General features: G+C 41.3%; 4 protein-coding genes across 4 annotated transcripts; 1 reads left to right on the top strand and 3 right to left on the bottom strand.

Annotated features, from left to right (window-relative positions):
* The first annotated feature begins 3,535 nt into the window (after positions 1-3,535).
* On the top strand, positions 3,536-4,477 carry foxb1a (forkhead box B1a). The gene has a single exon (XM_071519066.1). The coding sequence runs from the start codon at positions 3,536-3,538 to the stop codon at positions 4,475-4,477; it is 942 nt and encodes a 313-aa protein (XP_071375167.1).
* A 32,734-nt stretch (positions 4,478-37,211) lies between these two features.
* On the bottom strand, positions 37,212-42,599 carry LOC139643793 (annexin A2-A-like). Its single transcript, XM_071519063.1, has 13 exons — positions 42,501-42,599; positions 41,655-41,712; positions 41,422-41,515; positions 39,920-40,014; positions 39,675-39,788; positions 39,404-39,494; positions 39,135-39,214; positions 38,987-39,046; positions 38,506-38,593; positions 38,278-38,373; positions 37,998-38,056; positions 37,649-37,771; positions 37,212-37,525 (listed from the first exon to the last, which is right to left on the bottom strand). Exons 2-13 carry the CDS (start codon positions 41,700-41,702, stop codon positions 37,466-37,468), a joined length of 1,008 nt encoding a protein of 335 aa, XP_071375164.1. The 5' UTR covers positions 41,703-41,712; positions 42,501-42,599; the 3' UTR covers positions 37,212-37,465.
* A 425-nt stretch (positions 42,600-43,024) lies between these two features.
* ice2 (interactor of little elongator complex ELL subunit 2) lies at positions 43,025-52,362 on the bottom strand. The gene is made up of 15 exons (XM_071519065.1): positions 52,349-52,362; positions 50,967-51,068; positions 50,486-50,843; positions 50,274-50,393; positions 50,039-50,173; positions 49,723-49,839; positions 49,234-49,393; positions 48,452-48,633; positions 47,495-48,362; positions 47,221-47,393; positions 46,936-47,065; positions 45,401-45,485; positions 45,083-45,133; positions 44,115-44,358; positions 43,025-43,423 (listed from the first exon to the last, which is right to left on the bottom strand). Exons 1-15 carry the CDS (start codon positions 52,360-52,362, stop codon positions 43,262-43,264), a joined length of 2,901 nt encoding a protein of 966 aa, XP_071375166.1. The 3' UTR covers positions 43,025-43,261.
* A 6,629-nt stretch (positions 52,363-58,991) lies between these two features.
* On the bottom strand, positions 58,992-68,128 carry roraa (RAR-related orphan receptor A, paralog a). Its single transcript, XM_071519064.1, has 9 exons — positions 68,123-68,128; positions 67,856-67,997; positions 65,451-65,846; positions 64,697-64,818; positions 64,460-64,592; positions 63,251-63,358; positions 62,080-62,190; positions 61,752-61,864; positions 58,992-61,342 (listed from the first exon to the last, which is right to left on the bottom strand). Exons 1-9 carry the CDS (start codon positions 68,126-68,128, stop codon positions 61,178-61,180), a joined length of 1,296 nt encoding a protein of 431 aa, XP_071375165.1. The 3' UTR covers positions 58,992-61,177.
* Positions 68,129-71,941: the final 3,813 nt, after the last annotated feature.

Raw genomic sequence — 71,941 nt, 5'->3', positions numbered from 1 at the left:
TTTGCTTTAAGAATGCAATTCACACCTCTAGCAAAGTGCAATCTGTTTATTCATTGGTTCTTTAGTAAATCTACATTGCCTGAAGTCAGGGCTTCATATGCGAGAAGCAACCTGCTCTGTGGGATTTAAAAAGTTAAAGTTGATAAAGCGCCCCTCAAAGTGCTGCACCTTGGCTGTTGTTGAGTTGGCATCATATGGGAAATCGCCATTACAATTAAGCCTAAAACAACTTTAGGGTCCAAAAAATTGGACTAGCTGCATTTCCAAATTATTTAGGCTTAAATAAATATTGTGATCATCATAATTGTTCGGCGTAGGCTACGTGCCGTATGGGCCACATCAAAATTAATTTATGTTTATTTTCCACACTATTACAAATTAATCCCTTGACTAAAATTTACGGTGTTTGCTTCTGTAATAAGCATCACACTCAACTTTTAAATTTCTCTTAATCGTTCCTGAATAGCAGAAGTTTTTTCTCTCCATGGGTCTGGGTGGCAGCATATCTCAACTTGATTCAGTGTGACAATATTGTTTGGCTATCATTCGCTGCTTTAGGATGAATGGCATCGATCCTCTTTTAACAACATTTGTTTCCTATTGTGTTTGGGGGTGCAGCAGTGGAGGGCAGACGTGTGAAAGTGGCTGTTTGATTCTCTTTTTCATCCCCATGACCTCAGCTTTTGTGTCTCGTCACCCTGGGAATGTCACGCCTCACTACTCTACTTTAAGATGTTTCAGAAAGTGCCCTTTGTTTTCACTTCTTTTTTTTTTTTTAGCCTCACACAAAATTGTTCTTGGTCCCCCCCGCTATAAAGGATACTTCAGACTGAGGCACGGTTCACAAGTGCAATGCAATTTGGCTTATCCCAACCTTTGTTCGGGTCCCTACAAATGACCAAACATAGTACAGACTTGATCTACTGCTGCTTGAACTCAGGAGTTTGGGAGCAGCTAAAAACCCCATTCAGATTCAGAGTCATGGTGGTATTTTCAGTGTGTGCATTCGACAGGGACAAAAGGCCTACCAATATCCCATAACCCTGAAGCTCAAAAAGCCACACCGTCTGTGAGCAAAAAAAAAAAAAAAGAAAAAAGAAATACTCACTGCTCCTCGGTGGCTCGGTTGGTTAATGCGAGTCCTGCAGGTTAACTTGCAAGACACATATTTGCATGACAGCAACTGGCCACTTCTTCGGTGCAAATATGAACGAGTGAAATTGATCACGGGTCTTCGTTTCAGGTGAAAGCCTATAATTAAAGGATCACTTGTGGAATATATGAGCTTTGATTATTTTCCCTCACGCACATCTAATATTATTATATCTACTATTTGCTTGACATAGGCCTATACGGTATGAACAGTCCATATTAATCTCAAGCCCCATAAGAATTTTTATTCTATAGCAGAGCAAAGCATATGCGCTGCTATAATTTACAACCCCAGACGGATTTGACTGGTCTTTGCAAACGGCTATATTAATCTCAGTGAAACGAATTTTAGACTCAATAATATAGTTTTATAATGAATGGGCTGAATGTCAGAAGATGTTTGATACTTGGCGGTGTGTTGTCATTATCCACGGTGCTTCAGATGGGTCGACAGGGCCACTTCCTTTTGGACAAAACGTTTTCAGCTGAGCGTAAATAGGAAATGACAGGTGTTAAAAAGGCACTTTTTTTAACACCGGAGAAAAAAAAAAATAGGAAAGCAACTGCATGCTGGAGCGTTTAGGCTTTTTTTTTTTGAGTTGTGGGGGAATTATAAGAAAACCTCGACTTTTTCCCTTATATAAAATTCTTTAGAAGAACCTATAGGTTGCCATATATAAACTAATACTGTAGTAAACTGTGGCATATTACACATTACTATACTCATAGGACAATTGGTAAGACTGCTAAGCATTTGCAATGCCTTAATAATCACAGTAAGCTATTTTTTTCTCCTGTTTCATGGGTTTGTAGACAGCATCTTGGAGAGATTCTTACAAACATCTTACAACCGGCGGGACGCTGTCCTCTAACTGATTCCTGGGTCAAAATAGCTTGGTGTTCCCGCATTGCGATTCTATTCGTAATCCGTCAGACTGGTGATGGGGTGCATTGTGGGTTTATGGAGGGAAATTAGCATAAATTATGAGCAAATCTGCGTGTGCGTGTGTGTGGTCCCTGGCATTGTAAACCCTCCAAGCGGAAAGGTGGCCCTGGCCAAAAGCTTGAATAGCCATAGCTCAAAATAGGCTTCCCATTTGGTTTTCACATTCATATAATTGACTTATGGATATTTTATACAGTTTTCACCACACCATCCTCAAGGGTTTATTTGCATTTCTGAAGTACTTTTCAATCTTCTTTACATAAACACAATAGGCTTGATTGCCTCATGAAGTTTCAGTTTGAACAGCATTGTTTGCATTGTGTTGATGTTTTTATATTGTCTACTTCCTTTGCTCAGCTCGGAGCAAAATTAGCCGAGAAAAACTAATAGTCGGCTCGTCAACAAACTTGCTCATGGCAAATAATTTTGCATGGGTGCATTTCGTAAACAATATTATTATATATTCGAAATAAATGAAAATACTATTTCGTTCAGTAAAATCACTAGATATAGCTGGTGCCAATTCATTAAAATCCACATCATATTAAAAAGATTTACCGATGAGTAAATGAGCAGGTGCTGCCTCACAATTTACGCACGGCGCATTAACCTTTACGAAAACTACACATTACACACAACACTGCACAAATATAAATAATTTTAATAAATCCATGTTTTAGATTAGCCTATACAATACAGACTGACATCAACAACAGCACAGATCACTAAAAGCCAGTTGTATATCCATAAATTGCAATATGCCCGATAATTTCCATGTCAAACATTCCATTTTATATTCCTTTTACATTTGTGAATTGTAACTGTAAAGTCCGCTGAAGAAGTATGTTAGCGCATACCTTCACACACTGAGTGCCATCGCAGTTCAATTCCGGTTGCCGAGCCTTTTCACCCCTTTTTCTGTCTTCAAATGGAAATGATTTCTATTGGCCCAAGGTGTCCATGTAAATAGGTGTAAATGAAACCAGATTATGCCTTCCTCCCAGCCCCCTCCTCCCATGGCAATTGTCATGTGATAGCAAAGAGGTGGCACATTAATGGAGCGCCTCTACAGGGGTCTTTTCTGCTCATGTCACTACATAAAACTATCAGATGGTTAGAGGAAGGACATGGAGGCATCCACTTAGCTCGTCTTATCAAGGACGCCAGATGAAGCCTATTCAACTCTGCTAGCGGGACAAGCTGACTTACTTTGCAAGAAAGACTTACAGCACCCGTCACTCCATAAATGTGCACCGTCCGACCGCCTGCAAACTCCAGAGGCGCTCAACCTGTACCGGCTTCACGCAGGTGACTTCAACGCAGCTCCAGCTTTGCGTGCATTTAGACTATCTTCAGCGGTTGTTTTCATGAAGAGTGGCAAGCCTTCGCCAAGGAATTAACGGAGACTAAATTTTACTTTTGTGAAAAATATCGAGGATGCCTCGTCCAGGGAGAAACACATACAGCGACCAGAAGCCGCCTTACTCCTACATCTCCCTCACTGCCATGGCGATCCAGAGTTGCCCAGAGAAGATGCTTCCTCTCAGTGAAATTTACAAGTTCATCATGGATAGATTCCCTTATTACAGAGAAAACACCCAGCGATGGCAGAACTCTCTGCGACACAATCTGTCCTTCAACGACTGCTTTATCAAAATCCCACGGCGCCCAGATCAACCAGGTAAGGGCAGTTTTTGGGCACTGCACCCCAGCTGCGGAGACATGTTTGAGAATGGAAGTTTCTTGAGACGCCGCAAACGGTTCAAAGTGTTGATGGCATCTGATCATTTGGCCCCGAGTAAGCAATCAGATGCTGCCCATTACCTTCAACAGCAAGCCAAACTAAGACTCAGCGCACTGGCAGCCACTGGCACACACCTCCCGCAGATGTCCAGTTACAACCTCGGAGTGTCCCAGTCATCAACTTTTAAACACCCGTTTGCCATTGAGAACATCATTGCCAGAGAGTACAAGGTCCCGGGAAGCCTTGCGTTTTCTACCATGCAGTCCATGTCTGCCGGGTATCCCCTCCACAACCAGTTGACTACAGCCTGGCCCCATATGTACAACACCAGCGTGATTGACACGGCGGCCCCAATTTCCATGGCAAGCAGCGACTACAGTGCCTATGGCATGCCCATCAAGTCCCTCTGTCACGGGGGACAGTCGTTACCGGCTATTCCTGTGCCAATAAAGCCCACCCCGACCTCCATGCCCGGTTTCTCGGCGCTACCTCCACACATCCCCGCGTTTCTATCCAACTCCCCACAGTCTCTGAGCCCGACGTCCCCACAGACAGCAACGAGCCAAAGCAGCCCCGCAACGCCGAGCGAGACTCTGACGAACCCCTCCACACTGCAGTCGGTGGCTGTCCATTGACCAACAATACAGTGAACTTTTCCAGTATTGAACTGTCGGCTCCCAGGCCCCTTTTACCAAACCCAAAGTTTATATTCTTGTCGGGAAAAATACTATCAAGGCGAGAAGTTGCGTTGCATATTGATTTATTTGTGTGTGTATTGAATGTGTCGCTTTAAATTGTGTCATAGAAGTTCAGCACAGAATCGCACAGCGAAGTATTGCTCTTCAAAATATAAATTATTTGATAGTTCTATTTTTCAGTTTATTGTAAAATGTGGGTGTTGAAAGTGGGGCCACTGAGAGGAGTGAAGAAAGTTTGTTTTGGCACCATCAACTATGATTTTAAGTGCTTGCAAATCCCATGACAGATTTTCAGTTTTATCAAATAGCGAAACTCACTTTTGCACCGTTTCTGTGTGACCACTGTAATGTCAATGAAATTGCGAGGCAATGATTCTGTGTTTTTGTTTGCTTTTAATACTGGAATGATGGTTAAGGGTATACCAAATAGGCATAGGGGTTAGATTTGTTCTTACCATCCCTGTAAAAAGAAAGCAAACGGAATTATGAAATCTTTTCAAAATTGAAAAGTAGTATTGTCAAATGTCCTCAAATGCAAGATGTGAATATTGCAAATAACTGATACTGAAATGTTGTAAAATGCACTTTTTAGTTTTATGTTTTAGATATCTATTTTCCAGAAAATGTTCTGTGAAGCATTTAATTTAAAAAGCTGTGGTGACCATGTGTATCAGATGCTGTAAATTTGTACTTTTTCTTTTTAGGTAAAGCATGCATTCTAAATTTGTGTTGTTATTGTTGTTGTTGTTTTGTTTTTGTTTGTTTATTTTTTGCAAGCATGCGTGCTTTTGAAAAGTGTGCAAATAGTCTGCAATGAATTGGAAAAAAAAGCTGGTCATCAAAATATTTTCTCATTAAAAGTGAAGTAAACAATCACAATGTTTCTGGAGATTTACTAAGGACACACTATTATTATTATTATTATAATAATTATTATTAGGCCTATTATTATTATAATTATTATTATTATTATTACTACTACTACTACTACTACTACTACTACACTACTACTATTACTGAATGTGTTAAAATAAAAAAGAAATATTTGATGGCAATATTTGATAGCATTCTTACGTTTTTAATTGGAAACAATTATTTTAATGTAATGTTTCCCATACCGTAAATTCAGACCTGTGTGAATTCGGAGTGTGAGAGTCAAAACGCTTTGCAGACATTAAGCTGCTAGAGAAGCAGTGGGAGAGAAATGAATCGTGCAGTCGATTAGGATGCATGGAGTTGCCATGCCATGGTCACAGCGCAGACAACTGGGCTCATTCATCAAGCTGTAGGCTATACACAATTAAGCCCAACAATAAACATTTAGACAAGCAACGCATAGAGCACGTTATTGTAGGCCTATGTCTAAATTTATCATAATGATAGGGTTACATATTTTTCAATTCTACAAATGTCATAGGGTAATTACATATAATTGCCATGTTGAAAATTTTACCATCCCGCACTGGTTGAAGCTGACATTATAGACCTGCACTAAGTCTGATTTTTCTATTAATTTCATTTTATTTTATTGTTTTCTTAGGGTAGTTTTATTCGCCATTATTCTGAGGATAGATGGGGTAATATTGTAATAAAATAGACTACTGCTCAGTACGAAATACATTTTTAACACTCACTTATTTGATTTGTTTTCAGAAAGGCTTAAATGAAAATAAAGCGCTTTATCTGCTTCCCCCCATAGAAAGCAACAGCCTATCTCGGGGTATTAAACAAATACATTAGAATTCCGTCACTTTATGCAATCGAGTAGATCAAATAAAGGGTCTCTGGCCACTTCATTCTCCCTCATTCACTTGAATTGAAAGTGCAAAGAATTGCAAACTTAGGCTGGGCCACCAATGTAGATTTAGCCTTTTTTTCAGCAAGACAAAAAGACTGATTTTTCACAAACACATTGCTGACTGGGGAACTAGGAAACGAGCTCCGAGACCCTTTTGGAATTTAAATCCACCCCTCCCCCATGGACTGTTTGTACAACAGTGTTAGTTTTTTTTCCCACTTTGTGCATTTGTATGTATAACATTAATGCTGACTCTGGATGATTAAATGTATTGAAGTTGCAACGCTTGTTTCCAAGCTTTCATTTTAAACCTGATATTATGCTGTATAGTCAGGACAACTACAATTAAACCACATTAATAGACAATTAAGCTTTTTTATTGAGCGCATTTATATGGTAATTAGCCCACTTAAATAGAATAACATACCTGTTTCTCTGGTAGAAAAAAAAAAGGCGTCAGTACTCCTCATATAGAACATGCCAAGTAAAGACCCTAAGAACATGTTGAATTCACAATATACCAGGAACTATACCAGGAACTTTTATAAATATACTTTTATACCAATTTATTTATTTATTTTTGGCTAATTTTTTGAGTGAATTTTGAGTGAATTTCACTGCATACTTAGTTTGTTTAATGTGTTGTCTAGGTATTATATTATTAACAGTAAAGAATCCCTTAAGTACACATGGATTTAGGTTATATAGAGCAGATTTTTTTGACAGACTTTTTAAAGAATTGTTCTGTACACAGATGCAGTCTTGAAAAGCAACATCCAGTCATGCACACAGTCGTTCTGATTTTAGAATAAAATTACACTCAATTGCACTTTGTGGTTTCTATCTAGTGCCAGTATTCGGTCTAGAAAAATACAAGATGGAGCATGTGGTTGGAATTCAATTCTCATCCAAACAATTTTACACCTTCAGCTTTACCTGAATAAAAGCAAAGGAATTCACAAACTAATTGTACCACCTCAGTGAGTAGATGGGGTGGAGTAAAGCCATTGGTATTAAAAATAATGTTACAGGATATAACAGCTCAAAAAGGGGGAGGCGGGAAAAGAAGCCCGTGGTTGAGGTGTAGGAGACAGTGAAATCCTGTAAAACAGATCTCAAACCACTGCCACTGAAAACTCATCGCTCTGCCTTCACTTGACATCCATCAAATTGAACTCAACTGTCTATAAAACTTTATTTTCTGTGAATAACACTCTCCAATATGAACAGTTTCTGTAAGTTTTTGACTGCCAATTCCTGCAATATTACAGCGGCCCCAGGATATCCTGAAAACACAACTTTTAGACACTTTCACCTTTAATAATACATTTTGGCCTATCAATAAAAACTGTTCTTGTTATTTAAGCTCATTTTGTTGTGAGAATGCAGATGATCGTTTACCAGAGTTAGTTTGAATATGGCTTCTTGAATGTTACTCTGTCAACTCATTAGCACTAACATGAACTCAGTTGTATAATCCAAGTCTGCGTTGTCCTTGTTCTCTCAACTATGTTCTACTTAGACAAAGAAGAAGGTCATCTTAGGCAGGGGATGAAATATAGACCACATGCAAAACCCCAATGTTGTAGTTTAATTAAAATAATTCATTAAAGTGGAGGCCCAAGGTAATTAGCATGTATAATTTATGATTTGCTTAATGCATGCAGGCAGTGGCCTCCGCAATAAACTCAACTTAACCTCAAGTAGGGAGCTGAAACGGACAGGGTGCTGTTATTTACTATGTGTTTATTGTTTGGATATTTGTCAAGGGGAAGCGAGTGTTTCATAAAACCCTGGACGTTATCCGGCTTTCACTGCACACGAATGACTTATTTGTTTATGAGTTTATCTTGTGGATTTATGCCCACTCATAAGAAATGTTGTCAGATTTGTTGTGAGGGAAAGATATTGGGAATTGCCCTCACTACACTACAGTTTTTTACTCATGTTCACTATTAGCTTGCTGGTCAGTAGTGTTGAGAATTGTTTGCTTGGATACCAGTTCCTCTGCTGACAGAATGAGGCCATGGACCAACATGTACCACAAGGTAGCTTATCTTCTCTCAGACAACATGCTGTCAACACTGACTTTTAGAAGCAGCAAAATAATCGATGATAGACAAAACTTGCATTAATTATACTCTGCAAATGTGTCAATGCTTGACAAGCCTTTGACATTTTGAAACATGACCAGTGGCTATATATTTCCTATTTCCTGCAAAGTTTTGATAAAACAACAAAGTAAAACAAATATTTTCAGATGGTGTTGTGGACCATGGTAAACAGATTTATTTTAGCAGTAAATAGAGCAACGTGGCTGACTACTGACAGTTGAGAAAGGAGCTACTGAATGTACAAGTCCTTTTTTTGAGCCAGGGACTCAGAATTACCTAATGAAACCAGAGTTTAAAGCTTGCTAGTTTCTAACCAACTGGCATCCAATTTAGGTTTCCAAATATTTATCCTGTCTACACTTAAAATCAGACTAGACACAAATACAAATATCTGCTGTTGGTGAATCTTATCTTATTTTATCACGCTCATGAGATTTTGTCAAAGATAATCTTTGACATTTCAGTTTTATTGGACAGCATGAAAGACGATAATGCAAGAGACAGCATACAGTGTGGGGATTACATGCTACATAACCGCAGACCGAATTTGGATTTGCATCGTTTTGAGCACCTAGTGTGCAGCTTGGTCCACTGAGAGCCTAGAACACCCAGGGGTGAACAACTTACCATCATTTTATACTTGAATAGACCAGCTTTCCTCAGTGAAACCTTGTGATAAAGCAGCTCCTGTCCTCTCAGTGCACGGTGTCAGCATCAGACTGTGGTAAAGTCATCAGTCATTATATGTGGATCCCAGGCTAAATACATCACTTGGCTGTGGCAAAGGGCAAAGGGCAGGTATAGTGGGCAACTGGAGAGGCAGGGGAATGCAGCGGCATACAAGGCTGGCTCGGCCAAACACCCATGTGTGCATGAAATTAGAGTGTCAACATCTGATTCATGCTGCTGGGTGGTGACTGTGAAACAAATTATGTCAGCGGGTGGCAGCAGCAAAATTCCACTGAGAAGCAGCAGATAGCTACGTGGATGTTACGGCGGGCCGTGGATTCTCTTTAATAGATTTTGATGAAACTGTTGACACCCAGCACATATACTACCTACTCAAAAAATAAGTAAAAAATTAGCTTTTAAGTATTGTGCTATCAGTGAATGCTTGATCTCCTCATACAGGATTTTCGTCAAGCCTCTAATGGAGGGTGCTGAAGATCAAATGGCCCTGATAAATGGGGTGATAATTGTTATTCAAGATAAGGATGCTTATTGTCACCAAAGGGTGTTAGTTAGGTAAGGTGCTAAAGAGAGAGTCCCCACTGACTGAAAACCACTTAACAGCTGAACATTTCATGACCAACGAGATTACGTGTTTGCAACTTTATATATTGATCTCCTAGAGTTTTGGTCTAATGTAATGTGAAGCAGACAAACAGTAAAAACACAAGCAGCAAATTTGATGGCAGACATTCTTTCAGTAGGTTCTTTTCAGTTTCAATATGCAGTGAAAATGACTGATATATTTTTCCAGGTACAATTAAAGAAAATAAAAAAATGATGCAAGACAGCGCTGCCATTTTACATAGAAGGGTCCCTTCTTATTGGCTCCTGAGCTTGTGCAATGTTGGGCGGGTTGAGACAGAGTCGAGACAGACAACTAACAGTCAACCATCCATCCATCAACCTTCAGGCACCACACCTGTCCGCCTCCACCTTCAACCACACTCTGCTATTCATGTTACACTTGTATTACATTTGACATTACATATAATATATTACATACTTCTTTTTAATTTCATTTTGAAGGTGGGTTTAGCAAATAACTGCCAAAAACTTAAGTTGCATTGATTTTGGACATTTAATGTGTTGTACAAGTGGGCTATACTGAGGATGTAGGCTACAATGGTATTCCCATGTGTTAATTGTTGAAAAATCTTTTATTTTGTTACATCCAATCTGGCATGCCTATGAAGGGTGTGTTCTGAGAGCCAACAGCCTCTGCTCTGTCCCAGCTTGTCTTGTCACAACCAGTAGACTTACTCATTCAAAATACAATGATCTATTGCACTCGCAGTGTATTGAATTATTCGTTTTCTATACTGTGTTTAAAGCAGTGCTACAGTCAGAGCTTGACCAAATGCTTGTTCATACAGAACCTTGGGTGTGTGTGGGAAGCCAAATCAAACGCTCATACAAACAAGCCGCTTTAATGAAGGTACTTAACAGATTTGACACCACAATGTTTTTTGTTCTCAAGTGCTTTAGCTGTTAGGTGTTAGAACTGTAACAGATTCTGTGGGTTTTAGCAGCCTGCTATTTCCCCTTTTAAATGTGGGACGAAAAGCTAATTTATCACCTTTCCTTGGGATTGTATCGCGCCCTCTACAACCATAAACTAACACTTGCGCGGGACTTCAAAGGTGCACTAGGTAGCAGAGGTGAGAAGAGGGCCCACGTCCACTGGGGGCCAGTTCCTTCCAGAGATGAGATGGAGCTGATTAGCAGGAGTGTGCAGCGAGCCCCGTGGGGCAGCAGCTGGAGGAGCACTCCCCAAGGGAGCAGGCAGAGGTGTGAGTTTTGACAGCTTCTGTCTCTCCCCTCTGGATACTGCAGGGTCGGGGCGCCCTCCGCGAGCCCGGGCTCCATGCTGGATAGGAAGTCAGCAGTAATTGCCATTCAGCCGGTGGGATAGAAACAGAGGCCACAATAACCAGCTAAGAACACACAGCCCGTTTCCTCTTTGTCTTGATGTGTTTGAGGAAGGATGCTACCTCCTTTCCAGCAGAACAAAGCTGCAATAAAGTTCTCACAATCAAATGCAATCTTGCAGAAGTTGTTGAGGAAGGCGTATCATTCAAGTCTGGCCAATTTACGCTGCGCACTTGGAACCTTTTTCCTATGCTGGGACTCTGTGAGGCCCAGATGGCTGCTTGTTATTGCATAACAAGGCTGCATTGTTTTGTTAATGTAACTTCATCTGTCTTTGATCTAATCTCATGTTGTCATGGCCAGTGTGAAAATCCCCATTAAGTGCATGATCCAGCACTGTGCTCATTGTGATTGTGATAATCTCCTGCATTGAAATTCCACTTTGTTTCTTTGTTTCTTTGTTAGTGAACACAATGTGAGGTTAATTAGCAGCCACTGGTAACCTCTGCGTTCCTGGATACTTCATCACAGCTGAAGTGTACTCTTCACTGGGAAACGGGGCTGCTGGCACTCACAAGACCTATTCCAAACACAAGGCCTCCGCCAGTCGAAAGCAAACAGAATACAAACACAGCACCGATTTAATCCCTTTCAGACTACTCAGGCCCAAAACTATCAACTGTAATTGTTTCTACATATTATTAATTGCTCTCATTGTTTCCCCGCTTGGATTGAGAACATACAGAGGAAGTTCCTATTAAACCAGCGTATCCATCATCATGATAATGGAGGATAAGGTTGCAGTGATCAACTTTATCAAGCGTCAAAAGGTTTCACTGTGGTCATTATCCAAGCCAAGGTGTCACAGTATGATTTTGTTCTCTATTCCTTCTTTGGTGTAGAAGCTCTCCGCACAGTGCATTTATCTGCAATATTGCCCTTCCGCCACTTCAGATCTCCCAATTCCCTGGTGGTCTAATTTATGTTAAGTCACAAACCTCCCCTATGGCTGTTTTGAAATGTTCAGAATGGAGACTGTGTGCTCCAGGTTTATGCCAGCACCACAATCCCCTGTGTAATTGTTCTCTATGGGAAAGCACATCTCAGTGAAACCATCTGCAAGTCCATGGGGCAGTTTCCTAAGAATGAGTGGACTTCTTAGGGGGTTCCACTGCAATCCAGTTTCTCTTGTGAAGCAAGTAATTAATTCAAATCTCAGGAAGTCAATAGCTGCCTGGATCAGAGGCACGCAGCACACAGCTGCTGATACCTTAGGTCTTCTCAGGAAGTCACCAAACAAAAAGGTTACAATAGGCGCGCGCAACCATACAGGGTTCAGATAACACACATTTAAAATAGTGATTTTGTGTACTTTTATCATAAGTTGTGCAATTGATTAATCCAAGTTTGGTGTACTTGCAATAGATGATGAGAATTAGTGATACGCTTGGGAAATGGCATTCTTTGTGAATGATGTAATATGCATTTATTAAACAAGCACTCAAGGTCCTGTGGTTCCTCTAGCTATAATTATTTTATCTCCCACTGATTATTTTTCCTTGAAATGAAAGAACAAAAAAGTAACACAAAACAGTAATACACTTAATATCTTGCCAATATGGAAAATACTGATTTTACTTCTTCATATATAAGGGCAAAAATCATCCACAACAAAGGCCCAGCATGTGTGGCAAAGAGTTTTAGTGATGATGCATTGAAAAAGTGATGTTCTTCTCATTTTGTTCTCATGAATTTTTTTAGGTCATTAAATTCATTAGCAAATGCACAAAATGATGAAATATGATGAAAGAGACGGCACAGCACTTTAAGAACCACAAATGAACACTTGCTTGCCGCATCCATCTTTTCTGTGAACTGTTAAGTAGAGCAGAGAAGAATCATCCACTCCAAATTATTTATTCTTTAAGTTGACTGGCGCTGCTTTATTTCCACTATATTTCTGATTATGGGATAATTTCAAGAGAGACACTTGAAGGCGCTGGGCTGTGAGAGCAGTTTGTCCATTTCAGGCATGAGATCAAACTGGAGATCTCGCCGTCTCTCCCACTTGACAGACAGGTGCATGGTCTGTGTGGTACAGGGAGAGGAGCAGGCGGACAGCGCTCGGCAGGAGAGGAGAGCTGGGTGTGTGGGGGGAGAAAAGCTCTGATTCACTGGCAGTAAAGTTCCCTCTCCCCTTCCTCTTAGACTGGACTGGGTTGGGCTAAATGCCTCGCCGGGCTGCTCCCCACAGCTCATTGTTATCCAGCCCATGGAGGAAGCCACTGCTGTGCTTCCAGCCTGTCTTTGACAACAAGTGTAAATAAGGATCTAAATAACAAACAGAGGAATGCAAGGCTGTGTGTCGCAGTGAGCTTCACAGGACTCCGCTCAGCCCTACGCTGGCCACCTTAATGACTCTGTCAAAGGGAGCGTGCAATGGTCGGCTAATTTCTTTTCTTTGGCATCATTAGATGGCACTGTAGTGGACAAATGAAAAGCAGGGGCAGAGTGTTAGTGTGTGTGTGTGTGTGTGTGTAGGGGGGTTGTTACTGGCTCTGGCCTCGCTGTGCAGGCCAAAGTCCAAAGAATGGGTCAGAAAAATAACCACATGTTTTAGAAGTGAGGTAGTGTCTGCAAATGTGTTATACATTATACATTGTGTTAATATTTTGATAAAAACCTGATTTTGCAATGTGTAATTCTGTTTTCTTTAAATATTCCCTTTACAACATTGCAGCATGTTAATATGATGTTTATTCATACCAGTTAGCTGACATCTTGCGAACGCGGCCTGATCTTGATCACGGCAGGATGATTGACATCGTCTCTGGGCCCTGCAGCAGTGAATGAATTACAAGCCTTATTTCCAATGCACATACTAAGTATCTCAAGTAAGTATGTGTGAAGCAAATGTATGTACAGTGTAAGGGTCATGCTAGATTCACAGGGTTGTCAGACATTTCATACTTAAATACAGGACTGGGAAAAGAGTGGCGTGACAAGTGCTTGCGAGGTGCAAAAAGCTGTTCCTGCTATTGTCAGTGGAAGAGCAGCGACTATTAACTCCACACTCATTTTCGAAGCTTCATAAATAGTCATTATTGATGTTTCTCATGAGAGGAAGATAAACATTTTTGTCTGCCTATGATTTTCTGACTTACTAAATCCCCACGGTGTCACCCAAGTGTACTTCCACTTGACCTTTGACAATCGGTAGCCCTGCTTCTTACTGCATGGAGTGTGTGTTGTGCAGCTTGATTGAGGACCCTTGAGCATATAGCCGAGCTATGAGTCTGCCTCCTCCTAACACCCTCTCTGGTTGGCTAGACTGATGTGCAGGGCTGGAAAGGGCTTGCCCTGGTGGCCACAAATCAGTGGGGAGAGCAAGCCCGTATCTTCAAAGGGTGGGCTTCCCCCCGTGATTTACAGCCCCCACAGAGACAAAGTTAGGCACGGCCACTGTCTCTGCACCTGGGCCTTTATCAAGCAGCCAGGATGAGCTCTTTGCAGAAGACATTCAAATGTACAAGGAGCAGATTAGGCTGACTCAATCTTCTTTTGCTTAGAGGAAAAAAAAAGAGAAAGAGAACCGGCTGACTTCAAAAAGACCTCTTTCCCTCTGCTTCTTGAATGACTGAAAGGGTTTGGGAATAAAAACAGCCTTGTGTATTCAAAGTGCTAATTCACAACTTATTCCTCTAATACACTCATGAAGCACTTTTAATTGTGTTAGTTCGCATTCCAAAGACATGTTTGTAGCTTTTAATTGGAGGTCTCTTTGAAATCATTGAAATGTATGACTTGTGGGGCCAACTTAAACAGTTCTCATGTGCTTGGCTGGTAGGCTGGCTGCTTTTCATTCCCAGGCCTGGGTGGCACAATACTGAAGGACTCAGCACAATCAAATATAGGCTATTAGAATGAAAGTGTCCCTGAAACTATTCTTAGTCATCAAATATGATGATGGGGGTGCTGTTGTATCATCATCATCTTCATTACCATTTTTTTTAATATTTGGGCATGTTTCTGAAAGAAGAGTTTCAGTGATTATGGGAGGTGCCAGAAGATTCTATGGTTTGTCAACAACAAATAATTGTCTTACAGCTTTTGTGAATGAGATACGACAGAGAAGGTGGCCTAATGTCAGAACTAGAGACAAGTGCACTGTATCACATAAATTTTATTTTCTCATTTCTGCCAAACGGTTGGCATTAAACTATTGTACTTTTCAACATTGTTATACTATTGTTATATTCTTTACATCATAAAGAAGTTCCAAGAGAATGATGCCTTGATTATTCTTATCATAGATTTATTTTATTTTATTTTGGAATATTCTAATGTTCAGTGTGAACTCTTTTCTATACAGTATGTTCAATGAAAACTGGGTGGGTTGGGGGTGGGGGGGCTGGGGGGGGGGGGGGGGGGCACAGCATATTTCTCTGTCAATCTTCACACATGTTCACAGTGTTCAATACACTTTGGCAACCTCTACAGGTCTCAGTTACTTTTCCCAGATAAACTATGGACTTCTTTCTCCCTGAATGAATTCTTTCTTAAGCCATTCTGCCTTCCTCTCCTGAATCATCCTTTAATCCAGAGAAAGGCCCAAGAGCTGGCTGTCATTTAATGCTGCCACTGCCAGGACTCTTAGCTTAAATAAAGTCAGTGTAGCATGAATCTAATTCTGTGGATGTATGGCCTGGGCTGGTGAATGTTGCGTCTGGAGAGCCAGTCCTCCTCAAAACCTCCGTGCGAATGCCTGGCGACTGCACAGTTACCCACAGTGAAAGGACCACCCACTTAGGGTTGAGAGGGGATTTGAAGCTTCCCTGCCTGTTCATTCCTTTAGAGGCCTTTCTGAGACTGTTTGCAGCTCATCCAATTGTGTCACTCTTAACATTACTCTATAGCTTTTCTGAAGCTAGCCCCAACTGTCAATCTTTCTTTTAGGATGAAATCCATGTCTATGTTGGTACATCTCGATGGATTTCCTTACAACACAAAGTATACTTTATGGGATCGTGTCAATGGTGAACTTCATAACAAACAGAGACAAGTCAAACATTGATTATATTCTCTCTGCTGTCTTTTTTATTCAGCACAGCATGTATGCAGAACACAAATACAAATTGTCCAAATTATTTTATAATACATCTGTTTGTTTAGAAATTACACAATACAGTACTGTACATACTGTTGTCATCAGTGCCAACAATAGAGGCAGAATTGGGCTTGATGTGAATCACTACAGAAAGAGTAGAAAATTAATATATTCAAAAAATTAAGTAAAAAATAATATATTGTTTACTGTATCCCTGCCCACATAAAAGTAGCTCACTTAGCCAGAAACCTCAACATAAGTGTCGAAATGGACTGAGCTATTTTCTCAATTACCCAGTTCGGATTTCAACCCTCCATAAAGAATGTCCCAGGGCTTCTCTCTATGCTTTTGCCAGTTTTCTTTGAGGTCTTGTATATTTGGATTTCCCGCTTCAGTGCTCCACCCCAACATGTTCATTCCCAACTGCCCATCTCCATTTACAACCTGTTTTTATCAACTTTTTTCACAAAGCACAACAAAACAGGGGGAGGGGAGCCTCCCTGCTTGTGGGGGCTAACACTGCTAGGAACATTGTCCATGAACTTCTCCTCATCTCCATCCCCCAGTGTTATAGACAAACAATCCTTTCCATATGCAGTGGAAAGGGTCATGGCGTTAACAGAAGGAGGAATGCTTTGGGGAGAAAATATTGTTCAGCAATGACACAGAAGTAATTTGGGTCTCACTGAGTGATTTCATCAGGGCCTTTTGTCGCCTCAAAATGTTTGACCCAGAGGTCCCTGTCAGCCCTGTTGTTAATGGGAGCCAGAGCAGAGTGACAGCCCCAGAAAGTAAAACATTTTACAACTAATAGTGGGCCTCCGGAGGCTTAGGCATAAATATTTAAGCTCTTCTCTCTTGTCCCAAATACTGGGGGGTCTCCATGGTGCATTTATCTATAATGCAAGAAAAAGAGTAAATATATCCGCTGGATGCTACTATACAGGCTTGTTGGCAAACTGTCTTTTTTCTTAGAAGTAAGAGTTATTACATGGAAAGGAGTGCAAGTTAACTAAAAGGCTTAAGTGTTTTTTGTTTTGTTTTAGCAAGATAGCTCCTATTGTAACAGTGTATTATTATTAACCCACATCAAGCCTCACCAGACTGCATAACCAAAGATATTAACTTTTAAAAAACTATTATCAATGAGTTCTATGAAGAATTTCTCTCATTTCCCTAACATGATAGTCAGAGCATGAAGAAAAGGTACTAGCTTTGGCCTATTTCTCAAAGTAAACTTAATTATATAGGCTATGTGGCTTGTGAAGGTGGTCTGACGTGCCTTGAATGATGGTCTTCACAAACAAAGCTGCTACACAAGCCATCGAATTATCTCTGTCAAACTTTGGCGTAATCTGAGCTGATCCTCTTAAAAATATTTAAATGAAAACATTTGCACATCAATGGGCTCCATGGCAACGCTGTGTGTATTCTTCTTTGGGGTGCCTCTTTAACACTGAGCTTTAGAAAAGCACATCTCTTCTGTTGTGTTGACAAACAACAAAACAAACAATCTTAAATGGAGGAGCTGAAGCTTTTCACATCATTGATGGATAGAGGAATCTGAAAGGGAGAAGAAACTAGAGTTGAATGAACACTCAAGCTTGAGACGTTGGTAATTATATGATTGGTACTTGGGGTATGTTGTTATATATGGGTTATAACCGGAGTGAGAACATTTTGAATAAGATGATCAAGGTTGTGAAAGTGAATGTAATGCTGGGCTATTCACAAGTATTCACTGAGCTGCTTCAGCAGTAGTTTATAGTTGCATATTAAGGTCCATGCTGCTCTCTGCATCGAGTCCTGTGAGGAACAACTCTCCCCCTAGTGGCAGAAAATAAAACGCCTGCATGAACTCAGTATCTCCCTGTGCAGGTTTGAGTCCTCTAGGAGGAACCCAAACAGTTAAGATGGTTTCTGAATACATTATAATATAAACTCAGGCATTTTTGTTGGTGCAACTGTTGCAACAAAATGTGATTATGTTTGTGAAAATAATAGTGCTTCCGTGGTACTTCCTCTGCATTCTGGGAAATAGGCTATGTATTAATATCGCTTGTGGCTTAATTGGGTTTTGGAGGGTAGATTAATTAATTTGTGGCTAATAGGCACAAACATGAGAAAACAAACTTCTTTACTTTAAGCTCAGGCTGTACATGGCATCTAAGTAAGTAATGTAAATTATGCAGATTGTGTTGATTATTCTGACAAAGAGGTTTTGTAAGAGGTGCTTTAAAAGATTAGTCCTTCCTGGCATTTTATCAATTGTACATTTCCATAAATAAGTTATGCTGCAGATTTCAGCTTTTATCTGCATTGCTCAAACAAATATTATGTAGTGAGTTATTACATGGGATGTTTATGAGTGAACTAATATCATGCAAATGGACCTTTTTACATATGCCATAGTATGTAGTATGTGTACAGTTAGTACACACTTACTTAGTACACAGTTAGTAACTTGTAATCTTTATAGTAATCTTTAAATCATTTAATTTACTTGGAGTGCCAAAACTGTATTTTATGCTTGTGTAAAATTAATATTATAACAGACTTTCAAACAAGACAACACAATGTTTTTTAAAGCAGATAATTATGCTTCTATGTCCCTGAACTGTGAGTCAGACTTAAAATCTGCAGTTTTATCTGCAGTTGTTCGAGAAGAAAGTGGATCTCTGATGCAACACAAAACACATATGGGGTTCAGCTCGGCCTTGTAACTCTGTTGCAATCCATGCCTGCAAACTGATAGCTTACAGAAATAGAGCCCCCCTGGTCCTCAGCATAAAATGTGCTTTAATCAGCAGAACATCAATTAACAATTGGAAAGAAAATGTCACCTTGCCGTTTCAGGGAGAGGGGTTCTCCCCTCAAGCTTTCATCTGCAAAACCTTTGAATTCTTTCTTATGGAAATTTGCTGATAGTACTGCGTGCTATACCAGTTTTCAGTTACTGAAGATGTTAACTTAATTTTACAAAGTTTTAAAGCCCAACAAAGCAATTGAAGGGGAGCAACAGCAAATTTCAGCACTCAAATGTTTTTCCTATGCCCCTGTTAACCCTAGTCTTGGATTAGGAAATATTAGACAGAACCAAGACAACCCTGTTAAGAATGAATGAAAAGATGGACTATTCGCACCCAAGCTTATTTTTTTGGGATCTCAATTAATTTTATGATTTAAAGCTGGCAATATTGCTGTAAAATATCTGTAAAAAATCTTCACATTGCTCAAACAAACATTCAATATGTCAGTCTCCAATTAATTGCCTATTGAAGCAGCTGTGTGTCTTTATGACTTTACAAATTAGGGGATTGATCCTTCGTTCTCTGGTTTCTGATTTTGGAAGAGAGTTGATCATGTTCACACACACTGATTAACTATCTTAGACCACTACATGCACTTTGTCTGAAGATTTGGTCCAAATAATGGTATTGCGCTGCATACCTGCAAAGCAGCATGGATATCAGCCTGTGCTGAAGCTGGGGCTCTGCAGCATAAATCAGCCAAGTCCTGCCCATGTGATAATTCTCCAAAGTTAAACAGCCATAAAAGGCTTGAGAACTCTGACCTTCACAATCTAACTAAGCAAGAGAAGCCAATGATGTGGAACAGACCCATCGCACCACTCAGATGATGATAAACTATGCTCCAGCTTTGCTAAAAAATAACTGTATGTCTTCGATGACATATATAGCGGCAGCATTTCAATACGATCCCAATTTATTTTGCACTAAAATGGTTTATTGTCGGCTATAAAGCATATGCAGCAAGAGGCGGAAGGACGAGGCAGCTTCAGTGCATCGAGTGTCTCAAAGGCACATTGTTCTCTGTGCAGCTCAAGAGCACATCTCAGTGATGTGCCTCAGCTCCTCGAGAAGGCCGTAAAAACTATCAAAACTTATAAACCTTATCATTAGTGTGCCTCTTGTCACTCATTCCTGCTACATTACTCACAACTAGCTGTTTTCGTTAGACTACTTTCTACAAACTTGTGTAAAACTTCTATCATGAGAAGGAATTTTGGCACAACAAAAAATAATTTGATCTCATAAGAAGTATTTTATATCCCCCCTACCCCCTCCACACACACACACACACACACACACACACAAATTCATTGCATTTACAGACATTAGGCTCCCACGCAGTATTTGTCACTTTGTTTCACAAAGTTATCATAGAGAATGAAATGGAAAAGGTGGTTTTGCTTGTTGCGAGGCTCTGTCATGATACAGGGTCATTTACAATCCTATAACATATTCAGACACTGAGCAGATAAGCGAGCGATACATCTTTCACCGTGCCTGCCCTTCACACTTGTCATAGCACCACCATAAACAGCATCCATAACAATTGAGCCCACAGAGGGAAAACCTCCAATATGCAGAGGAGCCTGAAGCTAGGGCATACTTTGCAAAGAAATGGATATGTTTTTCAACTCGTTGTGAAAATATGAAAAACATTGTTCTTGCGGCAAGCAATACGTTCTCAGCAGGAATTTTATTTTGTAGCAGACACGCCTATAATTAATGAATAACATAGTGTTTAGTGAGAGCATTCTATTATTTGTATACTTGGTAGAGGAAATCTTTATGGGTATGTAATTAATCATAATTAAGAAGATTTTGACAAGAGCTTGGGGACAAACCAGACAAAGCCCTCTTTCTATATTCCCAAGGAGGGCAAAGTAATATGAAATGGATGGGATGGTAGGTGTGTAGGCAGCTAATGAGATACATTTGCAGTAGGTCTTGTTATGATCTCTGCTTTCCTCTGTGTTAAGGGAGATCATCGAGGGTTGCAACCGCTGGCTGAAGAAGGGAAGACGTACACCTCCTTGTTTCTCTAAACCTCCTCCTTAGATCTATTACAGTGCACTTCACAAGGCTAAGTACCATTTAATTTAGTCGCCCTCCCATATTTATCTTCTGCTTGTGATTTATGGGGTTAGTATATATGCGCTTGGAAATGCTTTACAATGCGGGAATCTTTTTACTGAATTGATCCACTGAATTTCATGCTATCCTGCATGACAAGGTCTTACTTCCTTTGATTACATTTTTATTAAATGATTAGTGGATATCAAAATTATTATTTATAAATGTTTTTTTTGTTGTTGCAGTATCTAATAAAAAGGCTACCCATGATAGCATAACAGCATAACCTTACAAGGATAATGTAATGCAATAAATGATAATATTTTGCCACACTCCTCAAATAGCTTCCATTTCCTTCTTAGATATTATTAGATATTAAAGAAAAGAAATCCTTAAATTGGTTCGGTAAATGAATATTTTGATTTGTTAACATTTATAAATTATTTGACAATAGCAATAATCAGTAAACCATTACTTATGATTCAGCAATGGCTTGCTATTACAGTAAATTCACACTATCACGATAGACCTCATGTCATTTGATTTGAAGTGCTTATTGACACATGAAATACACATGTACGCTCTGTTGTACCTACGAGTAAAAAGGAGGTGAAAACACACTCTCTAATTATACAGACTGAGAGAGAACACACTGATAAGACAGAGGTCTTTGACCTACAAGGACGAAAGTGCCTGAGTGACACTAGCTTGTCAGCACCTGTTTGGCGTCTGTGTCTGACTGACTGGCTGAGAGCTGACTGTTTGATTAAAGTCCAGAGAAGAAGTCATTCTCTTTAAAGTGCAGAGAGTATGAGATCAAGAGACGCCCAGGTGATGAACGATGTGTCCTGCAGTCCACCTCTCTAATTTTCTTTTTGGAAATGAAATGAGCTCGTCTGTGTGGACGGTCTTCTGTGTCTGTTAATTGCTCTTCACAAGCAGTGCTGAGAAAGTGGATGACAAAGTGAGCATACCATCTGTGGCAGCTGCTGACTGGAGGCTAATGCCCCCAAGAGCCCGCATACTGTTCTGACACTGGCATTTCTCACTCTGAGCGGTGTTATTCTAGTCAGGAGCAATAATACCTTAGGTTGAATAATTTAGCCATTGCCCCAACATAAGTCAGTTCGCTATCAGCCACAAAGACAGCTGAAGAAGGAATAGCCTTAAGGTAGCGCAGTTTACACATGTTCGATGCTCTAAATAGATGTTAAGAAATGTTATGTTCAGGTTTAAAACCAAGTGAAATAGATTATTATGTTTCCGGGCAGCATGATGGTGCAGGACAACAGCAGTATGGTACGTCCTGTGATGAGCGGCGTCACTCCAACACCATTCTGAGCAGTAAAGAGTGGAGATGTGTTGAGTGATGTGGAGAGCTGTCCCACTTGGCGAGCAGCTGAATTGTGTTTGATTTCATAAATAATTGCAGTCATCAGGGACACACATTGTTTTAGGCTTAACCATGTTGTTTACCCATGCCACATGTCTGAGGGAAAGACACTGTTGTGGATACACATTGCCCTCAAGGAGTTTGTGGGAATCTTACCTAGGGCCTACGGTTGGCAAGTGTGGCTTTTCCGGTGTGTGTGTGTGCATGTGTGTGTGTGTGTGTGTGTGAATAAGTGAGAGAGAGAATTTAAAAAGGGAGAAAAAACAACAACAACATGCATCTAGTACTTGAAGTATTTGGGCTAAGCTGTAAGCAAACACATCCGTAGTTAATGAGGCATGGTATATGGAATGATGATTGGAATTCATCATGGCTTTCCATTGCCGTTGACTACTCTTGTTTAGGTGGAGAATTATGCTCCGACAGTCAGACAGCCACTAAAGACAAGTAAAAAGATAATTTTTTACAGTACACTATGTGTTAACAAATTAACAGACACATATGTGGGCAAAAAGTAAGTTGAACAAAAAGGTGATTGATTGTTCCCTTGCTGCCTTCCTGTCAGTTCAGTTTCTGTCAGCAGAGGATACATGAAAGATGGAAACCATCGATGCCTCTGGCCCAAATCCCACTTTGCACTCGCAAATGTAGAAATTCTTCGAAAACAATAAAAAGCAAGAACTTTTCCCTTCCCCATGACCCCAAGAGTTTTCAGAATAACAAGGAAAAAGAAATTTCTTTTGGAAGAGGTGTGGTGCGTGCTTCTTCACTTCGCTCATCAGAGCCTCGTCTGGTAGTCTCTGTGGTGGACTGGAGCTTCTGTGTGTGTGTGTGTGTGTGTGTGTGTGTGTGTGTGCGTTTGTGTATTTTTGCATACGAATTTGTACATGTGCATATGTGAGTGTGTGTGTGCATACGTGTGTGTGTGTGCTACAGAGAGCTGAGAGTTGGAGGCAGTGGAGGGCTGGGAGAGCGGTGATTAGGAATCAGTGTTTGTGCTTCTTCAGCCCGTGTTTGGTGCCAGAGATGAAAGGGAGCGGAGGTGTAGGTGTGGGTGCAGGATCTTTATCTGAGCATCTCCCTATGCAGTGGAGGGAGGTCTGGTATGTGACTGGTATGTCCCTATTATGAGTGAACGCAGTGAGCTCAGTTGTCCCATTCAACCCTCAGAACAGCAGTGCTATAAACCAGCATGGTGCCAATTAGGATGGAGCAGCCAAACGTATGCCCCACTCAAAATCCCTGATTAAAGTGCATATTGATGTCATAAATTAGAAGAGTACAATAGATTGTTGGGTGTTTGTGTGTAAATGTTTAATTAACCTGCTTGCCTACATCACTGCTGTACATTGTAGCTAAGGAATCAATCTACTTAGCAACCCATTTAACAATACAAGGCCTGCCTTGTATGACATGTTCATTGGGGACAGCCGAGCAGTTGTTAATGTCTTCAAATTAACAAAGCCATTAACCCAAGTGATAATGGTCTAATTCATGTGTGTGTGCAGGTTGTCCAAGGACAATAACTCTTGATATAAAACCTTGGTCTAATTTTCTTCATGGCATCAGCTAAATTATCTGTATTTTAATGATCAAAGACGCATTTAAATCAGAATGCTAATGATCAGGGAGATGTTCTAACCAGTTGCGTTTAATCAGGAATCAAACGGAGGTGTCTAATAGAAATGTTAATAATGAAAAGAGCTGTGTTATTCCGCAGCGTTAAATCAGCATTTATTGTTCGGCGTCAGCTCTTACTTTTCACCTATTCAAATATTTATCCAACATTTCAATACTGCATGTGATTGTTGTGGATACGGGAATTTTTCGATGAATCCAGATTTTAACACCCATTAAGATTTTCATGCTCTGTTTTTTTTAATGTTCTATAGAGTGATGTATGGTGTGCAGTGTTTGTCTGCAACACCCCCCCCCCCCCCCCCCCCCCCTCCCTTGCAGAGATCATAGAACACAGAGGGGGCCATGATGACCCCATCCCAGAGGAGCCTGCTGTTTTGCCTGCAAGGTAAAGAGCTGGATGCAGAGGAGTTTTTGATTTAATCACCGTGCTCCACAGTGCACAATGTATACTTGGAGGAGATGGCAATTATAACGCCCATGCCGGCCTGCTGTCCTGCCTGTGTGGTGATGTATTCCCCGGGGCATCGCGGGGAGACGGCAGTGGCGGGGGCACAGCTACCATGAAAGAGAGCAGAAATCCCCCTGCAGACACAGGAGGCTTATCACTCTGCAATAAGAGCCAATGACGAGCTGGATCACTGAGGCGCGCAATACTTGGTTCGTGCCTCCTTTTGAATAGAGCAAACACTTCAAAACAAGGTACGAGGTATTTCTATTTTCTTTTGTGTGTACTTTTCTGCCAACATCAGGAAATGCTGGAACCACACTGACCCAGTTTACCTTTCTGCTTGAAAATCGATTTGATTACACAGCTTTGTATACAGTGGTTTCACATTTTCCTTAATCCTCATATTAATGCCATTCTCACAGTCCAGATTTATAGTAGGCTACCCTTTTGAGCGGATTGTTTATACTATGAGGAGAGGATACGGTATTATGATACAATATTGATATTTCCATAAATAAGTACTACTGCCAGCTCTCACGCATACTGCATTCTTCAGACTTTACTGAGAGGAACTAGCTCAACAACTTTTCATATTGGATCAATCCTACAAGGAATATTGTTGTTTATTGGCAAACATCCTGACACATCATCATACACAATGAAGTAGACATGAATAATTAATAACCTCTTACACAAAATATTCACTTGCGCTCGAATGGTGTTTACTCCCCTGCAGACATCCACACTGAGGATAACCTCTGCTGTTTAGAGGAGCTGTGCGTCTCACTTCTCTGTTGCTGAATACTGAGAAGTTACAAGAGACACAGTAACAACATAAAAGCTGCAAGAAATAGATCAGTAAATACATAGCTGCAGTGTTTAAAGAGTGGCTCGAAAACACCGTGATTGTATTTTGGAACCAGGAAAAGTAGTGCAGTGCAGCCAAGAACTGGTGCTTGCAGAGGGATCGAGGCTAAACCCAATTACAGGTGATGTGGTAATGAGCTTAATCTGATGTTTGGCATTTGCAAAGCAGAGTTTGAAATCCACAGTTTTTTTGTTTTTATTGTTAAAAATCAGCATCATAACACTAAAGGAAGATTTGTTTAGTATCCCTACAAAAAGCTTTAAATATAATAATTGTATACATTTTAATTTCTTAGGGTAAGGTTTTTGACATAACTGTCGACACATTTTGGGATTAGATTTGAAAATTTTGGGTCTGCAGATTTATACCCTCCCTCATTCTAAATCAACGTTCACAATCGCATTTCTAATGTTGCCCAAATTACACAACTTTGTTTTCAATCCCTGCCTCTCACTCCAGGTTCAAGGCCACAGCACATAAATTATGTTCTAAAACAATTATGCTGGTTATTGTTAACATGTGCGCTACTTTTGAGCACACTTGTTAAAGTTAGTACCTCTGGTTTAGACTAAAAACCAACAGACTTATAAGTGAATTTTATATACCTTAGTGAATGTAACCCAGTTGGGTCCTGTAGACACTGTGCAGCAGAATACTGAGACGGTGACTGACTGACTGACGGAGGATGGTGCCGCCCTGGGGAGTCATCTTTGTGGGTGAAGTGACACTCCCCTTGTAACTGTCTCGGAAGTCAATGCTATCATACTGTCAAACTCGGAGCTTGCTTCCCGCATTTCTTTTATTTCCCCCCTCTCTGCATTCCAAATCATTCCCACAGCCTACAGCTATGAGTGCAGACTTTTAGTGCACGTCCGCTCTAGACGGGAAGTGTGGGGGACGGGGTGCATCCTGGGCCACCCTCACCAGGGAAAGTGACAGCCTGGATAATTGGCACTAATCAAGCGACTGCCTGCACTGAGTGAATGTCGCTATCTGAACCGAGAGAGGAATAGGGTTGACCCACAGAGGTAGTGCCCAAGGCCCTTACTCTCCTACAATAGACTCTGTCAATCCACAGCATGTGCCAGTCATCTACCGGAGCAGTCCCTCTTTGGTCAATATGCAAAAAAAAAGAAGAAAGTCAGAGCGATAGAGAAGGAAAGAGAGAGGGGGGTGGGAAGGGGGGGGGATGGAGAGAGAGACGTTTCCTATTTCACATGAAAACTGTGATGTTAAGCAGAGCATACTACATTATTCTTTTTTATAATTTCTCTTACAGCTATTGCTTTGAATTACAGAGGACTTTTTGTCAAGAGCGAGAAGAGGATAAATCAAAAATTCATCTGAAGAAGTTCTGGATAGGGTGAGGCGAATGTACCTCTGTGGTGGAACCAACATTTGCAAAAGTTCTATCTCCTTAAGCAATTATTAGCGGTGATAGTTTGACATGTACAAGAGTTGTCAACAACTGACTTTAAACAAAGTACAAAGCAGAAGTAAACAGTGCCTTGGGCAAAATTAACTTGGGGGACTAGCCACCTCATGAATTATAAATGGCTATCTATTACTGCAGTGAGTGGTACTACCAGGAGGCCTTCGTTCACTGGAATAGACTAACCTATTTTCAACACATCTGATAGTCAAGTGACAGTAAAGCACTAAAGAATGCAGTTCAGGGAAAAATGAGCCTGTTATTTAGTAAATGAGTTGTGTAATTTCTAAATTGTACCAAACTAACCATGGAATACCCTCAGGGGTTTGTGTCATCTGCTATACACGTTTCCCGACTAACTGCCATTCACTTGCAAATTAATTCCCTTCACAGAACACATTTTAATCCATCTAATTAGCAAAGTGGCCTATACATAAAAGCCTGTGTTTTATCTCTTTAATCCTCACCTCCCTGATGCCGTTTGGAAATAATTGAAATAATGTCAGATCAGATTTTATCAAGCCTGGTCGATTCTTTACCTGTCTTCTCATGCCAGGCTCTGAGCTGGACTTGGACTTGTTCTCTTTGAGGGCCTGTAGATGTCTGCTCTGTTTCTGCATAATTCAGACAGGTTTGCATCTCTGGAGATACAAAGTTTAAAAAAAAAAAAAAAAAAAAAAAAAATCCACAGGTTTGGAGTGTTTCCTCTTTACATACCTTCAGAGTATTTCCCTTGTCATAATTCTCAGGATGGAAACGCAGCACCTCCACTGACCTGAGATGACAAAGAAGAGGGAGTAGAGAAGCTCCCAGAAGCCGCTGCTGCTGGAGCCACGAGGAGCCCGGCTGGTCAACATTGATTAAAGACAGCGGCACGTCGTCTTAACAAGGGACTTGTGCCTGCGTGTGCCTTCTGGGCTCCGTCTGAGAAAGGTGGTGAGACGTCTGGATTGGCACCTCTCTGGATACACGTCTCTAACCACTGGAGAACTGTGAATACTGTGAACTACAGCGGCTCCCAGTAGAACAAGCCGCACACCATAGGCTTCTTTGGACAAGCAGAGGAAAAGAGAAATGCTGAGAGTCAATTAAGTAGAATTTCCTGCAGAGGTACAAGACACTCCCAATGGGTAGATTCTGAGGAACGTAAAGGTGAGACGAGACTCATTTTCATTTGCTTCTGTATATATCAGAAAATGGGTTTCACCTTTTAGTTCCTATATATATCAGAATCTATCTATCTCAATGCACAAGTTGTACCTTGAAGCAGAGGAGCTATAGTACAGCAGCAGAGGACAATGCCAGGTTCCAGCTAAGAACAAGATGATGAAGCTACAATAGGCACATGATCCCCAAAAGATGATCGGACGTTTGCCTGGTGCGACTGTCACTGCACTTATATATTGAGGATACAGTTTGCTAGATGACTACATGTGCTTTTCCAATCCTTGCTTCCCCCCTTTTCCTTCTTTTTGTAATTTGTGAGTCTTTGCACAGCAAGCGCGTCTCTTCCTAGTCTTCAAAAGACCAGTAAATACAATCTTTTCAAACCACTGGAAATAAATACATACCTGAATACAGTAGAAAAAACAACACTGTGATCTAGCTCTACAAACACAATGATTGGCAGGTGTATGGCATTAAGTGGGATTCAAGCACAGCTTCACACATTAATTGTACCTGCCGTTAAAGGATGTTAACCAATATATATTCAACACCCTCTTTTTAGACTCAGTTCTGAGGAGTCACTCTTCAAACATGGCAGTGTTGTGTGAGCCGCACCGCTGTAGATTTCAGGAGACTTGAAATACCTTTTTTAGTCAGAGCGTCACTGCAGAACAACATTCCCCCCAGCTGTTTATTGGCAACAAAATAAACTAAAATAACTTCAGTTTGTTTTGAATTGAAAGTCTTCATAAATGAAAATAAACACTGTTACAGCTATGTGCTGCCGAATTTCCTTTCCATACAAATGAATATATTTACTTTGTATATTTTTGCACATCAAAATTTCATTCTTTCATATTTGATTTGAATTTTTTTTTTTTTTTGACAAGGTCCATAATTATTTAACACCCTGGACATACTAAGGCCACTGTGCTTGCTTGTTTCTGACAGTTGATTAAAGGCCCTATGCTAATCTGAGGATAATACACTGGATTTGGTAAAGAATTTTACAGATGAAAGTACCGTCGCTGTGCTCTGATAAAAGGACAGTGAACACAACACTGCATAATATTAGCTAGGTGGAGTTAGTTGCATCGACTCGTAATTGTCCTACATGCCTGGGAGATACAGAGATGAGTTCACGGGACTCCAAAATCCTCGCCCTCATTTTGCATATGCTCGGCTTTACATGGAAGGAGAGAGGGAGGCAGGGAGGGGCAGACTCGAGTGATCTTCCCAGTGTCTCCAAGTCATTTTGTTTATCATTCAAATGAACACCTTGTTCCATTATCCATGAGGGAGTGGGAGTAATGTGTTAATGTCCCCTACTCATGGCTTGTCTTTCGGCCAGAGCTGACAGCACCCCACCCATCCGTGTCACAGATGATGGGAGACAAAAGAGGGAGAGGGCGGGAAAAACAGGTAATTACCTCATACCTACACTTTTATAAAGGGGACTCCCCTAAGCATTCATATTTCTCTGTATAATTAGGCCAAACATGCCACGGTCTGGGGATGCGTTTGAGGACACAGAGACTTGGGGACTTTGATGAAATCTGAAGTGTCAAGCAGACATGAAGGGACCACAGCACTTGTGCCCTTCACGCAGTGTTGTGTTTATGCTGCATGCAGAAAAGAGCCTTCTCGTAGGGATCCTTGCCTTTATGTTGCTTTATTTGATTGATTATTTAGTGGAAAACTCCACAGCACAAATCAGTGTGAAGCCAGCAAGTAAAGTCAAATAACAAGGGAGAGTGCAGGTCTGAGGGAGGGAAAGATCTCAAGATCTTTTTGAAGCGCCTCAGAGTAGCCAAAGGCGAGTAGATCTTCACGCTTTCATATCCCCTTTTTAATATTTCTCCCCATTTTAATGATGTGCTTCCTATCCTTGAGTAAAGTTCTTCATAGCCAGTCTTTTTGCCAGAGAGGATTTTTTTCCTTTGAAATAAAATGTAAGTATATATTTAGTCTCCTAGTTTAGAAGCTTACAGGCCAAGGCAGAAATTCAAATTTGTGCTTTTATGAATAAGCATATTGACGGTTGTCTGGCTATAACCAAAATGCTAACAATACATTAATAAACAATGTGTAAGTTCCGCTTTAAAGCTTTGGCTGGAGGAATCTGAGGCCTGAGTTTTGATGTGGAACAAAGAAAAAACAAAAAAGTTTTTGGTTCACTTCCATCAACTGCAAAAGGGATGAAAATGGTAAAATGACTGGGTATCAATAATATACTGTAAAAATCTAAGTTATATACAATGAGAGAATAGACAGACAAAGGATTATGTGTGTCTGTCCATGATATTATATATGTACAATATAGGTAACCATCTATGCAGCAAGGCCACGACTGACAAATCAAATATTGATGCTGATAGTGGAGAAACTTTCAGAAACAGAAAGAGACAAATGAAATCCAAAGCAGCGACTGTCTGTGCAGGCAGCTGTCATTACAACACCCATAAGTATTTGAGGCCCAGATATCAAAGCCTTCCTTTTGATACAGTCAGTCCCACAGAGGTCTGCTCTCCTTTAAACATATCTATAATGAAGGGATCTCATCACAGTCTGTCTGTCTCAATTACCAGCCAGAGCCTTGGACTTCCAGTCCCACGCCCTCAGGCTGACTAAATATACCTGCATCTCCTTCTTTCCTTCACTGAAACACACTGGCCCCACTTGAAAGGAGATGCAGCCAGTAAAGTTGGCATATGTAAAACCATTTCTTATTCTGTATTAGGGAGTAAGGGTAACTAGCATCCATGGAGCTGAATCTTAAGATTGCTCTCTGGAAATACAGCAGACAATGAGTGAGAGAGACAGAATATGATTCCAACTGATGAAAGACGGGATAAATAGATCAATAAACTGGATCAATTATAGACATATACTGCTATGAATGCTGTGTGCTGCTCCATGTTATTTACAAAAAATGTACAATACAATCAGAGATGCATAAGGCAAAGAACAACTTCACTTAATATACAGGAACTCTTTCTCTAAATATTTCTTTTAGGCACTAATGATTAGATCAAGATAGATCAAGATATTATAGCTATTATAGTTTTTATAGTAGAACCGTTTTGTCAACATCTCTTTTATGAACTTCTCACAAACTAACACTGACAGTTATAGACATACAGGTAACAATGGAGGATTTATTATTATTATTATTATAGCATTATTGTCAAACCTATTGTTCTGTATTGTATTTTAACACAATTGTTTCATTATTACCAACTTTCTGGCAAAGACGTTGAAAGGGAAATATGTATATCCCCCCATTTTAAGGCAGAGATAGCCATTGAAAAAAGTGCTGGTTCAGTCTCCCTCTGTCTCTGGGCATAGCTTTGATCAGTCCCACCTCAAGACTTATCCTGGAGGGAGCACTGCACTCCTATTCTCTATAGCTAATCATACTTCCTGTCTTTGTCTTTATGTGCTTTAGACAAGCGTCAGATAGAAGAGCACAGGAACAGATTTGCCCCGAGAACATGGAGAATAAAGCCTCTGGTTGTGCTGCGGCTCGTCTTCTCCAGCGGATTTGCTCATGAATATTTCCACTGTTTTGGAGTGGTGGATTTCAATCCATTGCTGCTGTAAGAAAATGTGCTTTTGAGAGGGAGATAAAAAGCCTTGCAGAGTTTTGAGATGCCAGTGTAAATGTACTGTATGTCACCTGACTGTGGTGGATTGCATAGTTTTAGATGTACACAGTTGTTGATGAATGGGGATATAAAGGCCAGAGGTTAGCTCTAGCTGTACAGTATAGACATTATCGTCTTTAAGGAGAGAAGAAACTCGAGCACTGAAGTGGTTAACAAAATAATTCCACATGCACAGCATATTCTTTGGGCTCAGGCAATATCGCTCTGCCTGCCACCAGTGGCACTTTTCACTGAGAAACGTGCTTTGTGTTTGTCAAGCAAGTACAGAAAAGACCATTTCTGCCAGGAGCCAAAAAGAATCAAAAGAAATAGACAAAAATCCTCTCTCTTTTTCGGGGAAGCTGAAGGCTATGAAAACCATCTTGTGTTCTATTTTTGATCTCATTTCCATATCCATGGCCACCTGAGGGAGGTCAGGCTGCTCTGGCCAACTTCCTCACAGGGAGAGGGACTAACGGTGACAGGGACACAAACACAACCAGCCCCTTCCCCTCCGCCACCATCTTCTATCCTTTCCAACACCCACGCCACTCATTATCCTCACTGGCACCAGCAAGACTCTCACATGGATAGGGAAATTAATCGGCGTAAAAAACAGAAAACAATAAAATCATTTTTTTTCCCTTTACCTCTTTCTTTCGGTTTTCTCCCTCTTCAAAGCCTGCAACTCTCTGCTGTGCCCTAGGGTTAATTAACATGAACCAAACAGCGAATGATCAGAGAGAATGGGAAATCTCCAAAGGTTAAGTGTCACATGGGAAACGTGTTGTCAGAAGAAGAAGGCTTTTTTTCCTGCTCGTTCAAAGTCAAATGAGAGAGTAGCGGTGCAGAGGGAAGGAATTTGTAGACACCTTTCCAAAACTTTGTATTTCTCCTGTCAGAGAAGACAGAGCTTCACAGCTTGGGTTCAAACAAAATCTCTAATTCCTTGACATACTGATGAGCAAAAGAACTCCACAGTTTTCTGTAAGTTGGAGATCTTTTAAAAGATGTACTCTGCTTCATAAAGTAAGCTTTTTGTATAATATCAACATAATTTACGTTAGAGAAGTACATACAACACAATTCCATAATGCAAAATCTTGGGAAAAAATACATCCATCACAAAGTTAATCATTGCTTTCAAAGACCTATTCATTGAAATTGTGTTTCCTCTTCATTTATCCCTTGAGGAAAAAAAAGAAAATGACTTGTGATCCACAGATATCCTGGATAGCATGTCTTACAGATGCAATAGTATGATTTCTCTCTGTAATAATTAACAAGGGCTCCTCTCCTCTCCCTGTGGCTTGTCGCTGACATTTGGTTCATGCTCGAGTGTCTGCCTAGCTGATTTCCATCTCTTGCATGAAGGTGAGGCTGTGTTTGTGCGTGCGTGTGTGTGTGTGTGTGTGAGGAGGAGAGGGGGGGTGTATAGGGTCCAGTGGCCGGTCTGACAAGGACATCAGTGACAGGGCCTGCCTTCAGGAGATGGGATTAAAGCATCATGACAATATGGATTAGAAAGCCCTCTCAGTCAATCCCGAGCCTCTAACAGGTTAGAGGCTCAAAGCCAAATGCTGAAACACAAATGAGCCTAGGCGCTGTGTTTGTGTGTTCTCACATGCGTTATGTAAAAGGTCATATCTCTCTGACAATTCTCAAATTTATCACGCTAGCTAATCTCTGTATATTTTGTTAGCTGTGACACACACAATATTGATTTACATCGTGCTCTGAGGATGAAAACATCTCAGATTGGTCACCTCATCCATTGTTGCAACAAGCGTTATTTTACATTATTACATTATGTATGCAGGCATGAGTATGGATAATGGATGCATCTAAAGCAAAGCAGTTTAATTACCCACTATCATTCTGTCTTATCTAGCTGCGGAGCACACATCTTATTAGCCATGGTGTAAATAAACATTAATATGCAACCCTGATAGAGAATGTCTTCCCCCAGTTCTTGGTATATTATCCTCATAGCTGCAAAGTACACACACCCAAGCTGATCCAGTGGCATGTGCAAACAACATAAGAGCTGCTGAAGCAAGGGCCAGACCATTACAACCACTTCACAGAAAATCATCATTAGTGTATCTGGCTGGAGGCCACACAGCCCCATCAAAAGATTAAACTGTACACACAAGACGCACATGCGATACACATATACATCCTGTATGATATAAATCTCAGTGAAATCCTGCGCTTCCTTAATCTATGGGAGACATTTGATCAAACCGAGTGGATGACAGCAGCCTTAGTAAGCGTCTCTTTGTCAGATAATTCCCTTTTGCATGTTTGGCAGACCGCTGGGGTAGCGAGTGGCAGAATAGGCACAGGGGATGAGGGCTGTCTCTGTGGGCCTATACTGGGGATGGGTAGACGCTGGATATAGATAGAAAGAGGGTAGGTTAACCAGCCACGGGGTATTCTCATCCCTTTAGCACATGGCAATAAAGAGGAAGCTTCAAGCAAAGAGAAAACTCAGCATCAAGTCCAGCCCTGAGCATCAAATAGTGCTGATCTGATAAACTATATAAAAGTCTGCCTAAGTCTGGCTATGTCTCTGGGCGCACTTTTTAGCAAATGGGATTGTGATTAGTGTCAGACACTATCAGTTTGATGTAAAATAGTGACATTAGTAACTTGGAATTGTTTTAGATACACATAAAAATTACTGCATCTATTAGGCGTATCTGTAAGTATGTTGAACAGGCAGAAATTGAAGAGGTAGATTAACTTGATGTTGAACTGGATGTACAGTGCTTTCAGTGCAACAAGGTTCTGAAAATCTACAAGCTTCTCGAGAATGTTTTTGGCCTCTCAGGATGACAGAAGTCGAACTCTTCAAAGCGCAAAAAAAATGCCGTGCTTGTATACAATGCTCTTTTATAAACTTCTCGATATGTCTCTTTGTCTGCAGACGGACTGACTGCAGCCAGAACTGAAGAGGAGACAGGCCTTATTCTGTTTTCGTATGTTGTTTCAATCACCAGTCTACTGTACAAAGGAGGCAGCGTGATGGCGGGAGGAGCGCTGCACTCATCTGCCTGCGCCATTGTCTCAGTTTGAGCTTCATAAAAGGAAGCGGCCCTGACGATGCCAGAGGCAGAGGATCCGGCTCTGCGGTCTGAGCGGAGAAACGGCAGCGCAGCACCATTCTTTAGAAGCAGTTGTCCTTCACTGTGGTGCCAACTCTCCCTGGGGCAGCAACATAAGACACAGCCTCTTATTTACCATATACAGGATCTCTCTCTGCCCTTAATGAGCCAGGATATTCAGCATCAGAGACAAAGGCCACGCTTTCACTGAAGAAGCTGTAGTTTCGCTGAATTAAATAATGATAATTAAGAAAATATTAATCAAACCCTGGCTCTCTCGGCTCTGTAGTTGTGTTGAGGGAGCAAGTCTTCCAGCTTAGCCTGTAGGAGCTCTCATTTAAAGTATGCCTGCGACCCATTGAGCTGAAGGCATACACACACGCACACACACACACACACACACACACACACACACACAAACATGCACACAATTAAATGCGGACCTTTGTGGCCTACTACTCTATAATTAAACACGCTTTGGTGCTCTGCACAAAAGTACTGAGCTGGGTTCAGATGTGTCAAGTAGAAGAGGATGAAAAGAAACGTTAAGAAGCTGTCGATTCTCTAAGTTGCAAGTTCTGTTCAATGCAATGAATAAATAAAAAGCACAAACTAATACCTTCCCAATGTGCAGTTGGTATGTCTGGCGGGCCAGCAGCAGCTATACAGCTGTACTGTGAAACTTTAATGCTGGTGGCTGCCTGAAGCGCTGCCTAGGCCCCGTTCCCTGTGAAGGGGGGGGGGGGGGGGGGTTCCACATGTTCACTCTAACTGGGACAAGTACTGGAAGAGGCTTGTCCCAGTTAGAGTGACCTCCGACCCCTAAGGTTTAAACAAGACCACTATACAGCAGCCTGATACCTGGGAATAGTCACTGACTGAAAAAAATATAAGCTTTTCTCAGAAGGCTATTAGATGGCTCCTTTCAAATCTTAGAATATGAGCAACTAGTTTTTTTCTAGACATAAGCAATCAAACATTTTTATTCTCAAATTCAGATGTTATTAAGTAATTATACTGGAATACTCCTCACCTTTTAGGTTCTAGAGTGCTAGTCATTTGACGCTAGTTGTTATGGTAATGGAAGGCATCCCATCTCCTTCCCAGCATGCTCTGTGTTTTGACATTCATGGGGTTAAAGTCCTCTTAATGATGAAGTGCCAGCGTTTGGGACAGTAAATTGCATCGTTTCAATTGAGAAGAGAGTTCCCCTTGGGTTTGCTGGAGGTCCCCATGGGCTGGCCTTGAACAGAACAGCATGTTGTACATCCACATAAAAAAGGGAAAAATATGGCGCTACTCTCCTCTTTATGATGCAGAGATTAATCTGTCACCGTATTCACACATAAATCTCACTCCCTGCTTTGCAAAATACTGTTTTACCTTACTTTACACTATATTTTATTTTTTTATTGGCAATAAACATAAACCATCACAAGGGGCTAATGCTCTCATCAATATTATTACAAAATGATCATAAATCCAATGCCTTGTTAAAATTTGAAGCCATTTCTCTCCTGGGTTATTCAACCATTGAAAATGATATTAGACAGTAGCATTATTTTATCTGACAGGGAATTTCAACCCTGATAAAAGATGATATTCTATCATTACTGGGGGACAATATACAACAGTTTATTTTCATCATATTATAAAGTGTATGTGTTTTCTTTCACATTCTTTCCCTCATCAGTGTGTTCAGTAGTACTGATCTTGCCTTTTGGGGCCATTTTTGCTTATACTCCAGTAGAAATGCCTTGACAACACTGTGGTGGATATTTCATCCTGAGAGACCACAAACTAAACAGCAGAAACACACTGTATAGAAGCTTGTTTAGTGGTATGCAAATCATCTTTGCCGGAGGTAAAATTAACATTTTTAATTAAAATATTAGCACCAAACAAACACAGAAAAACACACTAATGATTAAATCATCTTGATAGAACCTCTTACTGGAAAATGAGGAAGATATCTCATGATTCTCTGTATGAACAGATGCTCTATGCATCATAGCTAACTCTGTTTTTATCAAATGACTGTGAGAGTCTCTAAGCTTGCAAATGCTGAATTCAAGTTTTGGTTTTAATAGCAACTATTCAAGATTGTTAAAATTTGCCACTTGCAAAAATATAAGTATTTTTGTGTCTTCTTCAAATAAAATACACAGCATGGATATAACTGCTGTTTTGGTGCATTTTCAATTAAGTTTTTAATAATTAGGAAATTAAATGATGATGTGATGTATAAATGTCATGATCAAATATTTTATTTTATTAAAAAAACAAGATGGCATCTAAGCAGTTCCACAGCAGGCATCAGATAGTTTGAAGCCAGGGAACAGAGGAGCAGTATCTCTCTGCAGTGGCCTTTCACACTACTATAGCGCTCTCTGGTGGACTCCTGTGTGAACTGTAAGTGAGAACTCCACTAAATGGGTCAAGATGCAAGAAAAGTAAGGAAGAGGACTTCAAAGTAACTTTATTGCAATTTTTTTGGTTTTTAAAAAGTAAGCTGTACTTCAGTCTTCACATGTTGAAAAGCTAAAATTATCTGGAATGTATCATCCATGCTGCAATAGGTAATGTTGAAAAAGAGTAGGACGGGTACTGGTCCCATATAGTTTTTGCCGTTGTGTGTTATTTGTGATCCACTGGTCACCCTCCCACCCACCTTTCCTGCGGTGGGAAGTGAGGACCTTTTGATAATGTTTCAGATTTAGTCGTCTCCTCCACACAGGCTGAGCAGAGCCTTCTGGTAGTCTCCCTTGGTGTGTTCCTACAAAGGGAAGAGAAGCACAGCAGGTTAGAGGAGTTGCATGACAGGACAAGCCTAACAGACAAAGAGTCTGCCCGCAAATCCATAGGCGGCAAGGGCATGTTGGATTATTCTGACACTTACAGCAATGGTCTTGTGCAGAGACTGTCCATAGTGGGTCTTGAACTCGGAGCAGATCTTCTTGAGGTCGACCTCGCAGCGTGACACCACGATTCTGGTCACTACCTTCTCTTTGGCGCCTTTACACTGAGCAGACAAGAGGAAGTCAGCACTTAGTAAGTAGTAAGCACTCCATACTTAACTACTGCAAGTGATGCAACGCCGGTGTAAGACATTTGCCAACTTTAGCTTCTGTATTCCTGCAGGAAAATTGCACTTTCACAAGCAGATGTACTTCTTACATCTGTTCCCAAAAAGTGTGGCCCTTAAAATAGCCACATTTCAGCAAGAAAAAGAAATGTGCTGTAACTACCTTCATGGCTTCACTGAGTCTGTTGGCAAAGTACAGCTGTTTGTTTTCAAAGCACTGAACTGGAACAAAAGGAGAACAGAATAAAAATACATAATAAATGTGCAGTACAACTTGCATTTGATAAATCATTTTCTAATGTAGGTTTGGAGGTGATTCATAAAAGGTTATGAGGCCTGGCCTACATAAATTTATAATTATGATTAGGTCAGTGAGGTCATTCTTAATCCTCAAGTAATCCTCTGCATTAATAAAATTATTTAATGATGAAAGGTACATGTACCTAGTGTCAGGAAGGACTTTTCCAAGTCTCCTTTGACTTCCTTGCGAATGCTTTCCTGCATGTCATAGGGGCTGTAACTCTTGTACCTCTCAAACACTGGCAAGGAGAGAAAATTGTTAGTCATCGACTGATACATTTACATTTTACAATGCGCAAACTATTAGGAAGTATAAGAAAGTCTTGTAATGCCATATAACAATAATGTCATAACAAAACAGGCTGCAGTACCTTTCTGCAGGTGGGGTACACTCCTCTCAGACATAATGGAGATCCAGGTATCAGTTCCTTTTTTCTTTACTCCAGCATCATAGAGAGCCTGAGTGGAATCAACAAAATAAATAATAAGAGAGCCATCCACAAAAGTTCATGGCATACATTTTTAACAGCAGTGCCACTCTTTTTCATTTGAATATGAGTCTTACAAAATTAACCATCTGCCATTTGATAAAAGTAACATCTGCTTAGACAAAATTAGTGACTGCACCAAGTTAAACCACATTATGATACTTTTTAAAAGATAAAGGCGGCTTAAGTCAAACCTGATATTTATCTTGACTGACAAAATTATAACACTTTTACCGATGGAATGCTTTACATTTTGAGATATTGAATGCTGAATTTGAGGTAATAATTATTATTATTTCTTTTTTTATTTGTACTTTATTTTTTACTTTACTTACTCACAGACCAAGTCAAATGGGATACTTACTCTGGCGTCTTCATCAATCTTTTCATAGTCTACTATACTGGATGGGTCTGCCCTCTTTGCCTGCACAAAAATAAGGTGTGACTCAGGAAACTGTTTTAACGGTATTATGTCAAATAAATCATAAAGGCAGGCACTGCTAAGATCTCACCTGCACCAGAGCCAGGAGCAGCTTGGCAAAATTCCCTGAGGTGTCACCTGCCACATCCTTATCCAGGTCCTTCTTGAACACTGTGGAAAACAACATTTACATTTTAGGCATTTAGCTGAAGGTGGGAAAGCCTCTAACCCCTAGGCCTCATGAGCAGTGCATGAGAAGCTCAGGAGAGAGACAGCACAAGAATATATGGATGAGATAGTTATTTCCACACCTTTGTATTAATGCCTGGGATGCTCGTTTAAGACATATTTTAGACTTACACTCCTTATACACTCTCTTGATCTCCACCAGCTCAGCGTTGCTGCGAGAGCACACAATCTCAATCAGGGTCTCTTCATCTGTTCCTAAACCCTGAAAGAGACAGAAATCTTCTCTATTCATATTTTTATACATGATACTTAACACAGCTTGAATTCATATCAGAGACTGAGAACTACTGCGAGGGGGAAGTTTTGTCATTTTACCAGGAGAGGGCAGTGTAGCCTTCCAAGACAATCCACTGGTGATGAGTGCAAGGAATGTGTTCTTTACCTTAATAGATCCTCTGATCTCGGAGGCATCGTACTGGGCTGTGCTCTTCATCAGCCCCAGAACCACTGTCTCCAGAGAGCCAGACAGTGCACCCTTCAGGGCAGAGATCATGTCCTAAAAATACAACAATGGGATCTGAGTAAGCACAAACACCCTGCATTATCAAAGCTGTGAAACAATTGAATTTATCTCATCAGTCTCGGACAAGGCTGGTTTGAGTTGTTGCCCTTCTTGGCCTACTGTACCTTCTTCGCTCTCCTTTCATACGCAAAGGCAATCTCCCTCCTTTGGGAGTAGGTCCGCTTGGTTAGGACATCAATGATGGTCTGCTCGTCCACTCCTAATGTTAAAGGAAAAGATTCCCACGCATTAGGAGAGACAAATGGATGCAATTCAGTCTTACATTTATTTAATAAATGTAGAAATCTGATAACATTCCTACAATCAACAGAACTAACATAAATTAGGACTGCCAGCAGTTATGAATGGTGCCCGCCTGATATACTTCAAGAAGAAAAAGAACGGGTTAGGAGAAAGAAGCAAGAAGAATATGAATATGAATCACTGAACCAACTTTCACACTATGACCATGTGTGAACATTGTCAAAAGTTTGCAAATGCCACCAGGGGCTGAATTATGTTTCTCTTCGCTATAAGGGCAGAATTCAAAACATCTCAAATATTCAGGTTAAAGATACAATTCTGACAATTAGCATTCTTTATATAGACTATATGTAAATGTTTGTCACTTTTTTTTTTTTTTACTAAGGTTGAAGGTTTACTAAGGTTATGTTTTAAGATGCTCTATTTTCCATTGACTATAATTATTTGCGTGAGATCAAAAATAATTTTTTGAGGTAAAATTCTATAATTGCATCTACATATTACAAAATTATAATTCATTCTCATGGATATTCATCATGTATTAAATGAGAACTTACACTGACTGTATACAGAACCATTTACAGTCAGACATTTTCATTTCAATTTTTTATATAAAAAAAAACCCTGTGGATTGTTTATCGGTGAGGATCTGAAGATTTTGTATAGCTAGTTTGGAGTCATTTGAATGTAAAATGTGAGGAGCTAGCTGTAATTAGTTTTACAGAGTTTGATATCAACAGTGTGACTGACTTCATAAGTTGCAGTGAAGCAAAGATTCTTCAGATATTGATGGATGTATCTGAAATAGTAGAGGTCTGTGGGATGTACCACTGATTTAATGCAGATTTGTAAAGGTTTTAAGATTATATTGATTGCAGTAGCGCCACCATGAGGACTACTGACACTAGGTGCATTTTCGTGCATGAGAAGGCAGTTTTGGGAAGAAGAAAAAGAAGAGTAGGCTACATAGAAACGCAAGAGGGAGCGGCAGCAGAGCTGGCTGGCCTGTAATGAATGACAAATGGTCACAAGATATTTTTCCTCATTCTACGTTTTATGGTGCAATAACTACAGAAACATCACTTCATTTAGAACATGACGTCGTCTCATGAACTTTGAGGGGGTTATCGGAAGGTGACAGAGTGAGCTGTGACAATGCTGTTGCCAGTTCAGCATCAGTGGGTGACTGGGATAAAGCTCTGCCAGCACTGGGGCGCTGCCTTGGAGACGTTCCCAGCATGGTCAAAACATTTTAAGCCAGGAAGCTGACTCACTAATACCAGCTTCCCGTATTCTTCACAGTTGTAGAGAGAAGTTGCAGAGAGAACCACTGATCTCTATAGCAACATATTCACTATGTTACCTTTAGTTTTGATAGCAGTCTCTATTCTGGCAGCATCTCTGTCAGGGTCAAAGTCCATGGCAGCTACCACAGTGGGGTAAGTGGGTTCATGGGCCTGAGGATTCAAAGCAAATTAGAGTGTGTGAGAGATGAAATCAAACCCATTATGAAACAAATAGTATGCAGTGTATTTATTATACATACTACATTGGAATTTCCATGATGACAAGTTTAAAAAGAATAAATGGAATTACCCCGACATTAAGAGACAGCTGACCCAGGAACTCTGATACCATAGCCATTTTGATTGTCCTGAAAAAGTAGAAGAGATTGTCAACTTAAAATCAGACAATATAAAATTGTGTCACATTAAATCTCATTGTAACCCTATCACTGACTTGTGCAACTGGATTGACTCATGCACAGGTCATGTTTGTTCTATGTGTGAAGATATGATCTCATGCCTCTGCCTGAGCCCCTTAGGCACTGTCTTATAAACAGAGGCAGGGAAACTAAATTCACTCTAGTCATTGCTTTTGGTACAACTGAGTCACACAAGTTTAACCATTTCATCATGAGTTGCTTCTTTAATGCATGTTTTCACTGCTTTTATTTGGAAATCAGTTGTTGTATTAAGAAAAAAATAACACTCATCTTTCACACTCAGGGTAGGCTTCTGCCTATGCGTAGTTATGCTGACAGTTGTCAACAAAATGGTTTCAATGCCTAGTTCAGTTTGACACACATCCTCAACAGAAACCCAGTGAGACACACCCTGGAAAAAGTGCTACCAGACTACTGTGCTGCAGACAGTCTTCTAAGACACAGAGGGATTATGCTACAGAGCAAGAATTCCTTCCTATTTTTTTTTTTTTTTTACCAAATCTCAAGCAAAGAAACAGCATAAACAGAATGGTGCTTGCTTGAACTGAATGGAAGCTATGAGGAATCAGCACAAATCATTTGTCATGATTGCCATTAATCAAAGCATGGTATCAAGCAAGTTGGAAACTAACATGAAACCATACCGCAGTGGTAACGTGATCTAAATTACACACCGAGTTACTCCACAACTTTACATGTTATTATTGTGAGCTTACCTGACTTGGCAAAGTTGAGATGATGCAGAATGGTCCTGGCTATGGTAAGTGGATTGGGTGTGGAAGGCTTAATACCACAGGGTGTGTCTCTGAGCAGGAAAAAAGTCTTCCCCTTTCACCTCCCCAAACTCACATGCCCTCCCCTTTCCTTTCCACGTACTGTTTTCAGACTCCACCCTATTCCACTGGAAGGACTGGCAGCCTGCTTTAGCCATGCAACAGCGGAGAGCAACATAATTGAGCAATGCAGCTCATTGATTAAGTGGGAGAGCTTTGTTGAAGTTGTTCCAGAGAGACTATTCAAAGCCACTGGAGTTAGTTCAATGTGCCTTCAGGTCCGGGTGAACTTTAACACTGTGTTTACACATTTCAGACAATGGAAACCATTGAGCATAGACACCGAGGACCCACTGCAGCGCTCACCTTCTGTATTTGCCATTGAGCATAGACTTCTGTGCACTACAGTCAATAATCATACTCCATACTCCAAAATGAACACTTATAGAAAGTTTATTGTTGCTGTTTTCACATAACAAACATTACAATTGCTGATAAATCAAATAAAACGTAAACAAAACTCAAGTAATAAAAGTATAAATACTATAAAAGTGCTTCAGCATTGACATTTACATTCAAGTACATAAGGTATTTCTAGTATGACAACTCAAGTTTACCCACATTCTTGTCAATGGTCTGCTTTCCTTGATCCTACAGTATCAGCTCCTCTTGTGGTTTTTAAGCTTATTCTATGGTGTGGGATTTTAAATGCATTTCTGAATTGTCTTTTTCATCCAGTTTTGACGTTTAGTGGCACGTTTTCCTTTGTTATTCTTCTTCTTTTTGCCTCCGGCATTCGACTTGGTCTTTGACTGCCCGGCTGTCTTGGCTCCATGGTTGTTGGACTGTGGTGAACTACCCTCTGCCTGTTAGGATAGAGATGGTACAAAGGTTCCTTCAGTTTTTACTAACATCAATGGCAAATGCTGACTGTCAAATCCTCCTGGTTTACCTAAAAACTTTAAAAAGAGTGTTATTGGCCATCACTGATGAATGTAGTGCGTTGTCTGACACCTAACAAGATGCATCAACTTCTTCAAATGTGTGGAATTTCAGACAAACATCCAAAGAATGTCTCAGAGTACACGCCAATAAAACTCGCTTTGCTGTAGCTGATATTTCTATGCTCAGTTCATGTTCTCCATGGTCCCCGCTGTTAGTTTTGGGTTGGATGTGCAGGAAAACTGTGCTGTGGAACAGTGGTTCAGCCCTTCTGATAAGAATATGGCCAGGGGCTTTGTCTGCAGAGACCACATGGTCGAGAGAATGCTTAGCGGGAGAGTAGATTATATTTGCCTTGGCTTCTGGAGAATCTCTGTGTGTGTGTGTGTGTGTGTGTGTGTGTGCGCGCACGTGTATGCGTATGTGGGTGGGGTGTTTGAGAAAAGGTGTGGACTTCCTAGACAACATTAACCTTTAAATTGCTAACACTTTAAAGTTTCACCTCATTGCTATCAGGTTTGTTTTTTATTATGACCCCCACTGCTAATGTATGTTTTTTCACAGTGCCATCTGACAAGACAACAGTAACTATGGTGATATAGACCAGATACGCACCTTGTGGAAGGGCCTTGGTGGGAAGGTGCAGGGCACACGACCATGTTTCTGGTGGAAGGGCAAGACTACAGCTGGGTTGACGGGGATCCACGGCACGAGGCCAGAGGCCGGGGGCTGGGGGATTGTGCTGTGGACCTGCTGCAGGTTGTATGTCCCCCGACTCACCTTCCCATCAGCTGCTTTTAATATGGTCACAAATGGTTCCCCTGCCTTGTGTCCAATCAGGTATCGTCCTGCCTCTAACCTGCAGAACCACAACGCAGACATGAAATCAATGAGGATTGAGGAGTTAAAGCCACTTCCCTCACTAAAGCATGCTGTAGCACTGTTGGTGACGACTTGATTTCCAGCCAAATGAATGGAATGTAGGTAAGCAGAGCCTTAAAAAAGCAGCAGGTGACAGACCTTTTGTGTGTGGTTGAGTAATAGACTGAGTAAGTCTCTAATACAAACATGAACACAGACTAGCAGCATGCTTTTCTGCCTGAAGTTGTTAAGACAAGACTGTGATGTAATAGTCCTTGAGTCTTAAAGAGTGAGCGATGATAGACATGCACAGACAAAATCTGGAGATGTTGTCCAACTAAAAACTGAAAAAATGACAAACAAATCCCACGCATTATACGTTACTGTACAGTTTTGTACTGTACATGTAACCCACATTCATCTGTCAATATGTACAAATACTTACAATTATCATATAATTCACACCAGTGTGTCTACATTAGGACTATTGAGCCCAAAAAATAACACATCTAACCAAAAGATGTCAAACTTAAGCCAACCCAAACATTTTCCCCAAAGTTATTTATTGAAGGCAGTTTCGCAAACACAATAAGCTGGCATGGAAAAGTAGAAAAGTGGGGGTGGGGATGGGGTGCTGGCCAGAAAAAAAAAAAAAAAGAAAAACTAACAACTAAACTGTATTCTTTTATAGTCTAAGATAATGAAGGCCCTCAACTACTTACCCAGTAATCTTTTTCAGTAAGTGATGAAGGATGTTCAGTGACTTAGATGGCCTGTGGATGGGGAAGAGAAATCACCACATTACATTTCATCCACTTTGGTAGGGATCTAGATTTCAACAATAATTTACACGACAAAAACCAGATTTGATGATGGCTGCTGATGATGAGGGCAGACACCTTTCAGCTTTCTACTGGGATACAAAAAAAACGACTGGATCTCATGATGAGATCTTCTAACCCTTAAGTACTGTAACATAATCATGCAGGGGTGATTAAGTTAAAGTTAATCATTGGCACATCTGTTCAAAGGATACTCACTTGAACTCACAGGAGATGTTCTGATTCCAGTCTTCAGGCAGCTTTCTTAGCAGAGCTACTTTTGATGTGTGTGCATTGATGTGAGCTAGTGACAGATAGAAAGGGAGGGTGAGAGAAGGAGAGAGACACAGAGAAGAACAAGAGCTAATGAGCGTGTACATCAAGAGCTTCACTTCATCATCAATGCCATTGCTAGTGCTTACAATGCAATTAGCCTGTGATGATTTGCCAGCGTTGTTACAAGCTTGAGTGGGTGGTTAGAAATGCTCCTTGGTCCCCATCCCCCTGAAGCAATGAGCTTTTCCTACCTCCCACTCAAGCTTGTAACGCCTGGCAACTTAAACAGTATCTTCCTTGAAGTACATATTGTTTTAGGCCCTGAAACCACAGCCATAAATACACAGTAGGAAATGTCACATGATGAACCACGTGATGAACGTCGAACCACTAAGCAGAGGAAGTCTCTGATTAGTTATATAATGTCATTAAGTTGGCGATTCCTTATACTGTTTCATACAGCTTTAATGTCATCACTGATATGTCATCACAGATATATCATTGGCTATTCCTATTCATGCACTGCTGTTGGCAACCCAAGACACGTTGCACTTCTCTGAGGTTGGAGGAGCACAGTGTTGTTTAAAATGAAACATTATCATTGCTAAATCTAGGGTCTCTTTGTCTGATGGGTGTTATATCTTATAACTTTTTGGCACTGCCACTTAGAGACTGAAGTTAAATACAAGCTACCAGTAGACAAGCTTCTACTGACCATAATATTGAGGTTCCTGCACAGTAAACACAGGGATAATATTTCTAGTACTTTATAAGTTAACAGGCTGGAGGGCGAATAATTTAGAGACTGCCTTTTATAAAAGCTCTATACATGAGACAGTGGAATGCATTACACTGGGTAGACAGTAGCCTACATTCCAGGCCAACACCTACAGGAGGATTCACATCCAGTAGTGTTGAGAGTGAGACATGAAGTCACACTGTATAACAAATCAGTGAATCAACCTATAGCATAGGAAACATTAATTAAAAAAGAAAACATGGGTGGAGTCTTTCCCAGAATCTTGAGCTAGAGATAAGCAGCACATAACAAGTCAAGCCCACAATAAGCAGTAAGGGAATTTCATTGAAGCTGAAAGCAATATTTAGCTAAGCTCTGTGCACAGCATTCTTCGTTAGCCCCCATAACCAAAAATGGCTGTAGTTATGGCAACAGAGCAAACTTAATCACCAAACAGTCAAGAGGGGTGGTGAGTCATCTCAGGACTATTCCATTGGTCTGTGGGAGGATCGGCCCTGCTCAGTCCACCAAAGAGGAATGAGTCTTTCCACAAGCAAATGCTCTTTCTCAAGCCACATAAATGTTACTCTGACTACTTTCTTGGCATTTATTTTGAAAAATGAGAGGCTAAAGGGGCACTCCAAATGCCCTGGGCCTAAGGACAAATTGGAGAACTTTTCTTCTTTGATTTTAACAGAGGTTAGAAAGAATGGGACTGAAGATAGCAGTGATGTTTTACCTATGTAGGAAACAGTGCTGGAGTGGAGCAGTGTCTCAGCCCACAGCTGGCAAGCCTCACTGCTGCTTAGACGCTCAACGCCGTAACACAGCTGGTACTCCAGCTTGGGCAGGACATGGACTGGCACATGCTGTTAGGGCAGAAAACAAAGAATAGAGGTAGCGCTGGCCCATATATTGCATCATATTTTAAGATATACCATGCAAAAGGTATGCATTTTTCCAATACATCTTCAATGATATGTATATAAACTTCTGGAGGATGTGTACAGACTGGCAAGCATACCTGGTTGGTGCTTTTGGGGCCTACACTTCTGGTATGGGTCAGCGAGACGGAGCTGCGCACCATGAGCAGCAGGTCCTGCAGACTGTAGAGCTTGTAGAGCAGGTTGCCCTCCTCTGGCGCCTCGTAGTCTTGTTCATCCTCCACACTTGACTGCAAGTCCTGTGAAAGAATTTCTGGGAGGGGGACATATATTAATGGCGTACGTGGCTTCTGTAATGCAACATTTGTCGTTCACACCTTGAATACACAGAATAATAATGACAAGGACACTAACTTTTCTGTTCTGTTGTATTTAAGTTGACCACTGATGCCGGTCCACTGTGAGGAGCAGAGTAGATCTCTCCATCCTGGTTCTGGTTGCTCTCTAGATATGACGACACACAGGGCTTGACCAGGGATGTTGGATGGGAATGAACTGAGGATCCCAAACATTGTAGGGGTGAGACGGGCTCCGGGGATACGGTAGAGCATTTGGCTGGGTCCTTGGAAGGGTTGAGCATGGCTGTCTGCATGCGCAGGATCTGTCCGAGCTGGTCGCCAGGTACCTTAGCTCTTTTGGATACTCTCCTGCGCCCTGTAGCCTTCTGGGGGGAAGATGACTGTGGATTTTCGGGGGTAGACTCAGAGGAGGTGAAAATGGAGGCATCCGGGGAGCATGGTGTGGTCTCGGTCTTGGGTTGTGTTGTAGGTGTTGCAGCTGGAGACATGGGGTCATCAATGAACAGCCTCTCATCCTCTGAGTCTTCTGCCTCTTTTTCACATTCCTGGGCAGAGTCCTGTCTCGTCTGCCTGGTCTTTGGAACAGTAGGGCTCTGTGGGACACTGGGCTCTCTAGAGCCTGGTTGCATTGTCTCCTCTTTTACAGAATCACCCATGTCTGTCAATGAGGTGCTCGCCTCGTCTTGTGAACTACTGCTGGTCCTTTTAGAGGCAAGACGCTCACTGCATCTTGTCGCCTTACTTATTGGCGGGGACCTAACAGCTTTTCCACTTTTAACATGTGTGTCCTGCTCATTCTGAATCTTTAGCTTCTTGGAGGGTTTAACGGTTGTTGTCTCTCCGAATGTCTCCAGGTCAGTCAGGTCCACTTCAAAGTCAAGACCATTGTTTTCAGAAGACAACAAACTTCTACGGGAGCTCTCCTGTTTAAAAAAAAAAAGAAAAGAAAAAAAAATATTGTTCTGATGCAATGAGATGTCAGCCAGTAAACCTACTTTATGTGTCTACATACCGGTGGGAGTTGTTTCTCAGCAGCAGGAACCTCTGTCATTAGGTGGAACACTTGTTTATTGTCAGTCTTGTTGATGGAGAGCTTCAAACTCTCCTCATGGTAGATATGACTCCTTTCTCTTATTGTCACCTCAGTCTTCAGCAAGGGAGAGTCTATGTACACAGTCTTCCTCTGACTACTGCCTAGGATGAGACATAACAAAAGGGACTATGGGAAATAGTACCACCATGAGGCCATTCAATGTCAACACATACCATCATTCCAAAAACACTGAAACACAATCGTCTCTAAAGATAGAATCAGATAGCTCTTTCCCTTGCAAAATATAGACATGCATAGCCAACTTTAAACCTTTCTTTGCAGTAAATTTAAAATTAGTAATCTTATATGCTATGTATGTGTTATGAACATAAGTACCTATGGATGTTGCAACATTACAATTTGTTTTTTACTTCAAAGTACACAATGACATAAAATATCTATGTATGTGTTTGTTATTACTTACATAGTTGTTGTGTGTGGATTGCAAATGCTACTGCATTTACACTTTGGTATTAATGTGGCCAAGTGCATCTCAGACCACCTCCTGTGATGGTTTGGCCAATCAGTTCACTACACATATAATCCAGATTCCCAAGACAAATGGTAATGCCAGGTTTCAATGGTATCATGGGATCATTCAAAAGTAAATATTTTACTGATTGGAAGTGAGCCTTGAATTGGCCCTAATTAAACTGAACTACACCATGGTGGCGTGGGTATGCTGTATGTTGATGTTGTACCTTTTCCTGGGTTTAACTTGACCCAAACTGGCAGCTCCCATTGGTCCCCGAATTCAGGGCCATGGTTGTCTAGCAGTCTGACCAGGGCATCTCGAGTCACACACACATGAGGCTCATAATAGGCACACAGCTTCTCAGCATTACTGTCACTACTGATCGTCTGTAAAGAGAAAAAATGATTGTGGAAATTGGGTAGCATACACTAGAATGTATCTATAACACTCTGATCTATATCTATAATCACTCTGACAAATAGTTGTCTACAAGTAACTAGACTTTGACAGTACTACAACCTAACATCCTGTAGAAACACAGTTAGTACTGGTTTGTGTAAGTAAGACTTGAACACCCTCTGGTGTCTTTTTGTGAAAATTGCAAGAGCTGCAGTAGAGTTACAATAGACCTCCGGTCATGAATCCCATTCTGACTTTAAAACATCTTTGTGACTTACTTTATTGGAGTAATTAAAAAAGCAAGACAATTGCTTACAGCGTGCTTGTCCTTAGCTTTCTTAGCTGGAGGATTCTCTGATGAAACACTCTGATAATCCGATGCAAGCTGCGCATCAGCAGGCACTATCTTGTGGTCGGTAATATCCACATTGCCCTGGAGAAATAAAGGGTGCAAATATGGAAACAGATGAAGTGAATCACCGTCGAGACATAAGTTCTGCAATTCAACACTTCGTTGAAAAGTTAAACATCTGGGTGCCATGCCATTTCGAAACAACTTAAGTATGAGTGATAAGTATACATTATTAAGACTATAACTGTTATTGTGTGATGGTAACACACAAGCGCATTACCATGATTAGCAGCTGTTTTTCAAAGGTCAGAGCGAGCCCTGGGTTGAATGTTCCCCCTGTCAAACTGGTGATCTCATGGATCTGGTAGAGCTGTGGAAATGTCCTTACACACTCCAAGCAGCTCCTGAGGAAATCCTGAAAAACAAATGAGGGATTTCAATGTTTAAATACCCTGGGACACACATCTCATAGTCATGGGTGTTGAAGATAGGTTTAGGCCTTGTATTATCAATACCTCTGAATACTGCATAGCTCCCTGTGATATGTAGTTGTAATCGTCAGCGCACATTTTGGACACATCGTGCAGGTACCTCATGAACTGCATCACTTCATTGTCCACTTTCACCTTCAAAATCTGAAATGTCAGAATAGATTGTTTTAGCAAAGCAATGCAACAAGGGTGATTGGCAGTATTAGAAATTTGCATTGAGAAGACAATGCTTATACCGGCAGAGGATCAATGGGTTTTTTTCTCATCAGGATGCCAAGGTATGTCCTCTGGTCTTTGCTGGACAGACTGGACATGCAGGGGAAGGGTAATCTGGGTTCAGGATAAGCATCACCAGGCTCACTCTTAACCTTCTTGCATTTCACTTTTGACTTCTTGGCATCCTTAGGGTATTTTGTACTTTGTGCAGCATCACTTGCAGATGGATCATCACCATCACAGCTGTCCCAACAGGTACTCTCATCCTCGATGTAACTGCTGTCTTTAAACTCTGCAGCACCCTCTGTGGAAGAGGGGCAGGGGGGGTTTGTATCCCCACCCCCAGACTCTTGTTTTACATCAACGTTCTCTGTAGGACTTTAAAAAAAAAAATCAAGGGGGGAAAAGGTCAATATGTCAGCTCAGTAAACACTTACTAGCCTTTCATAGCATAGTGGAAGTATAAATGAATTCAAGTATTTTGTTAATTTATTACTGTACCTTTGTAGAAAGGCCCAGAGTTCTTTCATATTAGGTGCAAGGGAATATTTGTCATAAGTATCTCTGGTAAAGAATGGAGCTTCAGTGACTGGAGGGTCGTCCCTTAGAATAAAAGGAAAAAGGGAATAATGTTAAATTAAAAGGCCAATGTTGTGCTTATACATGCACTGTTGCCATTCTGCTCTGGTTTGTTTCTGTTCTAGGACAGATGTTAAATTTCATCAACCACGTGGTGATCAATGATTAATGAATGCTCAGAACATAAACACACCAGAGCAGAAACTACAACAGTTCGCCAGAAGTCGCAGCAGACTCAACTCCCCAATGTAAAGTCAGATGGAATACAATATATAACTTCCAGTCACAACCTTCAAAATAAAACCCTTATTGATGAAAGCGTGTTTTAAAGTTTTTGCGCAAGTACTACAGAAGCGAAAACAAAGACAGCATTTAAGGAGGAATTTGTAATTGATGAGAATACAATTGCTGTTTTCTTTGGCAAAACGTCCCTTGCATAGCATGCATTACAAACCATAGGCCTACTCAAGACGCTATACACAGGTCAGCCAAAAATATAAAATCGAATGCTCAAACATCAAACGCAAGACAACTTGGAAGAGTATCTACTATCTTACAGAAGTCCATTTTAAGTCCAAATGCTATATAATTGGAGCATTTGGTCCCTTATCAGGGCTAGGCTTGAGGCTAACCCAGCCACTGTCTTTAGAAGAGGTTGGGACATTGAATAGATTAAAATTGACCTTTATCAGATATAATACCCTTACAAGTATGGTGTAAGCAAGTGTATTGAGAATTTCTTCTGGTAGTCTTGTAAGCTTCCCACGAGCTCCTGGCTACTACTGCATGCTGTGAAAATGACATAACAGCCTATTTAAAAGCTAAAATTTCACTCCATATGTAATATTCCATTAAGTATTTAAATACGGCATTTATTCAATTAATGGCAATTAATTTAACTTTTCCACGAGTGCCACATTTTGCGCTTTAACTTTGAAGGCAAAATCGCCCTACTTCCGGTCTTATTCTAGCATCTCTGGCTGACTTGATTCAGCCGCACTTCTCCCGTATCGACTGAATTATTAAAACAGTTAATTTAGCTATTAGTTAATCAATGTTTGTAATGTCATGCTGAAAATTACATAACGGCACTAATCACTGCCAGGTTATGTGTACTTTTAAAATACAAGTAGCGTAACGTTAACGTTAGGTTAAGTTAGTTGCCAGTCACAACAAACGTTAGCAACACTCAGTCAGACCAACTAGCTAGTTATCAGAAGGTTAGTTGCATGTTCAGCGTAGTAACACTTAACTGTCCCACATCTATGGCATTTCTAAACGTTTGCGGCGTAATTTTTACTTGCCATACTAGCTCCATGACTGTCTCGCTGCAAGAACGACTGTCACGTTTGGTCACCGTTTGACATGCGACGGTCTTCTTCTTCTTCTTCTTGTGGAATTATGGCAGTGTGTAGGCGCCTCACCTCACTGCTGCCTCCCTCTGGATGTTATATTCGACCAGTAGCTTTTAGCCTACGATCAACGACTGTCATAGCAATTCGGCTTTGGTGTTCCCTCTTTAGTCCTATAACGTTTCGTTTGCAATGAGTATGTTTTCACTCCCACTTCTACTTCCTGAAACAGTGCGTACCTTTGTTCTTTATACAACTGGCATTAGCACATTAGGCTACATGTTGCACTGTCTCCATCACACTTCTCATCCCTGTTTCCCCAGCACCAACCAACCCCAGTGCCCCAGCCCTAGTCTTGCCAATTTAATATCATTCTCTTTACACAAATTAATTGAACTTCCCTTTCTAACAGTAGGCTGAATGGAAAAGTACTGTCTTCCTCTAACATCTCCCTCCCACTCTCTCTGCCATAGCCTGATAATTCCCTGCCTTATTTTACTACTAGGCTACCCTAATTTTGTCTGAAGGAAACCCTCACATCAACTCTTATTCTCGTCAAAGCAGCCTTAGCTGCCCTATCTGCTGCCTCATTCCCTTATATCCCTATATGGGCTGGGACCCAAAGGAGCCCAACCCTACATCCTTATCCTCCAACCTGTACAACTGAGTCGAAGTTGGTGAACACTTATTCCAAACTCTGTCCTTCCACTCTCTTTTAACCAATAAATGTTGGATATCCTGCATCCTCAGCCCCTAATGCATTCATGATGCTCACATCCACATCTGGCTCAGGTAGCACTGGGAAACATGCAACATTGTTTTAGTGTATCTCTATAAAAAATAAAATAAAAAAAAATCCCCAGGAAACATGGCAGCATTGTGAACAGCAGTCTGGATTCATATAGCTCAAAACCCCCTAGTTGCTCCTGGCTCAAAATGGTGGACACCTTCACAAATATTCTAATGATGGGAAAGTGCTGGGTAGACATGGAAAAATCATTCAAAATTCACACAAATTGATCCACAACTTCATCACATTGCGGTTCATAATGCTTTATCAAAGTGGCCATGCCATCGCAGGGAAATGAGACGAGATGAAACTTTAATGATCCCCGTGGGGAAATTGGGTCATTCATTAAAATTATATACATATTTCACCCAAACCTGCTACCAAGATGTAGAATTTGCAACTACTCATGAAATGGATAAAAATGCTGAATGTGACACTGGAAGCATCCGGAGAGATTCTCTGCTTCTGTGAGCAGCTCTAGATTTTTTTATGTCACCACAGGTTTAAGTCTTAGTTTTCTGTTTTCTGGCTGTAGGATGGAGTTGTTCATGTTCACATAGGAATGATTTCTTAAATTGACTGGTATTCCCTTTTAAGGCAAAACAATTTTAGTTTTTTAATTTTGGTTGAATGAATTCCAACCCAGATAATTAAGGTCTGAATTTGAATTGTGATGCTCTATCATGAGCACTAAGCAACTGCTCATGTTGCTTAATGGGTAGTGCTAATATTGTCAGGAATGCACTTATGATCCTATGAGGTGCTTTGGACAAAAGCATCCACCAAATGGCACTTGGACCAGAATGTTTTCTCAAGGATTTTTGTTAGTTTGTTAGTCCCAGTTCAATTTTCAGAGCCAGATGCAGTTCCACAAAACTCATTTAGATGTAAGAATTAAACTAATTGAATGAAAATGCTTAAAATTATGTATTTACTTATTTGTTTGGAAGGATTTGGAAGGAATTTCCCAACAGTGAGGGCACCAATTGTGATTAAATAGTGAAACACTAACTAGGACATTTAATGAAATTAATGCGGGTCAAAAATATGCTATTGGATTAATTTTATTAAAAAAAGAGAGCAGACAATAGAGAGACAGTCAGGAAATAAAAGCCCATTACAAGCGGTAAATTTTATTATGGGATAACAGCACATAAAGCACATCTAAAATCGATGTGTCCAATGCACTTTTAATAAAGGTAATATTAAAGGTACAGTTTCTAAGTACAATATAACAACATTCATATTAGAATGAAAAGTATTTAAAAGACAACATTAAATTTCTTATTTTTCTTTACAGCTGTATTTACAAAATGAATCAAAATACTTATTTTCATATTTAAGAATCAGACAAGAAGGAGCAAAACTACGTTTGTGAATAGACTACCTGCTAAAGAGAGTTCAAAAGAGCTGGATAAAAAGGTACATGATCATCTGTCCCCATTTTAACATCAGTAGCAAACATGTGACTTAGAAATTTGTGACAACCACACACTAGTTTCGGCTTTCCCATAGTTTGTACTGCTTTTGCATGGAAAAAAAGTTCCACCCCTATTCCACCCACCCTTCATCTTAAGTTACCCCAACCCATTGAGCTCACATTAAACACAGAACATTAAAGAAATCCAGATGTGTTGTATGCTTCTTTTACAAACACATACAAATACTTGATATACAATGCATTAGTAAATTTTCTGTTCTTAGTGAAATAAAAAAGTTGATATAAAACAAACAGAAAATGAAGTAATGTGGATTGCCTATTCGTTTTTGCCTATTCCAAAAACGTTGTGCAGGTGAACCTTTATGTAATATTATCAGCAACAATTTATTCGACCATTCTCGATCAACGTGAAACAAACTTCCCAGTTATGCTTCTCAAACAAGGTATGGGTGTGGGGTGACGTGTACACTCTAAAGAGACGGTCTATACATTGAAATCCTTTAACACGGTGTATCAACCCACGTGAAAATGATTAACGACACATAAAGAAAGAATCTGAAAACCTCTGAAGCATGTGAGAGTGAGAATTCATCCTCATGTACAAAATACATTGTCACTTCAGTACACGTCTGGAAAACCACAGAAAAAGACAATCAAAACCATGTATGCATCTTGTTACACCGAGAGGCACTCAGTGTGATACATTGTGTATTATTGCAAGCATATTCTGACTATTCTGATATTTGCTACAGAGTGGAGAGAAAAGGTCAACTTTGTCCTCAAATGGCAATCCTTTCATGTACATTTTTAATAACACTTAAATGTGGTGCAAAAGGTTTATGCCACTGGTCTGAAGAAACCACTGTTTCAGGATAGTCTAAATGGGGAATAAAGAATGCATACCGAGGCTCTGTTTAATCCAAGCACCACTTCCCTGCATCAGGTGAAGAACTATGCAGACACAAGAGAGGTAAATATTTAGTATCTTAAAACCTGACAAACTATAGCCTCAGTGAGTGGTTTTTACAATCAGAACAAAGAAAAAAAGAACACAATACTGCTGTTTCAGTTTGAATATTATCATTTTTCCACAAACCAGAAAAGCAACCTTAAATAGCTTGTTAATTAGCAGATACTAGCTTTGCTATAAGTCAGAAGGAAATAAGCGCCTTATCCCAAGACGAGCACACTGATACAGGTACTGGCTGGGTAAATTTACCACTATCATAATCATTATCATTATTATTTATTGAGTCCTAATATCAATAATACATCAATATGCAATGAAATGAATGGACTAATAGGGTGGCCAGGCCTAGGAATCAATACTTTGTTCACAAAATTAACTTACCTAGCACCACACATCAGGGCAACACAAAATAAATGTCGGCACACCCTATCTCTATTAAACTAATCCTAAGGGAGGGAAGCAAACTAGAAACAGAGTTATCGTACAATATGGTGTAATTGATAAACAGATAAATATTTTCACTGGGTAGGCCTTAGTAGCAGTATTTTCCTCTTACCTATACAGACAGAAGTTACAAAGCTACCTTTATACATGTGATCAATAATAACATTAAATATGGTGGATAAACAGCCGAGAATGAGGGAGAGAGAAAGAGCGAGAAAATAAGATATACAGCATACAGGCCATGTCAAGTTCTTAGTTCTCCACCTGGGAACAGAACTGGTCAAATATACAGATGAAACATAAAAACATCCAGGAAATCAACACAAAATAAAACAAACCAAAAGTGATAAATAAGAGGTGTATTTACATGCAGATGTTCAAAGCCTATATGCACAAAAATCAAAAATAATACACGACATATATTATTGCTTGACATTCGATTATGGCTAAAAGTTGCTTTTCATTTTTTAAACTATATTCTTAAATGTATTTTAATCATAAATCCTTATCAGCTGTGCTTTGGAAAATGAGTTCTGTTAAAATGTGATGCAACCGACTCATAATTCTGGGTAACACACCAACACTCCAGTACATGTAACTTTTAAGCGTGACATAACACTAATCTTCACAATTTATGGCCAAGAACACTCATCTTCACAATTTACAGTCCAGAATGAACGATTCATCTCAGGTTAGCCTGTGGCCATGCTCTCTAAAATGGTAGCGATGTGTGTTTCGCTGCAAAGTTAGTCAATGTTGCTTCACAGTATTCTGCAGACCTATGAATTGTTGAAGGCATTATGTCATGCTTCTAAAACCTACACCTATTATGGATGGATCAAGCTCAGCATTTCCAAAACCTTTTTTTTTTTTTTTTAAAGTCCAAAGAAAATCAAAACCTATAGACTCCTCGTCCACATAACCCTGTTCTTGTGTAATTATTAAAGCCTTGTCTGGGGTTTATTTTATTCACACACTGTGAGAACAAACACATACACACACACACACACACACACTATTGCTTTTTACACACAGACAACAGAGCAGAGACAGAAGGACCAATACATTTTACTGTATATACACTGATTGAATAGCACACTTAGCATCAATCCCTTACTAAATGTGGGATATCTCAAGTGAGAATATACAGAAGGACATCTCTTTACAGGCCGGTCTAAAGGAGCAGTTTATATAGATACAAGTATCCATGTGTTTGATGATCAATTCCTGCTATCCTGCCAATATCGCAACCACACCATGAGAAATACATAAGGTGATGAACACAGAGTGATGGGGTTTTATTACTTATTGTTCAAGACTGAGAGTAAACTTCTCGGATAAAAAAGAAAAAAAAAGAAGAAAAAAAAGAGTCATAACTGTGAGTCAGTTGTGTGAATTAAGTCAAATCAAAAGGATGATGGCTACTCTTCAGAGACCCGTAATTGTAACACAAGGCTATAGCTTGTTTTATATTGTAGAGCACATTACAAGCAACTCAACCATTTAGATTTGACTGAAAAGATTGAACAATCACTGTATGAAAGAAGATCCCATTTGCTTGATACAGTGATATAATATTCTATAAAATATTGAGTTGTTCTATGTAACCATCAAACAAGTTAACTACAGCCAAATGGAGCATCCCAAAATATGACAATTAAATGATTTCCAAGAAACAAATCAACTGCCTGTAAGTGAATGACATGAAATCAGCCAGTCCCACTGAATCTCCCTCTCTTCTTCACCATCATTTAAAATGGTAAGTGCTGTACTCCATGTTCAGTGTGCTATGCCAAAAAGTTCAGCCGCTTCCTATTATGAATTGAGAGAGAGAGATTTGTGAAGAGCTCGTAAAATTCACGAAAGAGCAAATCACTCGCTCCACAACTGTCCAGAGGAAAGAGAGCTGCTTCTTCGGTCTACCTGTTATCTCCCTGAGCGTTCACACCTCATCCTCTTCTCTGCTCTCGCTGGGCCACTGGGCCTCTCAACCTGGATTGTCTAGCAGTGTTCCAGACTGGGTTTCTTTTGCTGGGAGACTGAGGTTTACTAGTCATAGAGGGCTTGTGCATATCCAAATAGCATTGGATTATAACAGAGATTATTACTTAGGTACAGCATATCTACTACAACCCAAAGAACAACAGATTTAGTATTGCATAAGAATATTTGGTTTTTCTAACAAAGAGGGTTATTTTTAAAGTTGACCCTGATGACACCATTTGAAACCAAACAAGATTTTTTTTTTGTGTGTGTGTGACAGGAATATGCTGTGTATTGATAAAACTGTGTTTTGAAAAAGCAATGGGGTTTGTTGTTTTTACAAATGTGATTTTCTTGAACTTGACCATGGGGGTGGGGGCATAGTGATCTTTCAGTGGCTGAAGACCCCTTAAGGACATCGATAATGTAAAATTCTGAACAACTCAGCGATGGATTTCAAACGTTAATCTCAAACCAGTTCTCATGGAACATCCCTGAACAAAAATATGAACTAAACCTAATGAGGACTAAGAGTACAACACATGTCCTCTCAAACAGAAAGCGCAAAAGAAACTCTTCCCTGAGGGGTGACAGCACAAGACAGTAACGCCTTGTACAAATTGCACGGCAGAGGAATGATAGTGTGCAAACAGAAAAACAAAAAAGAAAACAACTGGATTCTATGTTAAGGTTGGTGACAGATGTGTTATCATGCTTTGATGGGTTTCTAAAGGGATATCACTGTTTTTTTTTTTGTTTTTTTTGTTCGTTTTTTTTTTAAAGATATTTCTAGAAGCCGCTACTGAGATTGCTGGAATGTCTTAGCAATCCATTCTACATTATAGACGGGTAGGCTGGAAAGCGGAAGCAACGACTACTGTTTGGCACATCCAGGGTTTTTTCTACCACTTTACTACCACACTGACAAGAAAGACACACTCAACAAAACAGAAGCACAACAACAAAGCATTCTGAAAATAGCACTTGTCCTACCATTTTTATGTTTCTCCCCTAATCATACAAACAACAGCTAGTCTAATTATTGCGGGAATATAGTTAAGTGCTACCTGACATCTTTTTCTCTCCCTCTTTCTCTTTCATGAGTTTATTAACCAAAACATGTTACAAAAATAGAAGCTTTACTACCAGACAAGGCTTTGAATATTCACTTTCCCTTCACTCTTTCTTTTGTGTCCTGTTGTGGCGTTGCTGGGCCGAGGCTGTGGTGAGAAGGCAGATAAAATCACTCAACAATAACACTGACAACATGATTTAAGAGAGGTTCATAGATGTGCCTTTAGGTTAGACCTTGTATCATTGTGTCGTTCAGCCATTAACTGGCTTGCTGTATCTCTACCTTCCACTAGATGGAACAATTGGATTACACAAAATGTCTGATCTGTCCAATCCAACCGCAAAGCTATTCAAGGTCGATTTTTTAAATCAGACCTGGGTCAGGTAACATTTGTAAATTGTTTTCATGGTCTCTTTTAGCCTTCTTTACAGGATAGGTGGGGTTTGCCACAATGGACAATAAAATGAGTACCAAAAAGTTTAGACAATCATAGCAAAGAATATGAAAGACAACTTATTATGCATCTCTTTGACTGACAACTTAACCATACACTATCTATTTTCCTGATGCGCTACTCATCTAATATTCTAAGCAGGTTAAAACAAATGCTATTTAACCCAGGTCTGTTTGTAACACAGATTAAAAAGCTGTAAAATCTTAATAATATCACTACAGGTTTGTTGGCTGTGTAGCCTACTGTTACATGTGCGATGCTTACAACAGAGAGTTTCAGAGCTACGTTTTAAGAGGTGTGGTGTTGGAGGTTGTTGAGCTAACAGGTAACGGAGTGACTCTAACCTGCCTTCTCCTCCAAGCCTCATTGTTGACCAATGACCAATGCCAGCCATCCTAACAGACAGCCCTCACACCACTCCCAGACCAGTATCATCTGCAGCTCCCAGGACTAGCCTCTGTGACCATGGTTCAACTTGTATTTCTTGTGCACATGCAACACATCACTAGGTAAATATACAAGTCTTAAATTAAAGAAAGGTGCAAATAAAAGTGCCTTATCAATTCAACAATTAAGAATGGTCTAACTACTAATATCATACATGTTATTTAAAATAGATTCTATAAACATTACTTTTTTCTGTATAGTAAGTACTTATGACCATATACCCTGTAGTACATTATAAAACAGGTGGAATGGACCCTTTTCATTGTGTTGGTGCCCTGTGCTTCTCCAGGGCACCTGTCCAGAGAAGGATTAATAGCAGATGGCCTTACATGATTTCACTATGCAACAACGGTGGATGGAGTCTTTGACAGCTAAAATCATTGCGTTTTGACTAGAATTACCAGAATTCTATGTTTCTTTTTTTAAACGATTGTCCATAGAGAGGTGCCGATTGCATCACCATGCCGACGGACCCTCCCTCAAAGTTGCTGTGAGTTTTCATTCCAAGCACTGCGTCCAAAAGATACAAATGAACACAAGAGAACAGCGGCTGAACTTGACCAAGATGTGCACATTTACCAGCCATTTATCTCAGTCTGGGGGTATATGAATGTGAGACGTCCACAACTGCTTAAGTTCTGAATACAAATGCCTAAAATGTTTTTGGAGCGTCTTATGAAAATAAATATTGATGTGGATTTACTTTCTAATTGAAGAAGTTGCCAGAGTTTTGTTCATTAATTGTTCATATGATTACAGGTCAGATGCGCAGCTAAATCAAACGTAATTTTAAAAGATGTGACAAAAACATGTCTTTTTTAATAATAGTTTTGGTAATGCAATAAATATTGACAAAAATGAATGACAATAAGTCATGGGATCCATGCTGTAAACGTGCATGAGAAGGTCAAGTTCACCCGAACAGAAAGCATTTGTCCCTATCTCCTCTTCGTGTCCCATGGGGCATCGAGTCCCACATGTCTTCCAAACAAAGAGAACTAAATTCAATAAAGTAAACCTTGAGAATCAAATCCCTAAGCCCTCCCCTCCAAGGTAAAAGAAGAAGTTGAACAGCGTGCCATCCGTCCGTTCTGGTTTGTGCAGGGCACCGTTAAAGTGTCTCAGATTCCTCCTCCACATTCCCCTACGGTGGTCACACTGGCACCTGGCAGGGCTGCTACCCGTCAACGGGCATGGACTGCTCAAAGTCTGATCCGAACAGCTCCTTGTATAAGGGGGGGAAGTGGGCACGCACAATGTCTGGATATATTGCTTTGAAAGCTGTAAGCTTCTCTGTATGCCTACTGCACAGCGCTCGCAGTGTCGACACTTTGCATATCAACTGTGGAGAGAGAGGAGACAGGCTGTTTAGATTCACAGTGAGGCAAGGACATGGAGCAATGGTAGTGAAAAACATTCCTCCCTACAGTGTATTCCCTCTCACACAGGGGCAAACAGACTTGTAAATATTGAGACAAGCTCTCAGGCACGAGGAAAACTTGACACTTCATCTTATGGAGCTGGTATGCAATTGATAAATTGCCACGTCTCTACAAAAAAAAAAAAAGGCACTATCTGTAGCATTATGAATGCTTCCCCTGAAATCTCTGTTGGTTTAATCTAATGTACTCAAAATGGTTGATGGGCTGCGGCTTAAGATGCTAAACAGTGGGAGGTTACACTGCTACTAGTGTAGAGCAAGCTTGGCGGACAGGGATAATGGATTAAGCGTGTAGTGTACTGCACTGTACCTTTGTAAGTATACCATCCTCTCTGTGGTTCTTCTGCAGGACGTGCTGGAGGGCCAGTTGGATCTTCTGCTGGAGTTTCTCCACCTTCACCTTCTCCTGGAGCCAGGACCGGTCTGGAAGGAAAAGTATCACAACCATTAGTTACTCTACAACGACAGGCAGCTCCCCTCACAGTCAGCTTGGCTCATGTGTAAAGTAATGACAGTGTCACTAATATTTTAAATTACAGTGAGTATAACTGATAAAAGCAAAAGAGAGGGCATGAGCGCTGCTTGTGGTGGTGAATGTATGCCTGCCTTCTTTTCTTTGCACTGTGAGTGACACCTACCAGCAGACATCAACACAAAGGCGGAGAACAGGGCGATCTCATCCTCAGACAGGTGCATAGAACACAAGTTTTTCCCAAACTCGAAGACGGAGCTGATCAAGTCGTCACAGCCTGCCACAGCAAAGGACACAGAGAGAGGGCTTGGGATGAGGAAGACCAAAGAACAACATTCACTCTTGATCTTTATTGGGAGAGAGGCACACAGGGAGAGGAGAGGAGGGGAAAGGAAAGAAAAGGAGCGGCATGCTGACAGCACATGGGAGCGTCTTAGGCAGAACAGGCAATGCTTTTACTGAGTTTTGCCTCCCAGACGAGTCACTTTTGGCAGTTGGGTGGTGTTATGCAAGCCAAAATGAGGTCACTATTGAGTCTTTTAGTTAAATCAATTATTGGGGATAGAAAGAGACAGGCGGATGCCACTGCAGCTCTGGAAGCCCATCACTCTGCCTCCCCCGCTGCGGACCCCTCTGTACAGAACATATAGGACGCTGGGACTCTCGTTAGGGAGACCACACATGGTACGGCAGCATTGTTCCTTAGTCATACAGACACACATGCTCACACTCACTCATACATGTACACACACAGGTATGCGAACAGAAAATGGTACACTCACACCAAGACCCAGAATTGTACATTTATACTGCCACTATGGGACACATTTATATTTTTTCCTCAAAAGGCACTTGGAAACGCAGGAGAATTCATGGCGGAGAGTCTTAGTAATGTCATGGCATTCAAACACAAATGCTATTTGCTTATGCCTGAGATGTTCTACACCAGACTTTCAATGATGGTTTTGATAGAGCCCTCCCAAAAGGCACTCAGTCTGGCTTTATTTATTCCACAGTAACAGGAGCCATATGCAGCAGAGCCTTAGTAACATCTCTATTCTGCCATAAATAACCATTGCGGAGACAGCAATGCCAGGTGAGGCAGGGATGAGTGCTCAGTGTTTGCTTCCAGGCCCTCAGTAATGTGGAGAACAGAACGGCAGATTCCAGTCTTGGCTATTACACTAGGGAAGGGAGTAAGACGGTCTAAAGAGGTAGTAAAACACACACGAACACATGAGCACACAGACACACACCCGTACACACACATGCACACTCAAGCACATGCGCTAGTACACACGCACACACTCCAGCGGACACTTCGAACACTTACTTACCTAATGACTTGAACACATCAGGCCCGGCATATTTTCCATCAAAATAGACTGTGTTGTTTTGAGAGTCAAAGGCACGGCACATTCTGACAAACACAACTTCCAAAGAGCCTGTGGAGACAGACAGGAAGACGATGCCGAATCTGATCTTTGTTTCTTTTTTCCCCAACAGAAGTGTAAGTTACACATCAGTCAGGGCTGCAAACACACATGATTGTGCTTTGTGTTATTCCCCTCTAATATTATTTGAGTAACACTTTGAAAAAGAGAAGCCCATCTTATCAATGAAAAATCTATTACCTGCCTAGATGATAATATCACAGACAGAAGGCTATTCTCCCATAACGACATGCTAGATAAAACGTTCTGCTTCATTCAGTAGTGACATTGCTTATTCATTCAACCTTTATTTAGCCAGATAGGTAGAGAATTTATTCTCTCCTGCAATTTGTACCACTCTGTGGGAGTGGATAAGAGGATAAAGGAAATGTAACAGAAGCCATTACTGCCTCTAAGGGAGATGCCACTGTTTTAAAATGTCATGTCTGACAAGGGATCTCTGTCTCTATTTCATTATTCATATTGGGTGTGCTAACGTAAATAATACCCAGGGAAAGACCCAGGAGAGGTGTTTGTTTGCTGCACGTATGTGTGTATCTGTGTTTATGCATAAATATATGTGATTGTGTGTGCTTAAGAAGATATGCATTGATACATGCATACAAGCATGTGCGCACAGAGCCACAGATGCACACGATACTCTGTATGTGTGTCTACGTGAGAGTGTGCACTGCTCAGTGATTAGAGTAAGCAGACATCATCTGTGTCCGGGAAAAGAGAGGGAAATGGCAGCCGTCAAGACGACTAGTATCTCAGCTACGGAACATGCTGCTTATCTAATGCTGTGTCCTTCCCTGCTATGTATGTAATGAACAGAGGAAAAGAGAAGAGAGAGAGAGAGAGAGGGTGAGAGAGTGTGTCAGGGAGAGAGAGAGAGACAGAGAGAGAGACAGAGAGAGAGAGAGAGAGAGAGAAAGGAAAAAGGAAACAGGCAGGGTGGGGTCTTCTCTCTGTGACACTGTCTGTGTGTGTGGAGAAGGCTTTGTGTAGTCAGGTCAGCTACGCCCTTGTGACAATGCCAGAGGGGGGTGGTGGTGGTGGTGGTGGTGGGTGAGTTTGACGGCAGCAGGCCGTGTTGACAGGCTGTCATACCTGCTTTCAGCAGCACTATCTGATCGTTCTGACACAGCTCCATGAAGCCGTCGATGCGCTTGGCGAACTCCACCACATACTGAATGGCCTCTGTTATTTTGATAGCACACAGCTGCCACATGACTTCCCGGGGCTAAGAAGGGATAGGACAGAGAATGGGTTATCTGCTTTAAAAAATGGATTTGATTACTGTAACTGTAACACAGGCGTGGTGTGGTGGGTCTGTGGTCGAGCTACCTTGTTCTGGTAGCTCTCCATCTCCTCTTGCAGGAAGGCCTGCCAGGTCATCTGCTGCAGCTCCTCCCTCAGGTACTGACATGTCTCCATGTGGGACTTGGAGATGTTCTGGGCCAGGTGCTCTGAAATACAAACATCGTAGCAAACCCAGAAGATCATAGTCAAGATCTGAACGTTACTCACAATGCTATGTGAAATTGAACACCTCACTGATGAAATACGCCACAGGAAAAGAAGATTTATTTACTGAGCTTTCAAGAAGTAGGAGAGGCGGATACGCGTGGGCTTTTTTTGACTGGGAAAAGGCTTGTTGACATTTCCTTTTACTGCCTCAAGGAAGCTCATAGCTTAAGGTTGAGGCAAAGCCAATCTAGTTATGACACAAATGCAAGGAGAGGAGGAGGGGCACCACGTTACTCATTGAAACAAAGGTCACATTTTCTCTGAGAGAAATATTGAGTATAAGAATTTAAATGGTTTTGAAAACACATCTGTTAAAAGGAGTTCCTAGGCACAGGGGAGCCTAAAAAAATGATTTCCCCAGACGCCTGCCCTGCTGGATCCTGATTGGCCCTAATTAATGGAAACTAATTACAAAAAAGAGGCTCTTTTAATGAGTGTTGGAGATGAGTCTCCAACCTCCTGCTATTTTAAGCAACCTTTGTGTCGTTTGCCCCACGGTTGAGTTGTTCTCCCCCCCTCCTCCATTTTGCTCTCTCTCCTCATCTCCCCCTGCCTCTCCCCTGCTCCTCACCTAGTTCAGCCATGGACACGGTGGGGGAGGTTTCTCCATTGGTGAAGGAGCAGTAAGGGAAGAAGCCAGAGCCGGGGGCAAAATCGCAGATGGGCTCCGGCTTGATGCCGTTGATGTCCAGGCCTGACTGGTCAGGGGATGGCTGGATGTCCAGGTAGAAGCTGCTGACCGCGGAGTCCGGCTTGCTGCCATCGGGGGTGTGACCGTCCATGTACCCGCTGAGGTCGTCATGGAGCTCTGTGAGGCCGTTAGCTGAGAGGCCGTATGTGGGCGTGAGCGGCTCGGCCTCACCGGGCTGCTGTTGGTGGTCGCGCTGCTGCTGCTGCAGCCGATGCTTCTGGACCTCAGCGTAGAGGCTGTCTCGCTGCTTCTTCGACATGCGACCAAACTTCACCGCTGTGATTAGAGGGACAAAATATGTGTGAGACTCTAAAATTAAACTGCACTCTGTTGTATGGATTTCTATAAGTGTTTCTCAGTAGTATCTCGAGGCCTCTTTGCACAAGATAAAATAATTTATATGCAGCCCAAACAATACGAGAGCCCCAGTAAATGAGTGGATGTGTAACTAGGGGCTTTAGAATGTCAGTATGCCACAGAAATTCAGCACAGCAAGGGAAAAGGACTTGAATTTCGGAGCAATCTTTTTTGGGCACAGTTCTAATTTCCACTGGCTGTAGCTTGCGTACCACATTCAGAGGTCATGTGTCAATCCCTGCCCTCCTGTGACACAGTAACTCATAACTAATCTATGAAATACTCATGTCATTACTAGACAGACTTACTAGCAGTTGCATACGCTACTGGATAACAGAAAAGCAGATTTCCATATTTCAGGAGGTGTCAGTAAAGACAGAGATCATTACTAAATGAACAATTTCATAAGCAGACGTCTACAGGGAGAGTTGGCTATATTAAAACTCAAGTGACTAACAGCTTACCAGCCACTCAAACATGAGTTGCTGCCTCCTGCTTCAAGGTTTCCAGACTAAACAGTGGTGGTGAGAATGAGCTTCCTTGGCCCGAGTTCTGGGGGCCTGGCAGTATGTCAGCTGGTCACTATGTGTGTGTGTGTGTGTGTGTGTGTGTGTGTGTGTGCGCAGAGTGGAAAGTGAGTGGAGCGGAGCAGAGGAGAGTGCGGGCAGATGGGCTCTGGTGTGTTGAGTGAAGGCAGGAGTCACCTTGGTCTGTCCTGATTGTGTGTGCATATGTGCACGTGTGTGTGTGAGCATGTGTCTGTGTGTGGAGATGCAAAGGCACTCATAAGTGCTAATGTGCTCCTGTGTTCATGCACGTTCATGAATATGTATGCATGTGTGTAATTGAATTTAAGCATAGTGGTGTACGGAAAGATGTGCCAACGTCTGTGCATGTATGGTCAAGTCTGCGCTCGTCTGTGTGCATTCCTGTGTGTGATGCGTGTGTGTGTGTGTGTTGGACAAAAAGAAAAAGAGCAGCTGAGATGATGACCTGGCCCGATTGCAAGCTTTCGTCGGAGTGCCGCTCTGCTCTGATACGATCTGCTCAGCCCGGCCCAGTATAGCCCAGTCTGGGCCAGCCTAGCCGCTTGCCCAGCAGGAGGCCTCCGGCACACACCCCCACCTGTGTGCTCCCATTACTGCGCCTCAGCTGCACCAGCACTAATGACACCTCTAACAACCTCCTATTTCATCAAACCTACTTTCTTTCACAGCAGCAAATTAGGCCCACGGACAATACACTCACCTGCTACTGCGGGAATGTGAACATACAGTAAACTCTCGTGCCCATGATAAAGTTTTCTTGACATATGTGTTGTCTCCCTTGGCATTCATGATCGTACAATATGATCCCCTACGGTACAGCGTGTTTCTTGGCAAACTGTATTTGAGGTATATTTACATCCTGTGTGTGATGTATTGTGCTCATTATGTTTGCTATGCTATGTTTGTGTGTGTGTCTATCCACCAATATGTCATCTCAACCAATCAAGATGGAGCCATGAAGCAAACAAAGAAAAAACATTCCCTAATTGGGTCGTGGAACAAATGACTAAATACCAAGCACCACTTGGTACTGAAAGGCCATTATAACTTAAACTTGCCTCAGTTGCAGTAGGGTTGCAGTAGTGATTTTGACCCTTTCATGTAGTATCCAATATCGATAATGATAAGAATAACAATGTGAGAGTCTATGGAGCCCCATGGGGAAATTCTCTCTCCACTAGCCCGCCTCCACAGGGAGGTCAGAGTGCATCGTCAGTGACAGAGCAGCGCCCCTGGTGCGCTTCCTCAAACACACTCCAGCAGAGCAGATGCTTGCCTAGAAGGGGGCTTGAACGTGGGTTCTTCGGTTCTCCTTTTACTCACTACGCCACCCTGCTGCAACCACCCACCGATATTCTATTCTTCTATCAATTTGCTTACCATCTCGTGACATGCCCACTGCCAGGCACTTCTGCAGCCGGCAGTGCTGGCAGCGGTTGCGGCTGGTGCGGTCGATCAGGCAGTTCTTCTGACGGGGGCAGGAGTAGGCCGCATTGCTCTGCTGACTCCTCCTGAAGAAGCCCTGCACGGGAGAGGGGCATGGAAATACTTCGGGTTATTGGATGAAGCACCGTGGGTGGAAAATGTTCTGGGAGTGGAGATCATTTTGTATCTTTATAGCATTTCAGTGCTGACAAAATTCATTACCGGCATTGGTAGTGATTGATAGCGATTTACTCTAGTCCTACTGGAGATTTTTTTTTTTTTTTGGCAAACAGTTGAGATAATAATACTGCCATGGTGCTATTTTCCTGTCTGCCATGTTGTGATGTTGGGCATTCAAAGAGTGCTGTATTGTAGCTGTGTATACAGCACAAGGGTGTTGTGTTTGGGTAGGAATGATAACAGTGGATGGTATTTTCCTTCAGAGGGGTTATTAGTGTTGATTAACACAGTGCTGGCATGTGCAGTGCTAAAGGATGGTGCACGCACACCGACTGGATTCCTCATCCTTTGACTTAATGAATTGATTCCAGCACATCATTAACATGCCCCACTCTACTGCTCCATACACATATGTCTTAATTAGCTGCTCATTGGCTGTTTAATTACAAGAAAACAGCTGACAGCTGCCAAGTTGCTTTATAATGGAAGCCATTATGGAAGCAGGCTATAACTGCCGGTGACAAGCAGCACTCTTTAATAATGCTATGATTTATGGTCCAAACTCTTGTACTCGCACATATCATTAAAGGCCTCTCTGCCTGGACTAATTAGCAATCATTAAAGATACATTTCAGCAGTTTATTCTTTAGTGTTTTGTTTCTCTCAACTCCTGTGCGAGGGAGAGGAGCGCTGGGAAGAACAGCTGAAAGGAACCTCTCTCTCTCTTTCTCTCTCTCCCACACACACACACACAGACACAGACACACATACAGAGACACACGTACATACACACACACACAGGAGCAAACAGCAAAGGTGCAGGCTGGCTGAGGAATGCTAATGATGCGCCTGGTGACAAGCACAGGGACAAGAATACACTCTAAGCACAAAATTCCCCTCACTGTGAATGGCTGGTGCATTTGAAACAGTACAAAAGGCGGCTTCAATGGAAGCGACACACTGTAGCAAACAGCCAACAATCTGCTATAATTCAAAGCACTCCCCTTTTGATCATTTTATTTCAAGAACAGCAGGCTGCAGCAAAAGCAAAAACAGTGAAAAGACATGTCCCTAGGAGGGAAAGGCAGAGCAAGGCAGAGGAATAACTTTGTCCTACTAATTGTGGTTTTCTGTGATGTCCTCTGTGGTGCTTGACCACTTTAATGATCATGTTCTGTGTGTTTACACTTCGTAGTCCCTCTCCAAATCTTCTAAAAACTTCAGCAACATTTTCAAACGCTTTTCCTAGCAAGCAACTTTCTTTACTTCCTCAGTTTTCTGTCTTCCCCCTGTCTGCTCCCCCACCCCATACACACACACACACACACACACACACACACACACACACGCATGCACACACCTTCCCTTGACACTCACAGGTTCAATCTCTTGGTGCTTACCTTACAGCCTTCACATGTTATCACACCGTAATGGATGCCTGATGATTTGTCTCCACAGATCTTGCAGGGAATTATTTCGATTTGAGCTGGAAAGAAGAAAAGGAAATGAAAAAAAAAAATCAACATTTTGCTGTCACAAGTCACTGTACAACGCTCTCACCATGGATCCATGTTGGTACATGAAAGAGCACTGTGCTTCTAAAAACATCTCATCCGGTGGCTTTGAATCCTCACTTCCACAGAGCATTAACTGAATATTTACAGAGTTGTGTGTGTGAAGGAGGCCATTTTAAGTCCTCACAAGCAGCCAATGTAAACATGGTGTCAATTTGCATCCTAAGCACAACTTACATAAGGAAAAGCCCCAGCTACCCACAAACCCTAATACACCACACTAGTGGTAATACTAGCCTTGTAGAATGGCAAAGCCTCATTCAGACACATGAGTGGACTTATTCCCTGTTGGAAAACTTGACTTCATGTAGTCTCTTAAACTTCAAAACCTTAAAAACCTCAGTAGTAAATCCACTACGGCCACAAAGAATCATAACATACCCACTGCGCTGGCGTGAGTGGCGGCAGTGATGTGTGTGTGACTTGCGTAAGTGTGTATGCTACAGAGGCAACGTTCAGTGGGGGCTACAGTGTTGTGCTGTTGACAGGCCTGTGATTCACCAGCCATAGAGGACAAAAGCGCAGAGAGGACAGGCCTCATCCATCGTTGGCCTTCTCTTTAGGAGCGGACCACAGGGCAACACAACAGAACAGAACACACAGGCATCAGAGACACAGAACTCCCAGCTTGTCCCACTGCTCTCAGCTTTATCACTGTAGCCACTGATGCTACATCTCTCTCCACCTCCCCCTCTCTCTTTCTCTCTCTCTCTCTCCCCCTCCCCCCCTCCCCCAGAGATCTCTATCTCACAGCCCTCCTCCACATCTCCAACATCTCAGTCCCGCCATCCCAACAGTGCACTGCAGCGCCAGACGAACTCAGCTATCTGATCTAAATCGAGGAAAGATCACCGCGGGATGTTTCCTCACGATATAATGGCTTTTCTCTAACCAGCCGTGCAGCCAGCCAATCCGAGCACAAAGAGCTATTGCAATACAAGTCTATTCCAATTAAGGGAGAATTTTTTAAGATTTTGCCTTAATGAGATACAATAAAAATGATGATAATTAAAAAATAAACCCTAACACTAGTGGTAGATTCACTATGTCAAAGCATTACATCAGCCTCCCCCCTCTAGCCAGGCCTAACTGTCTACTCCCGGGCCTGATGTCTCTTCCAAGTCTTGGAGATCTATATATCCCTACTACACCTTAACAACCAACCCCTTTAAACCAGTTTGATCACATCAAAAGTACTTTTGCTGGGGTTCAATCCAGAGATCCCTGCCCTTTTTAATCAGCTGCCTGGGAGCCTGTGTTGTGTCATGTGGATAATGTCCTTGTCCCTGAGGCATGCCCAGGGGAGGCCCTTAACACAGAGCCTCTAATCCACTAACCCTGGAGCCACACTCCATTCATTCAGGAATCTGTGTGTGCTCTCCTAGCACTGCTGGAGTCAACAAGACTGGCCATGTTTACATGGAATTAGCCTACATTTCACTAAAATGAACAAAGGGGAGTGGTGGAACATGCACAATTAATTCTCCTCTAGACAACACCTCCTGTGATTATAGATTCTCACATACAATGGAGGGCAGTGCACCTCGTCGGCCCGGATTAGAGTGAAATCCAGGCAGGAGGCAGGCTTTGACAACCTAACTGAGAGGGTTAATTTATAATTAATCTTTTCCTTACTGTGCACAGTTGCTTGTTATTTCGGTTAGGTCTATCTCTGTATGAGTGCACTCTATTGTTTGTTTTTGTGTTCTCCCTGCATGAGCATTAGCAGTGCAGTGTGTTTCGACTCCTTTAGCATTTTCAGCCTCATTACTTACATAATTTGTTCTGACATGCACTCACAACAACTGAAGCGTGCTGTAATTATGACTAGCTGTGGTTATGGTGAACTAAGGGCTGTAGTGACAGACCCTAGCCATTGGGTGGCAGTGCAGGGCTGTGACTATGGTTGCCTTGCCAAGCAGAGCCAAGCTTCCACCCACCCTCTCCAGCCCACAGGCTTTTGGCTCTGAGCTCCAGCCTCTGATAGCTCTAGGCTTAGGCTGCTGCTAGCTTCCCCCACCCCCACAGCATAGCTGTGAGATGCCTTCATCTCTCCTGAAGAAGCAGAGCTGGCTGGGCGCTCGCTCGGGCCTGACAGAGGCTGTGCCACATCAGGTGAAAGCAGTGGGAGTGGAGACGCGGGGGTGCCAGGCCGGGCAGGGCATACACACACAAGCATGCTTCACAAAGCCCTATCTGCAGCAGGAAGGCCCTGAGTGCACACAGCCTCACCAGCTAACACCCTCTCACTCCACTGCTACACAAGCCCCTGGATGCTCAGTGCACT

Source organism: Centroberyx affinis, unplaced genomic scaffold (genome assembly GCF_046629955.1).
Source record: "Centroberyx affinis isolate AG114_WGS23_722 - 3 ecotype Tasmania unplaced genomic scaffold, CSIRO-AGI_Caff_v1 ptg000654l_1, whole genome shotgun sequence".
Lineage (NCBI taxonomy): Eukaryota > Metazoa > Chordata > Actinopteri > Beryciformes > Berycidae > Centroberyx > Centroberyx affinis.
This window is presented reverse-complemented; position numbering and strand designations above follow the sequence as displayed.

Bases quoted from the DNA above. Each gene is read 5' to 3' on its own strand.
- foxb1a (XM_071519066.1), top strand. From the start codon at position 3,536: ATGCCTCGTCCAGGGAGAAACACATACAGCGACCAGAAGCCGCCTTAC.
- ice2 (XM_071519065.1), bottom strand. The intron at 50,394-50,485 runs GTATAAGCATTG...CTGACATTTCAG, and splicing joins AACCCATTGATCCTCTGCCG to ATTTTGAAGGTGAAAGTGGA. The intron at 45,134-45,400 runs GTGAGTATCCTT...CCCCATCCACAG, and splicing joins AACATCTCCTGTGAGTTCAA to GCCATCTAAGTCACTGAACA.
- roraa (XM_071519064.1), bottom strand. The intron at 65,847-67,855 runs GTAAGCAAATTG...CTCTAATCACAG, and splicing joins AGTGGGCATGTCACGAGATG to CGGTGAAGTTTGGTCGCATG. The intron at 63,359-64,459 runs GTATGACAGCCT...CTGTCTCCACAG, and splicing joins GATAGTGCTGCTGAAAGCAG to GCTCTTTGGAAGTTGTGTTT.
- LOC139643793 (XM_071519063.1), bottom strand. From the start codon at position 41,702: ATGGCTATGGTATCAGAGTTCCTGGGTCAGCTGTCTCTTAATGTCGGG. The intron at 41,516-41,654 runs GTAATTCCATTT...TTGAATCCTCAG, and splicing joins AGCTGTCTCTTAATGTCGGG to GCCCATGAACCCACTTACCC. The intron at 39,789-39,919 runs GTACAGTAGGCC...TTGTATTTTTAG, and splicing joins ATGAAAGGAGAGCGAAGAAG to GACATGATCTCTGCCCTGAA.